Here is a 65,493-nt window from a genome sequence, read left to right as displayed (position 1 = left end):
TGAAAATCCAGATTTTAAAATAACGGGTGTTACAGGTAGTGTAATTTAATCATTAATGTTATTTAAGATAATTTTCCCATGTAACATTTAAAGAGAGAGTTGTCTTTTATTATATAGTATATTATATAGATTAGGTGTATAAAGGAATTAGAATTAAGAAATAGGGATATTTTGGATATAAAAAGATACTAAATTTCTTTAAAAAAAAAGAAAATTCAATATGCTTTATAATGGGTTATAGATGGGAGGGTGATGAGCGTTCATTTTGTGATAAAAACCCCTAAGGAAAGACTTCATTTCTATGCTTAAATGAGTTATTATTCTGGAACTATTGGTACTTAATGAATGATGTGTTTATGCAGGTACAAGGAAGATGCGAGAGAGGGTAAATGACATCAACTGACTCAAGAAGGAAGCCTATGAAGTTACAAAACACAAGGAAGTGATTCGGGAGCCAAACGAAGATGGAAGAACAAGAACAACAGCCACCAGTGGCCACTCACCAGCCCGCTAGCCCAGGAAAGCCCAGGACCAGCGCCGCTAGTCGGCCCAGATCAGAAACCGACTTTTAGACCTATTTAAGTCGAACTAACCCTCAAAACCCAAGAGAGAGCCAACTTAGCAGCCCTAGCCGCCCAACAACAACCCTAGATCGACTTTGCAGATTCCAAGGAGGTTTTGGAGCTTCTAACACCTTTCGATCTTCATTCTTGGTCTAGATCTATTATCTTTATTTACTTTATATTATCAAACAATGTCTTTCATCTTTTCAGACTTTGTTATTCCTTTAAAAATGTTAGGCTAGTAGGCTGAATACTTGTTTGGATCGATGTGATCATGTAAACGCTTATTGTTTTATTGTGTTTGTTTAGATTCTGTTGGAGTGTGTTTTGCTGTTTATCGTAGATCCATGTTTATTAGTAATTCATGTTGTTATTGGTTTTATATCTGAACATATTAGTTTAATTCTGATGGTTATCTATGATCATACACTAGGACTAATATGCTAGGACAGAAAACGACTAGTCGGTCTTTAACTAGAAGTAAAAAGTGATTCACTTGTAGCCGAGGGATCCAGAACCATAGTAACTAGAATGAATTGATGAACATGAAGCTTAACAATGCCAGACGCGATCCTTTGACTTGTAACCGAGCACTGTGGTCACCGAAGGGAATTATATCTGGTCATAGCTTAAGATCCGGGTAACTAAAAGATGAATTAGTAACACAAACTTTAGGTCATTAATGCTTAAACAATGAATCTAGCGAGAATTTGTTTAAAGGGTAGTGTGAGTCTAGCGACAACACTACTAACTAGGTGAAGTGAATCTAACGAGAATCTGAACTGTGATGAAGTTTTCAACAGACTAGCAAACCAGTAGGATAGTATTTGGTCGTACCATTAGATCGGAGATGCCAAACAAGTATTTTAATTTAATAACTGTTATTCGCTTTTTCCAATTACTTTCAGATTAGCCTCACGCTGAATAAGTGGCGGCTAGATTTTTATTTTACTGTTAAAAGTATTAATTTATTAGGAGTTAGTGACAAACCCCCAAACAAATTAGAATTACACGTACTACTAGATTAGGTAACGCAATGCGTCCCTAAATTAATTTATTAGGATCGTCCCTGCGAACGATCCTGTAACTTACCACTAGGCTATATTACACTGACCAGGTTCTCTGCTCGTTACGTGTGTTTAGGTTAGATAGTTACTTGTACAACATAAATTTAAAGATAAGAATAAAAAAAACACGCATCAAGTCTTTTGGCGCCGCTGCCGCGGACGCGACACATTCTTAATTTAGTAGTGTAGTTCGACCTTGCTTTGTGTTTCGGCACGAAGTAGTTACTTTTCAGTACTTAGTTAAGTTAATTATATCAAATTAGGTTAAGTAGTAAATTAGGACAAAAATTAGGTTTAGCTTAAGTAGTTTGCATTTTCATTTTTCTTTAAAATCAAAAATCCAAATATTTTCTTTTTATTATTTTCTAGAAGCAAGATTAGATTGTTTGCATTTAGGTTAATCTAGCTTTCATTTTGTTTTAGAAGTTACTAATTGTTTTCGTGTTTGTCTTTGTTCTAGTTTTCTTTTCCTTCAATCATGTTTTAGTAAGGACAGGTACCTAGTTTTAAAATTCGAGTTGAAATAGCTGTTTGAGAATGGAAAGGAGTATCCTTAACTCAAAGATACGCTCGGAATATAGAATCGGGTATCCCAGCGCCGTTGGAAGTAAACCAGCGTCGCTGGGCTTGTACCAGCGCCGCTGGAAGGACCTGCACAGCAAACAGAAATTTATCGAAAGGTTTCTACAATTAGTAAGCCGATCGAGTACAAGGACAGAATGGATCCGTAGTTAACCAAAGAAGAATATGAACTAAGAGTGTCATATAGCCACCATGAAATCATGCAAAAAGTGCAAAGCTTTCACCAAGAGAATTACAATAACCTTAAAGAAGCTTATAAGGGAGTGACTAGATTGGCAGGTGAGCTTGGGCAACACGTCCTGTTGGTATGGAAATACAAGGAGATGGATGACAATACTAGATGCATAGCCAATCATTGTTTGCCACTAGAATATCAAATTAAGGAAGCATGCGGCATATTGGAAGGACAAAGGCAAGATATTAAGAAGAAAATTGATGAACAAGAGAAGAAGCAGTCAAAAAGAGTAGAGATGGTGGCAAGAGTTGAAGTTAGATTTTCAAGTAGGAATGTGAGATTTGAAGAACCGGGAAGAAACATAGAAAAGCAAGACGGGATTAAGGAAACCCCGGGAGTTGTTAAAGGAGATTTTTGGACGTCAAATCAAATAAGAAATGGAGTAAGAAAGGATGAAAGGTCAGATCAATGGCCGATAAGCAAGCCTAATGATTTGAGGTCATCAACCATCAAGGAGGAAGAGAGGCCTAGTAATAAAAGGGAACGAGGAAACAGTGAATGCAAAGGGTCACCAGAGGAAAAGACATTAGTTGCAATAAAAATGTTTAAACAAGCCAAAGGCGAGCCTTAGGTAAAGGCATGGCTAGGAGTGAAGAGATTGCTAGAATCGTAACCTCTAGAAAAGAAAAGCACGAAAGATCGCATCAAAGCATTTTACAATGGATTGAACGTGGGAGCAAAGAAAGTGTTCAATGAAGGATTGGTGAAAAACATCATACTATCGGAACTAGATATGGTAATGAAATACTTGGAAGCCGAATCGTGCAAGAAGGCAAAAACCGAAACTGCACCTGAGCAGCCAGCGCCGCTGGGTACACAGACAAGTGTCGCTGGCCACCCACCTGGAGACAGCCAGCGCTTCCGGACACTGACCAGCGCCGCTGGCACCCTTCAGGATGGCAACCAGCGCCGCTGCACTTCTACCAGCGCCGCTAGTACCCCCTACAGCTCAGATTTTCGTAAAATTAAACCCGTCTCCAACCTAAAAAGAACTGGAAATCAAACACCGATCGATGTGGAGATGGTTGAAGTTACTAAAGCAAGAAGGAACTTAGAAAGCTCGGAGAAGATGAAAGGAATCAACATAAAGGAAGCTATAAGTCATTTTGAACGTTTACTGACGGGTGCCAGCACTGGGTCTACCCGTACTCCTCAACCTAGTTCCTAGGCTGAGTCCGGCTGAAGATTCGTTAAACTTAGCGCTTCTTGGGAGGCAACCCAAGCAATACTTTTCAATTTTTATTTTTATTTTTTTTATTTTCATTTTTTGGAATTTGTGACTAATTGCAACTGAGTGATTGTTTTAAACTTTATCATTTGTGATATTTTATGAGTATGTTTTGAGTATCACAGATGCAAGCTTTCAAGGATCGAAGAAACAAGTAACTTATTTCAATCGTACTTTATGTTTTTATTTTTCATTTTTGTTTTAGCTCGTATTTTTCAATTTTGATAAATTTGATTGAAGTGTGCAGAAGTATATTGCTTTGTAGTCTGAAGGAAACCATGCAGTTGGCCAAAAGCTAAGTGTGGGGGAGTTCGAGCATCAAATCGCTGAAGAAATCAGACCTCATAACACATACAGGAGTCACGAGCGCCGCTAGAAACACACCAGCGCCGCTGGGACTGCATCTGGGCAGCCCAGCGTCGCTGGCACCATCACCAACGCCGCTGGACCTGCACCTGTGTAGATCCAGCGTCGCTCCTCGCCACTCCAGCGCCGCTCTACGTCCAGGAATGGCAACAAGCGCCGCTAAGCACACCACTAGCGCCGCTGGAACCTCAACCAGCGCCGCTACCCGCTCCACCAGCTCTGCTTATAGCTCCGTTCTGTGTAAGTCCCCTTGAAGCGGATCATTAATAGTTTGCTCCCGTTATCCAGAGGTGTGGAATCCCTCTCTATAACGTGGTGATTCACAACGAAAGCCCCTAGATCACCTGCGGACTCGCAGATCTTCTTCAGTCTAGCGGAACGACTTTGACCTATTAACCTTCACAACTATTCTTGATAATTCGACAAATGTTCAACCCTAATCTCTGTTAGGGTTTGGTATTTATAGGAAACCTCCCGAAAGGCTTCAGCACGTCTGGGCTCGTATTGTTGGCCCAGCTCGACCTAATTGCGAGGTCGTATTCATGCTCTAGCCTCGTATTTGTCCCTGCAAATACGGGGTCGTATTCCTATAAGCCACCTCGTATTTGTCCCTGCAATTACGAGGTCGTAATCCCTCTTAAGCAGATTAATTACACATTCAATACTTAAACTTAATCTAGTATTCTATGCATAATCCAAAGTTCATTAATGACAATCACATTACAAAGACATATTACAAATAAGCTCAAACAATCTAGACTGCTATTGACATAGACGTGCACTTACAGACTCCCCCTTGGCAATAGCTTCTAGACGTTACAAAAAATGTCTTTCTCGTCTTTGTCATCAATCGTCTTTGTCATCAATCTACTTCTTCTGCTTTTCCCTGCTCTTGCTTTGCTCCTTCTCAGTCTCAGTCTCATAATCAAAATCTGACTCTGACTCTGAAGGAGTATGAGTTAACCCTAACCGTCTCTTCTCTTGGTCCCACATTGATACTGGATCATAATAATAAACATAATCCGTCATCTCTGCTCTAGCTCTCATATGAGCCTGTGGATCATAACCTAATCTTTTCTTTAGTCTATGCACGATCAAAGGATGCAATGGCGACTCTGAAGAGGTATTGGTAGTAGACTCGGTCTTGGTTGACTCAATATCCTGAGCACTAGCATCTCCAGGAGCAACAACAACAGACTGCCCTACCAAATCCTTACCCTTGTCAAGATCAATATTTTTGGTAGAAGGTTTGGTCAACGGTGCATCAGACTCATTAACTACATTCAACTCTGTGACAACAAGTTCTTGAGTCTGTGGAGCTTCAGAAACTGCCTTGCCAGCAACACCAACCTGGCTAGACTCACCTTGAGTCTTTGTTCTCAAAATAAAACCTTTCTCTTGCTCCTGAGTAGCTCTGGCAGCATCTGGATCTTCATTATGATCATCATCATGCCTTGCCCTAGCTAACTCATTACCCTTGCAGCCTAAGCTATCTCTCTCAGCTTTGACTTTGAGATAGTTGTTGATGAGCTCATGCAGTTTTTCTTCGGAGATCTTGAATCCCTTCTTCAATGCATCTGCCATCCTGACAGCCTTCTCATCTAGAGCCAAGTACTTACTATATATGTTGGACACCACTACCTCAGCCTTGCCCAACTTAACTTCAAGCGCTTTGTTTTTGTCACCAACAACCTTCAAATCAGCAACCAACCTACTGACCAGGCTTCTCATTTCATTCATAGCCTTATCATGTTGTTCCTTCTGCTCAGATAACTATCTCTGCAGATCAGCAAGGCTCAAACTAGCCTCTTCAGTAACTCTTGGCTGTGATTCTGGTTGTGTAGTCTCAGGAACAACAACCCTTGGTACACTCTGTGAGACACCAACTACGGAAGCAGAAGTTCCTTGTTCCCTGACAAGTCTTGTTCTTTTATGTACGAGTTACTCCGGCTCCCAATCAACATCATCATCTCTTATTCTTCTTCTTCCTGAGTGGCCTGTGTAGGTCTAGGAACCAATTTACATCCAATCTTGATGAATGTATCAAATCTGTAAGGATCGTCATCACCATCACTGCTAGAATCATCATCAGAATGCACAGAAGGCTCTCTGTCTACTTCTATATCAACAGCAGCCTTTCCTTCACCTACACCATCACCACCTGACCCACTAGCCTGACTAATACCTGATCCACTAGCTTCACCAGTACCTGACCCACCAGTTCTAGCTGCTTCAGAACCAACTGCAGCTTCAACAACATAATCATCTATGTCCTGGTACAGGTCCACATCCACTAGATCATCCTCATTGGGATTGTACCTCTGCACTTGAGCAATGTCACCCTCTGGATCAGCCATTTGCTCCAAAATGTCATCAACAATCTCTGGATTGGCTCTAGCTTGGTTAATCACCTCATTTGCAGCTTCTATAACAACTTCAGGCTCCTCTGGTACATTTCCTTGCACTACTACATCATGTAACTGCTCCGGAAGCTCAACATTCCCTGCAGCTTCACCATCTTTTGGCCGAGGTCCTTCATAAGCTGATATGACCCCATCCACTGGTGCAATGTAGTTGGCATTGATAATAGCACCAAACAATGCAACATCTTGTGCATTTGGGTCACCAGGATGACGAGAAACAAACTCATCATAACCATGGCGAATGATCGTACTCACATGCTTCACTTCCCCTATAGCTAGTAGATTTGGAAGTCTAACATTGATGATCATCATCACAAGTCGAGGAAACAACAAAAACCTCCTCTTGCCCGTAGCTGTGATCTGTCATCTCATTTCGTCAAAGAAGAACTTCGAGAAACTATACGACTTGTTGAACACCAAGCCAACTATCTGTGCCTGGGCTTCCTGGTTTAACGTATCAAAATCATATTTCTTGTTGCTCAAACTTACATTAACAACATGATATAACACGATTTCTGCTCTTGATTCGATCTCAACAATGGCAGATCAAGTGTGTGTGTTCTTGGTGTGTTTAGTGTGTGAGATTTCTAGAGAGAGAGAGAGAGAGAGAGAAACAGGTATGTATTAAGTGTGTGTGTAAAAATAAATCAAAGGCTTATGATTTATAAGAAATTGAGGGTATTTATAGTCTAAATGTACAATTAAGCTAATTAACACTCCTAGTCCCTCAACCTTAGAAATCATTTCACCATGTCTTAACAACAACTAAGTCCACTAACTTAAATTACAATTTATCACTATTTTTGGATTTTTAACATTCTCCCCCTTAGTGATATATTGTAATGAATGAAGTACGTGTTATTTTGTCTTGTAGGAATAAAGTTGATGAGCCCGGTGGTGAAGACAATTGGTGTGATGAAACAAGTCTTCAAAGTTTTCTCATTGTCTTTGGAGAACTTGAATCAATCTTGGTCTGGGACTTCTTGAAGTTAAAACATGATGAAATTCTCAATGTTCTTTTTGAACAGTGAATAAAATGAATGAGTCTAGAATCTTTAAAAATTGTTGAACTATGAATCAGAGTTGTCTGTTGCGCGGAAGGTATAAACTTGTCTTTGGTTCTTCAATCTTCGATTCTTGAAAGAAAATTATTTTTCTTGGAATGAAGTATCACAATGAAGTATCAAAAGCTTGTACTCTCCCCCTTGAAGTATGCATTGGAGCTTTTTTGAACAAGTGTAAATGAACAACTTGAAGATCTTGAATGAAATGTGTTGATGAAGACTCTTTTGAAGCTTTACTTCTTTGTCTTAAATCTTCCAATCAATCTTTCAACTTTTGTAGCTTTGATCTTTGTCATTTTTGACTTGAACACTTTTGGAGAGTAAACACTTGAATAAAATTTAACTAACTTTCTTATGAATAAATCATGCTCCCCCTCAATTCATGAGTATAAGCATTTTGGAGCATCTTTGAACAATATCCTTATTTTCGATCTCATCCTTATCTTTTCAAGTTTTTTTAAAAACTTTCAAGAGAACATATTTTGGCGACAAATTTCACTTCTTTTTCAATCACAATTACATTTCATTTCATTCCACCTTTACTCCATCAAATAATCTTTTTCTTTCTCAATCAATCATAATCTTTTTCTCCCCCTCATAATGACAAAGTTGGGAACCAATGTCATTATGCAAACATTGATTGATAAAATGCGAAAAGAAACCTCTTGCATGGAGAAATATTCATCATCAACACATCAACCCAAACCGTTAGCCCAACCCAAAGAATCCTAAGGGTAACTAAAATGTAAGGTTGAAGTTGTTTGATACAAACGTTATAGAATGGTGTTGGTGGTTTTTGTGTTTGTGAGATAAGAAATGAAAGACCGGATAAGGATGATCCGTTAACATGTTCAAAAATCAAAAGGATTAATGAAATGACCGATAGAAATGTATAACATTTTTTGGATTTCCTATGTATCATTGAAATATGCACAAAGCAATGTTCTAACATAGTTCGGTCTTGTAGCTTTTCACCCACGAGATTGCTTCAAAGAATATAAATCATGGTCAATACAGCCGAAGCGTTCGATAACCACAATCTATTATCCTTAACTTTTAGGTAAGAACCGAGGTCACTGTTAGACTTCTCGTTTACTCAAAAATTACACAAATGCAATTATGAGACCTTACGGATTAGTTAGCCACAAACGAACACTTAACCTCACAAAAACTTGCTAGAACGATCTTGAGGAGATCGTCCTACAAGACACAAAGCACAAAGTATGAGAAATGAATAATCAAGCACTGAGACGATCTGAGAAAGATCGTCCTAGTGAAGATCGTCTTGAGGTCATCTTCTTCATCACAACAGTTTGCAAAAACTCCATTGATGACTTTTAAAGCTTCAATATCTTTCGAATTACTTGGAGTTAGAACTTGAAATCACTTGAACAAAATTTAGCTAATAACACAACAGAATCAAAATCCAAATTTTGAGCGCCAAAAAACAAAAATTCAATCTCGAGAATTCGATTGAATTGGAACGTAAAACTTCACAGAATTATATTTTGAGCTATGAGGAATCTATTGGTGAACAAAAATTGATGATTTTATGTGTTTTAATCGATGAAAAATGATGAAACAGGGTATGGTATGAAAAACGGTTTTTGATATGAATTTGGATGGAAATTGAGATCAAAATCAGTTATGGATCGATATCAAAGTGATGTTTTGCTCTGATACCACATGATATAACAAGATTTCTGCTCTTGATTCGATCTCAACAATGGCGGATCAAGTGTGTGTGTTCTTGGTGTGTTTAGTGTGTGAGATTTCTAGAGAGAGAGAGAGAGAGAGAGAGAGAGAGAAATAGGTATGTATTAAGTGTGTGTGTAAAAATGAATCAAAGGCTTATGATTTCTAAGGAGTTGAGGGTATTTATAGTCTAAATCTACAATTAAGCTAATTAACACTCCTAGTCCCTCAACCTTAGAAATCATTTCACCATGTCTTAACAACTAAGTCCACTAACTTAAATTACAATTTATCACTATTTTTGGATTTCTAACACAACATGAGCAAGATACCTCCATCTGCCATAGAAAGCCTTCTTAAACAGAGTTTTGCTGGCCAGGTCACCTGCAAATCCCATCCTTCAGAAAGCACCCTGTATTTTCTGGTGAGACCTGTAGCACCACCTTCCTGCTCATTTGTGCCTAAACGAAGTATACCAATGAGATCTGCAGCAGTCAACTGTATCTGCTGCCCGACAACCATGGTATGAAAAATATGTTCGTTTCCAACACGAACCAAATTAGCATTTGCCCAAAAATCTCTTAGATAATCCATATAAATAACTGGCGAATGTGACAAAACATAATGAACTCGAGATCTTCTGAAGAAAGCGAATATCTCATGATAATATTCGGTTCCTTCCTGATTATCATCAAAGTTCATCACGTAATTATGCGCACCTATGAAATTTCTTGCCATTTCTGTAATGAATAACAAATAATTAATTACCTAAATCGACATAAAATTTCACACGCATACAACTAGAATTATCTCGATAATCTAGTCAAACATTATAAATTATCCATGTAATTTATAACCAACATAAATTATCTCTGTAATTTACGTAAACATATAAAATAAATTATCCCGGTAATTTAATTATACATAAACTTTTGAAAATCTGTTAACTTAACTTAAATTATCCCGTAATTAAGTTAAAACGCTAATTGACCCATTTTCAAATATTTTATAAAAATAAAACTTTTGAAAATCTGTTAAATCAAAATACGAGGTTGTATCTCTGTAAGAGATCGTATTTCAAGGTCAAAATACGAGTCAACCAAACTCTAAAATACGAGGTCGTATTTTCCAATTTGGCATCGTATTAGTCCAGGTCGTAAATCAGCATCGTATTCTGGAAGTCAACATAAGTCAAAATCAATTGACAAATGCAAGGTCGTATTTCCGGGCTTGCAAACCTCTAAATACGAGGTCGTCGCACTGTTCATCTTCCCCAACGCGAAATCACGATTTACCCAACCAAAACTTGTAAAAATTGCATCTATACGTTCGTATTCAAGCGATAACGATAACCCAACCCTTTATTTTAACCAAATTGGATAATGCTAAGTACTTGTATATTTGTGACATCATTTTAAAGCGCTTATGAAAACCCGTGACTTTCGATGAGACTCGTGTAACGAACTTTCTGACAACCTATCCCAAGTTGGAAGCTTTAACTAGGCAAGGTATACAAAGACACCCCAAGGACTTACTTGTTCGAATCTCAAAGGCCACATTAGCTCCATAATTTTCAAAAGATTATTAAGATATCTGCATATCTTGTCACAAGTACACATCCGAAACAAGCAATACATACACATGTATGTACCCGAGACCTTCTATATAAAAACCAAATATACATAACTACAATGCTAGATCTTTCACAAGATTTAAGGACCATACTCTATATTAAGAGCTGGCATTCTCAGTCATATATCAGAATATGTTTCCCATAAGAACATTGTATACATTTAAGATTAGATTATAAGGAAACTTTGGTACTTTGTGCCTATCGATACATCATATAATGGTATCACTGAACAAAGCAATTTTAAAGTACAATTAAGTAGGCTTAAAAGCTAAAGTATCGTCACGTCTAATCGTCTTGACACAGTGGCCTTACTCTGTGTTTATTATTTTCTTTTTCTTTTCTGATTTTTATTTTGTTTTTATGACTCTATTTGACTCACAATACAACACGACACATTTTAGAAAGTTCCTGTTGAGAGACACTGTCACTATAGATTTCTCATTCCAATCAATTGGACTAACAACTCGAAACGAGTTCGGTAGAAAGCCTTAGTGAATAGATATGCTAAATTAAAGTCACTTTCTGATAGAATAATGATTTAGGTCACTTGACTTTAATTTCTTTTCAGCACAATGTTCTGATTAAATGAAACTTTATGATTATGGTGCTTTACAGGTGTTTAGGGTCAGATTTTCTATAACTATGATCCTGAACAAAGATATCACTGACATAAGTTTCTATTGTACACGATAATATCTTATTGTTTTGCAGGATCCTGGATTCTATAATCAAGATACATGATATTCAGGAAATGGCTAACGGTCGAAAATGTGTATCAACACTTATGCAACAGATTTCATGAGAGAGTCAATATGCAATCCCTTGGATATCGGAACAGAATGGAAGAATAAACGTGTCAAAGAAGACTCAACGTCTATTTTCGCTCTTCAACACGTTGATTAACAAGACGCGGAAGATCCCGGATATTTCGAATAGTTAGTTAGATGTTTACATTATAAATATCGAGTGATTGATCGAAGTCTAGACACTTAGCATTCAGTACTCACACTTGTAATCACACACACGCTCGTTCACTGCTTTATTTCCATAACTTTGATCAAATCACTCACTCATTCATTGTATTGTAATCAATAAAAATAATAAAAGAACATAGGAAGGGTCGATTGCATCCTCCCTAGGTTTTTTTTACCTAAGATCACTTAATTAGATCAAGGGTTTTTCCTCGTCAACAAAATTCTGGTGTCTTTACTTTTATTCGCATTTACTTAAGATTTTTACATTATTTTTCTTTGCTTTACATTATCTTCAACCGTTTTCTTATTTACTCAAAGTATTTCGATCTGAAAGATCTTTTTAAACTCGTTTTTAGTACAAACTCTTAGTTTATTTATTTTTGTTAAGAAAAATTTCCTTTTTATTTGAAGATCCTTGAACACCAAACCCCACTTACAAATCTTCGGTTCATTAGTTGTCCAAAATCCTTTCTAAAATTATCTTAGTTAATTTTTGACCGAAACAACAGGATCGAATAAAGTGGATTTAATGTCCTTCTTTATAAGAGTATAAAGGAATGTCTAACCGTAATCATCTGAGCCTGTGAACAAGCATTCACTAGCTGTAATGTATTCCCATATCTCCTCTAAGACTGACATCCACGAATGTCTCTTTGCTCAAGAACACCAATTTCTTCATCCCTGTGATCAAACTAGTGCAATTCTGGAACATATATTTAACATATCCAATAACATAAAGACACAACAAGACAAAATATGCACTATAGATCATCATCTAGTCATGATCTTCTATAGTTGCTGGTCAATTACAGATTTAAGAAAACACAATAAATAAAAGAACTAATTAGAACATGTTTTCTTGAGGCAATGATCATCAGTTTCAAGGAGTCTCCTTTTTCTTCCATCTAACTGATCTTCAAAGTCCTTTACATTTTGTTCGTGAAACCTGCGTATCTCTCCTTGTTCAGGAGTCAGCACAAGAGGCACAACCTTTGGATAATCACGACTGCGATCTTCCTTATTAACCTCAACACTCCAAACTTTATCAATCAAAACCCTAGGAAAACACTCTCTTGAAAATTCTCTCTCGGTAAAAACTCGATCACTACCCTTAAGTGTATAATGAGTAAGATAGATCTTTTCCATTTCTAAATCCTTCTTAGACATTATAACACCTGGTAAAGAGTCTTGATCCTGTTTTTCAACAAAATTTACATTATCAATTAGAATACTTCCTTTTATAACTTTTCCAACCCCGGAAATTTCCGCCTTTGGAATCAACCATACAGACATACGATCCTTTGACAAGAGTAAACTCTGTCACTAGACCCTTGTCTTCCATAATGTGCATGGAGCTTCCACTATTGATAAACCATAAACACGCGGTCTTCTTTAGCAGCTCCTGCACATTCACAAATAGATTAGTTTTCATTTGGACCCTTAGCCTTAATGGCTCTAGGTCTATCATTCTCTTCATCAGAGACTATATCTGCCCAATATCCACCTATAGGCACCCAAGCTTTAACTGGCTTGGCGGGAAGCTTACTACTTGGCTTTCTGCTAGGAGAAATATGAGATATGTTATCAGCTTTAGGTTTACGACTCGGAGAACCACTTGGTCTTCTTTTAGATTTTCGTTTTTGATCAATTTTTCCTATACCTCTTAACCCATCTCTTGGAGGTGAGAAACTTAATTTCCTAGGACTGATAGAATGAAATTTTTTAGCGCCATTTGTTTGTCTTCTAGGAATAACCTCTTCATAATAAGTACTGCTCGATTTGTCTCTCCAATTGGTTGACTGATTTGACCTGCTAGAACCTTCTCGAGATGAGACACTTCTACACTTATTATTCTCAGTTTCGCTGTCCTTTTCAAATTCCCTAAATCTCAAATAATTTTGGGCTGCTAAACTGTCAGTATTTTTCTTAACCCATTCCTCATAATATTTCTCCTTATATTCTTTCATTGAAATACCTTTTGATAAACTAGAACTATCACTGGATTTCAAGTTGTCTCTAGACTTTTCAGGTGACACCCTAGATTTCTTCTTGTAAGGACAACAGCTTGACACATGCCCCATTTCACGACACTTAAAACATGACCTTCTAGAAACCTTCTTTGGTAACTCACCTCGAACTATCTCAGGCATAGGAACCCCATGACCTCTTAATTCATCAATATTCAAGTGCAACATAAGCCTCTTCCCATGTAGTTGGTGCTTTAATAGGGGACGCATACCTTTTAACGGTTTGAACCTGTGGACCTCGACCAATGGATAACATTTCTTTAATCTTTTTCTGAGCAAATTCTTCCGGTGTTTATGATTGTACACTTAGACCTTCAGCATCTATTGTAGAAGTTTGAACAAAACCTTTTTTGAAAACTGTTTCTATGAAATCTTTGCAATTCACAGGTTTTGGCTTGGTTTCAGATTTTATTGGTTCATCGATGCTCCAGATTTGATCAATATTTTTAGGGTATTTACCAATGAAACCTGATTCCTTTGCTGAAAACACTTTGTCACTACCTTTTAATATAAAATAAGCAATTGTTTCCATTTCAACTTCCTTTTCAACACCTCTTAATTTGTTATCCACTAATTGGTTAGCTGAACTTGGATCTGAGCCAGCTTTAGATTCACTAGTCTTGTTCTCAGATCCCTCAGACTGAGATGTCTTAGGAATTGGAACATCACTAGATTTAATCTTAGGAGGGGTGGTCTTCGGTACATTTTTAGAGTCAGTTTTACTTGAATCTTCCAAAGTCAACTTTCGAAAACTATTATAATTGTGAACTAACAGTGGTGGGACAACATTATATTTCTGGACAAAGCTAGGTTGTTCACCTTTAGACTTAGCATCTCTAAGGTGACCCATCATAGTTCCAATGTCTCGCATTTTATTCCATTTACCACTTAGTTCAACAATTTGTACCTTGGACTCTGCTAACTCTTTATCCTTATTAGCACTTTCTTTAACCACCCTTTCATAATTTTCATCTAACATTTGTTTTCTTCCTAGTAACTAAGCATACTCAACTTTAAGGGATTCGAATCTATCTTCTTCAGATTTTATCCGATTAAGATATTCTTTCGCATGACCTTTGAATACCATTACGTTAGTTGCTAGCCCAGTTCTATCATTGGTAGCATCATTTAAACAGGTCCGTGCCAATTCAACTCCCTTTTAAGATCAGTTACTTTGCTAGACAAACCTATGTTACTCTTACAGATTGACACAAGAATATGCAAAGAAAGACTTACCTGTTGTTCAAAAGCTTCAAGATCAGCTACAAAGTTTACTAGCTCTTCTGTACTCAGATTATCAGGTATCTCAATCTTCGCATCTTTGTCCTTTTTCTCCATTTCCACAGTAGCATTAGCTTCAGCAGTGTCAGCTTCTATAGATGCTACATTAACTTCAGCTCTTACTGGATTTGATGGTCTAGGTTCTTCTTCTGCTTTCTGATGAAAACTATCAAGATCATTCGTGTTGGCATACAATGTATAGTCAAATGAATTATCAACAAGATCGTTCATTCCTCAAACAAAGTCTTGTATTTCTGCCATGAATGCATGATTCTGATCATCGGTAGTAGTCGAACCCCAATTATATGTACCATCAGTTTGAACCACTAAAGCTTTCGAGTTGTCAGATTCTCCTGAGCTTCGGTTCCCAGTACTAGCATATTGACGTCCTGAATTCTGACAAGCAATAGAACCACCCTGATTGAAGTTCTGACGGCCTATAGCTGAAATTGTTGTCCCATCTTGGCCTCTGACACTCACGTGCAAAATGTCCAAAGCCATCACAGTTAAAACACTTCACCTTGGTTTTGTCAAACCCTACTTTCCCGTCTATAACCTTCCTTCCGGTTCTATTCGTGAAGCGCTGAACTCTCAATGTTAACATAACTAATTGCCAGTTCAGGTCCATTTCTTCCAGGTCATCTGGATCAACTTGCTTGTAATCCTCCCTCACCAGTTTAGGATCAGTCAATTTTCCTCCAATTAGCTTCTCATGAGCTGACACAAAAGAAGCAAGCATGCCCAAATGTCCCTCAGCAGATCTTATGCTCATCAGCATAACTGTAAATCCTGTGCTTGAAGAACTACTAGTTTGATTTCCATTATGAACAACCATCGATGATTCCGGAGAACTTACATACAACAAGTTGTTGTCAGAGTTCATCGCCATCTTCATTTTCTCATCATCTCCACTGTAGAAGGAAGTAATCCCTCCACTTGAAGATCTTGAGGAAGGAACAATGTCTTGCTATGATAGAGTTCATGACGTTGAACAAAATCACTGCTGCCTGCTTCCTTCGACTTTCTTTTCATATCTTTGCTTCTCAGCTTTCGAATTATCTGTTCCAGAGTCCATGTGCTAAACTCGGGATTTTGTTGGATAGATGTGATAAAACCTTCCCATTTAATAGGAAGTGCTTCCAACAACTTCTCGATCACATCTTTTGGATCTGGATTATAACCAAAGTAAGCAAGCTCAACCAGCAAATGACTGTAACGAAGCAACGTCTCATCAAGAGTTTCATCTTTGAAGCTAGTAAAGACATAATACTGCTTCTTCAACAAATCTTTTCTACTCTTCTTGAGATTAGCATTACCTTCACAATGCTCTTTGAGTGCATCCCATAAGCCTTTCGCTGTATCATACTTTTCAAACAGATGAAGAACTTCCCTTTGGAGAACCATTCGAAGTGATCCAAGAGCCTTGCTTTCAGCTTCATAATCTTTCTTCTTATCAACATCTATTTGCTCATATGAAGCTAGCCTAGCACCGCTCGAACCTGGAGTATCACCTGCTACTGTTGGATGAGTGTAACCCTTTGTAATACATATCCACACCCTCACATCCATCAATCTGCAGTATGATTCGAATCTACCCTTCCAGTTGAAGTATCTGTCAAGGCTTATCAACTTTGGTGGTGAATTTGCCTTTCCGGTCTCATGATCCATCAGAATCATTTGATTCAGTAAAGCTTGATAATTTGCGGGTAACTGAGACGTCATCTTTACCGAGCTAGTAAAATTCACGAGCTGTTTAATTAAAAACGAGGTCATAAAGTTCACGAGGTCAAGGAAATACGAAGTCGCAATTAGCACTCGAGGTCGTAATTGAACTGTGAGGTCGTAATTGAGCTCACGAGGTCGCAAACGAAATACGAGGTCACAATTGAACTGGCGAGGTCGTCATTAGCTACCCAAATCAAAATACGAGTTGGATGAGGTAATATGAGCCCGCGAGGTCGCAAACGATGCTAAGTCGATAATTCTCTTGAATTTGAAACCCTAAAAGCCTCAAACACCAATTCGACGGCTGCAAACACCAAAATACACCACGAACAAGATTTCCGGTCATAAACTCATGAAAATTTCACGTCTAAACGACCTTAAATCTATGTTGTCTATCACCAACAAACTATAACCTTCCGGTATTGAACCAAGAGGCTCTGATACCACTTCTAAGTCCCATTTAAGCGGATCGTTAATAGTTTGCTCCCGTTATCCAGAGGTGCGGAATCCTTCTCTATAACATGGTGATTCACAACGAAAGCCCCTAGATCACCTGCAGACTCGCAGATCTTCTTCGGGCTAGCGGAACGACTTTGACCTATTAACCTGCACAACTATGCTTGATAATTCGACAAATGTTCAACCCTAATCTCTGTTAGGGTTTGGTATTTATAGGAAACCTCCCGAAAGGCTTCAGCACGTCTGGGCTCGTATTGTTGGCCCAGCTCGACCTAATTGTGAGGTCGTATTAGCCTCATATTTGTCCCTGCAAATACGAGGTCGTATTCCTATAAGCCACCTCGTATTTGTCCCTGCAATTACGAGGTCGTAATCCCTCTCAAGCAGATTAATTACACATTCAATACTTAAACTTAATCTAGTATTCTATGCATAATCCAAAGTTCATTAATGACAATCACATTACAAATAAACTGCTATTGACTTAGACGTGCACTTACATTCTGTGCACCCGATCGCCAAAAAACACAAAAAAATCAGAAAAACCCAAAAATCCAAAAAAATTAAAAAATCAGAAAATACCAAAAAGAAAAGAAGATGGAAAGGCAACCATAGATCACCATCAAATGGAGACGATTGAAGTTATCAGAAGCTCATTATGTTCAAATTGCTCCAACTATGCCATCTTCAACAACAATCTTGCAATTTCAGACCCGAGAAGTTTCATTAATCCTGTTTCTATTTTATTTTTACGTATTTTTCCTATTTCCCTATGATGATTATGGTGAGATCCAACCAAGCAAAACCCTAATTATATAACACATATATGGCCGAGTAATATATATGAGGGGATTGCCAAAAAGAAAAAGAGAAGTTTGACGTCTGATCGGAACTTAGAGATTCAAAGTGGAACCCATAATAGGCACAATCGGATTTTAGCAAGTCTATCTTTCTCTCTAGCGGATCCTAGGGGATCAGATCCTGGAGGATCAACTCTCAGGTGGGTCGGCAAGGGGAGCGGATCTTAGCATTTTCTCTCTCTAGCGGATCTTGGAGGCTTAACACTAGGATCTTGAAAGATCGGATCCTAGACAGAGAGCCAAAGTCGAATCTTCAAACCCTAATTATATATATATATATGTATAACCAAGACTAAGGATCGGATCCTAGAAAGAAATAGAAGAGATCGGATCTAATATATAAAAGATACTATATATACATATATGTATATAATCTGTCGAAATCTTGAGTTGTGAAGTGAAGTCTAATCCTAAAAGCAAGACAAGAACATCGGATCCTAAATCGGATCCTGGAGGCTAGGCTAGGCTAGGCTAGTCGGGTCCTCAAACTATTAAGCATATTATATATATGTGTGTGTGTGTGTGTCGGATCCTCAAATACGTATATATATATTTTCGAAGTTAGGCCAAGGAGAATCCTCAAGGTGGGACCCGACTGTCTGATCCTAAGAGACAAGAAAGAACCTCCGTAGTGGTCAATAGCTTAGAGAAAGAAATGAGAGCCTGGTTCCACGACTAAATCCCAACCTCCAAATCATATAAGTCATAGGATTTAGATTTTATGCACTTAATACCATCGTGTTTATATTTATGAATACAAAACATGGACAACTTTATTCTTATACGTGGCTAACTAACTTACTCTAGAATATTTTATACCTCGTACCTTGGAATTTGGGCCAGCAGCCCATTACGGCCCATGTACGAGAAAACCCTAATCTGACCGCCTATAAATACCCTCATCATTGGTTGTCAGATTCATTCCATACACATTCTCTCATTCACACGCACATTTATAATATTCTCTGCAACTGCAGAGAATATACAACAACAGTATATTCATATTCATCAATATTCATCATCAATCAATCATTATATCAAAATCATATTACATCCATATCCTCCATAGATTGATACATCTCTACGGGAAAATCATCTTACACCTAATTAGATTCGCCAAGAATTTATTAGGTTTGCACTACTTAGTAGGAGATCTTGATGATTTTCGAGGTTAAGCCCTCTTTGTGATTGAGCTCCTCATTTTCATGCTCAAAAATTGGCGCCATCCGTTAAATTACTGATAACTGGACGGTGATTCTTTATCGTTGCCAAACACAAATCATCTTTGTTCTTATTTTGTTTGTTGTTTGTTTTCTTTGCTCAGATGGCTGATGAATTCACTCCTATTTCTCAAATTGTATCTTCTGGGTTGGGGAAAGGTGTTAATGTTAATGGAGATGATTCTCCATTAAATCTGGAAACCTCTGAGATCTCTAATGCTCAAAATATCTTTGGTGAAAAAGTGTCAGATTTTGCTTCTAGATCTAGTGAGGTGGTGACAAGTGCACCCAATGTTGTTCTTGGTAGTGAGTCTAGGCTACCACCCAGGATGGAATTTAGATCTAACCTTGGGGGTGGTAGTGCTAGTGTAGGATCACTCTTTTCCTCACCTTCACCAGCTATATCTCCTTTAGTATCTTTATTTTCAACACCCCCAACTAGTTCATCTTCTATCACTATGCCCTCTTCTGGACCTGGCCAACTAAGTTCTCACTTAGCAACCATGGCTAGCTCAACCAGACTGGGGGTTAGACATCCTTGCAAACAATGGCAGGCTCCTCCTCTCAATCTGTAACTATCCAAGAGAGTCATCTGTTAGAATTGTTAAAGCTAGCTGCCATGGGCACTCAGCAAGCACAGACTCCACCATCTCCAACCAACTGGTTTTCTGAACTCTCTGCCAGGTTAAGGCCAACTCCACCTCAGCCAACCCCACCACCTCCATTGCCTACAGGTATGGAGTCCATAATGAAGTTGTTGGTAGACGAGATGAAAAAACAAAAGCCAGTGGAACCTCCTCCTGAACCAGTTAACCCAGCAAATGAGTTGTTAAAAATGCTAAAAATTGCTGCTGGGGAGGAAGCGGATGAGCAGGCAAGGGTGGCCGTAGTACCTAAGTCCACAACTAAGTCAAGGTTTTGTGACTGGGTGGCAAACTATGCCTTCCCAGACGGTCAGAAGGTTCCCACTATTGTTGGCACTTATGACGGAACTAGAGACCCAGAGGATCACTTGGTAATCTATGATCAAGCTGTACTAACTGAAAAATGGGTAGACCCCGTGGCGTGTCACCTGTTCCTAGGCACCTTAAAAGGTTATGCCTTAGAATGGTTTACTAAACTTCCGGAAAAAAGCATTCAAGACTATGCAGATTTGAAGAAACAGTTTATAGCTCAGTTTGCTCAGCAGAAGAAGCGTCAAAGAAGCCACTTGGAAGCTCACTTGATCAGGCAAAAGGGTGGTGAATCACTGAGGGACTTCATTGCAAGATACACTAAGGAATGTCAGAAGATACCGAGTCTCCCCGCGAGCCAGCAGGTGTCAGGTTTTACCTTAGCATTACTCCCTGGCAATCGACAGAAAGAGTTGGAGAAAACTTCAAACCTCCTCGGCCAATGATACATAGGTCTGGAAAGAAAGACATGTCCAAGTACTGTGAATTCCATGAAGACCATGGTCAAGAAACAAATGCCTGTAGAGAGCTTAAGATCGAGATAAAGAGAGCCTTAGATGAGGGAAAGTTGGAACACTTAGTCCCTGGTGCAAAGCAAGGTAAGAGAGCTACCCAAGCTAAGAAGACTTACACTTGGCAGAAGCAAGATGGGAGGAATGATCGACCTCCACCCCCTGATGGCCATGTATACATGATAAGAGGAAAAACCAAGTATGAAAAAAGAAAGGCAGAAGTCCTTGAACCATGGAGAATGGTATCAATCTCATTCCCTCCTGTAAGGGTAGTCTCTTCTGACCCAGTGGTAATACAAGCCAGGGTGGCAAACTTTGAGGTTGGAAAGGTATATTTAGATAATGGAAGTTCCTCCGACATAATATATGACCATTGTTTTCAAAAGTTACCTCAAAGAGTTAGAGATCTTAAGCGTCCATCAAGGACTCAGCTTGTCAGTTTCATGGGAGAGTCTAACAGGCCGGTAGGAGAAGTTTTAATGGAGGTTATGATGGGAGAATACCCGTTTCACCGGATTGAACTTATTGAGTTCATGATAATAAGAACCCTCTCTGATTATAATGTCATACTAGGCAGACCTTCCATGCAAAAGTTTGGGGCAATTCCATCAACAGTTCATGGAATGGTGAAGTTCCCAACTCCAGCTGGAATAGCTACAATTCGAGGACGAATGACTTGGCCAGAAGAGTGCAGGAAAGTTGAAAAAGTTCTACCAAGAAAGGTTGAAAAATTACAAGAAATTTAAATGCAAGATGGTCCCAAAGAAAAGGTGATAATCAACAAGAAATTTCCAGAACAACCTGTAATCATCGGGTCACAACTTCCAAGAAGAATCAAGGAAGAGTTGGTTCACTTGTTAAAAAATAATTTGGACGTCTTTGCATGGCAGACATCTGATATGATAGGAGTCCCGAGGGAGTTAGCTAAGCACGCATTAAATGTCAATCCCAACATTTCACCAATAAGACAAAAGAAGAGGGGAATGTCTCAAGATAGAAGCAAACCTGCATATGAGCAAGTCAACGAAATGGTGGAAGTTGGAATTCTTAGAGAAGTTAAATATCAAACCTGGGTAGCCAACCCAGTCATGGTGAAAAAGCCAGATGGTTCTTGGAGACTTTGTGTAGATTTCAAAGACATCAACAAAGCTTGCCCGAAAGATAACTACCCTCTCCCAGAAATTGACTGGAAGGTGGAATCTCTTGATGGGTTTAGATTAAAATGTTTCTTGGATGCCTATAAAGGGTACCATCAAATTTCTATGAAGAAGATAGATGAAGACAAGGAATTTATTGTTTTGAGAAAATGCCTTTTGGCCTAAAGAATGTCGGGGCTACTTATCAACGTTTGATAGACAAGGCATTCAGAGATCAAATTGGAAGGAACGTGGAAGCCTATGTGGATGACATTGTGATAAAGAGTCAGGCTGAGGAAATAATGTTGGCAGATGTACAAGAGACCTATGACACCCTAAGAAGCATCAATATGAAATTAAACCCATCAAAGTGTAGCTTTGGAATGGAAGAAGGAAAGTTTCTTGGACACATTGTAACTCCTAAAGGAATCAAGGCAAACCCTAAGAAAATTCAAGCAGTAATAGACATGGAATCCCCTAGAACCAAGAAGCAAGTTCAAAGTCTTAATAGGAAGTTGGCTGCCCTAGCAAGATTTCTGTCAAAGTCTGCTGAAAGATCTTTACCTTTCTTTAGAACATTAAAGGGATGCTTAAGGAAGCAAGACTTCTCGTGGTCGGCCGAAGCAGAAGAGGCATTCAAGGATATGAAGAAGTTCCTTGCGGATCTCCCAACTCTCACGGCTCCGATCCCAAGTGAAACACTTACTCTATATCTTGTTGCTTCTAAAGAATGTGTTAGTGCAGTATTACTTGCAGAAATAAGCAATGGCCAAAAGCCAATATATTTCGTAAGTAGAGCCTTAAAAGGCCCAGAAATAAACTATCCATGTTTGGAAAAATTAGCTCTTGCCTTGGTCCACGCAGCCAGACGCCTAAGGCGATACTTCCAAGGTCACCCTATTCGGGTTCTGACTGACAAGCCAATAAGGAAAGTGCTAGCCAAACCTGAAGTATCTGGATGATTAGCTAAGTGGGCTATCGAACTGGGTGAACACGAAATTAGCTTCCACCCAAGAATGTCCATCAAGGGCCAAATCTTGGCTGACTTCTTGGCAGAAACTGACTCTTCCGATGTCGCAGGAAAAGAAGTCCAGGAAGTTCAGGCAACCCAAGAAGAGGAAAGCTCAAAATGGACCCTCTTCATAGATGGAGCATCTAATCAGGAAGGATCAAGAGCAGGTCTCATCCTAAATGATCCTGAAGAAAAAGAATACACTTATGCATTAAGATTGAACTTCCCAGCATCCAACAATGAGGCATAGTATGAAGCACTCCTTGCTGGCCTCAGAATGGCAAAACAAATGGGAGTAAAGAAAATACAAGTATTTATAGATTCTCAACTAGTGGCAAACCAGATCAATGGCACATTTGAAGCTAACCAGGCATCCATGCAACTTTACTTAGAAGAAACAAAGAAGCTTATTGGAGAATTTGAGTCTTTTCATATAGAGCAAGTTAGAAGGAACCAGAATAAGAAGGCGGATGCTCTAAGCAAGCTAGCTTCATTAACCTTTGCTCACCTCACCAAAGAAGTCTTGGTTGAAGTCCTACAAGAAAAATCTATAACAAAAGGTAATGAAATATCTCAAGTTGAAGAGGAAGAAGACTGTTGGATGACCCCAATTTACAACTTCATCAAGAATGAAACACTTCCAGAGGACAACCATGAAGCTCAGAAGGTAAGAATGAAGGCACCAATGTACCTCCTTATTGAAGATAAACTATTCAGAAAGTCTTTTCTAGGTCCGCATCTACGAGGTGTAGGCCCCTCCCAAGCTCAAACTCTCATTCAAGAGGTTCATGGGGGTACATGCGGAATTCATGTTGGACCAAGATTGGTGGCCACAAAGATAATGAGGCTTGGTTATTACTGGCCTTCAATGAACAAGGATGCCAAGGAAGAGATAGAAAAGTGTGAATCCTGCCAAATACATGCTCCAATATCAAGAATGCCAAAGCAAGATCTCATTCCAGTAAACACTGCTTGGCCATTTTATAAGTGGGGTATTGACATTGTGGGCCCATTCCCGGTTGGAGTTGGAAATGTAAAGTTCTTAATAGTGGCTGTCGACTACTTTTCTAAATGGGTCGAAGCTAAACCACTTGCTACAATCACTGGCCAAAGGGTGATCAACTTTGTTTGGGAATACATAGTATGTCGATTTGGAGTACCACATATCTTATTAAGTGACAATGGAAAACAATTTGCTGAGAATCCATTCAAGACATGGTGTGAAGATATGGACATTAGATAAGTGTTTACCTCAGTTGCCCACCCTCAAGCCAATGGACAAGTGGAAGTGATGAACAAGACAATAGTGGGAGGTATCAAAGCAAGGCTTGGCAAATGTAGATCCGGTTGGGTGGATGAGCTTTCAGGAGTACTGTGGGCCCACCGGACTACCCTAAGAGGAAGCACTATGGAAACACCATTTAGTCTTGTCTATGGAATTGAGGCAGTCATCCCACCAGAACTAAGCATTCCAAGCCATCGAATTGTAAACTTTAATCCTGCTCAGAATGAAGAAGCTTTGAGGGAAAACTTGAATCTCATTGAAGAGAGGAGAGAAGTCTCTCACATCAAGTTAGCTGAAAACAAGCAAAAAATGGCCAAGTATTATAACAAGAGAGTCCACCATGTGTTTTTCATGCCGGGGGACTACGTCTGGAGAAAGAATGAGGCAAACAGAGTGGAGAACTTGGGAAAACTGGGACCAAACTAGGAAGGACCATACATGGTCAGCCAAGCAAATGGAGATGGTTCATACATCCTCACTGAGCTTGACGGATACCAAGTACCTAGAACATGGAATGGGGAAAATTTGAAAAGTGTTATGTTTAAACAAAGTGACTCAATGGAAATTCAATTTTATGGTCTGATCTATATATCCCATTAGTTTGTACTTCTATCAATGAATCATGTCTTTTATGTTTCAATCAAAGAAATCCTTCTACCTTGTATTAACTTGGTTTATCAATGAAAATGATCTTCATTTATGGTCCGATCTAAGTATCCCATATATTCTTGTATCTTAATGTTATTTACATTGCTTGAAACAAATAACTTTTAAGAAAAATTATAAATTTTTGCAATTTGCATTCACAAGTTGAAAACAAAGTCTCAAACATAGAGTCGAGCATGGGAAATAAAAAATGCTAGCTAAATAATTTCCAAAATCCCAAGGTATACCCTTGGATGCAATTATCTAACAAGATGTAAAAAGCCAAAGAAATTTTTAAGGCTGAACACTTAGATAATTTTTCATCTTTTTATCTATACGAGAAAAGGCAAGCACTTCCTATTGGGAAGCGACACTCGCGAGTAACAAATATGTAACAAAGGTTAAACAACCAAACAATATATATAGTCTTTTCCAACATATCTTTAAATAAGAAAATCATACTAGAAGGCTACAAGCCAATGCAAAGGAAAGATAAATACAAGTACATAATCTCTGAATTGAAATACAAACCAGTATTAAAAAATACAAAGACAAATACAAAGCCTAACAATGCATGACAAATGTGATAAAATAAGCTAAGCTAAACATGAGCATCCTCCATAGCTGCTGAATCCGGAGCATCCTAAGTAATAGAGTCAGGGCAAGCTGTCGAAGTAGAAGCAGAAGTAGATGGAGGAACAGAAGTGGATGGAGGAACAGAAGCTTGAGAAGTAGAAGCAACAGCAAGACCTGGAGGAGGACCTGGATGAGGAACTTTAGCTTTAAAGGCAACACGTTGAGCTGTTGGGGTGTCAGGAATAATGATAAGCCTAGACATGTCTGCAACAGAAATAGCAAGCATGCCAAGTAAAGAAGCAACATCATCCAAGACGAGAAACTTATAAGTACGCCATAACTCCCCAATAGTGTGAAATATTTCTTGAGCCTTTTCTGCACTACGCTTACGGAAAATCACCTTCCTATAAGCACCATCCCAAGCACCAAGATTAAGGGCAGAAAGTAAAAAACGGGAAAGAGTTTCCTTCACATCGGGGTGACCAAGCAAACCCTTAAAAAACTCAGGAAAAAGGTCCAATAAAGATCTCATGCGCTCAATCTCCTTATCCTGAACTTCCAACTTAGAGTGGGAATCCTTACTCTCCTGTTTAAGCGCCTGAATCTCCTTAACTTTGTGTTCCATGCCAACCTCTAAAGTATTGGTCCTATTTTCCAACTCAGACATTTTCTCACCCATACTTATATTCTCTTGAGTTAAAGACTCAAGACTACTCCTCACCCTCTCCAACTCAGAATCAACCCTTTCCTTATCCTCCCTAAGACTAGTGCAAATAAGCCTTTCCTCCTCTAAATCCTAAGTGAGAGAAGTGAGTCTGGCATCCCGAGATGACAACTCCCCCCTAAGCCTCTCAACCTCACTAGTGAGTGACTCAATCTTACCCAAAGCTGCATTCTGGAATCCCATAATACTAGCAACACAGTTAAGAGTGTTGACACACTGAATGCGGGAAAGCTTGGGAATGTCTCTAAAGCGAGACTCGGCAAAGAGAATGGGAGGAATCATGCCCTCCAAAGGACTCTTGGCATGCTCAGGATTTTGACCATCATCTTTAACCTTAAGTGATGTCATATGAGCAAGATAGAAATTCCCGATGGACCTGTTGAGATCACCTGCCTCAGTGGGAATAAGAGTAGACCCAGCCCTTGAGGGCTGAAAGGGAGCAGTAGGAGTGTTAGACCTTACCCTAGCCTGAGCAAGACGGTCTATGTCACCCATATGCTCAGAAGAAAAAGGGGTCACTGTAAGAGAGGGCCCATAACCAGTAAAATAACCATCCTCCACAATACGGTCAGCATAAATAGGAAGGCTGGAACCGCAAGAAGCACCAAGTGGGAGAGAAGAAGTAGGTGCTGGAATGGTCTGGGTAGAAGAAGAAGTAAGAAACATCAAGGGTGCTGAAGTAATCTGAGTCTCAGTTTGAGCCTGCACCACTTGATTGTAAGGAGTAAAACCTCCCATCCTCCCATAAGATGCAAAAGTAGGATGGGTAGTCTTCTGAAGCTTAGAAAGAGAGCTAAAATCTTCTATCCTCTTCTCCCCAACAAGTTCAAAGTAAGAATCACCATCTTCATCATCCTCTTCTTCAACAGTAACTGGAGGATCCCTATCTTCCGTGACAAGATCACCTAAATAAAAGAAAAAACTAAGTTATACAATAATAACAATAACACTTAGCAATGGTGAACAAACTTACCATCCTCAAGGCTACCAGAAGCCTGAAAATAAGGAAAGGCAGTAAGAGGACCCAGGGAGTGATCACCTCTATCCATAGCATTATAAATGCTCAATGACACAAGCTCATCATCATAACATACTCCATCAGGGCGGAGAGGAAGAACCTCCTCAGCTTCTTCTCTAAGTTTCTCGGCCTCTGCCTCTGACTCAGATCTAACCTCATAATTCTCGAAAGGATAATCAAGAACATCCATCAATCTGAGAGCTGAAAATAAGAAAAAAAACTAAGTGTTAGAATTCGTAAATAATACAAATATACACAAGTCAAGATAAAAAACATAATATAAAGGATGGATTTCATACGTTTTTTGGTAGATTTCTCTATGATGACAGGGATGAAACGCCAATCCCAGTCTGGTCTAATCCCAACCATAGCTAATAAACCCTCAAATTCTGGGGGGAAATACCGATAAGCAATGCAACTAGCAAGAAGCCCTCCATAATAGTCAGGGTCAATCAGGTCATCCTCAACCTTCTTATTCAGTTTAGCCACCATGTCTGAATTATAACCTGTACTTCCCTCCCGAAGAATTTCCTTATTATTGGTTGGAAGAAATGTATCATCTAAGAAGAAGAAGTAAAACCGTCAAGAACTAATCTTGGAAGGAGTTTCCATTAGCTTAAAAGTATTATCTCGGTAGAGGAAGGTGAAACAATCACCCTGTCTCGAAAGAAGAAATATTTTCCTAAACATAGAAAGAGACACAGGTTGTCCTAAAGCTTTCAAAATCATCTCAAATCTCACAATCTTTCCAGCAGCAATCGGGTGTAGCTGGGCAAGGCCAATCCCATAATAACACAAAACCTCAAGGTAGAAAGGTGTCAATGGGACCCTAAGACCAGAACAAGTGAGATAATCCCTATAAAAAGCAACTCTCCCTGGAGGTGGAAGGTTTATCCTATCAACATCTTCAGGAACGGTGGGATTATACTTAGCAATACAAGGATAGGTCTCAACCAACTTTGCTAGGCTAGCACTGGTCACAGAAGAACAACAATCCCCAGCTAAGTTAGGAGGTTTCCTAACTTTGCTAACCTTAGCCTTAGTCCTAGTCCTACTACTTCCTTCAACATTCTCATTCTCAGCCTCAGACATGGTGACAACCTAAAGCAACACTCCTAATCTTTTCAAGATTCAAATATGGAGCAAGAACAACACCTGTGTTCAAACAAAAAAGTCCTAAATAAGGATCGAAACCAAAAATCATCCTATGAAGAATAAATGCAAAATTCAAAACTTTGATAAGCATTCAAACTTAGTAAAAACTAAAGCTACATCAACAACAATGCATGGTATATACACAAATACATATTTATGTTAGCAGATACATGATTTTCTACACAAATACATATTTATGTTAACAAGCTTTAGCTTCAAAAAATTATGCTTCGCTATTTCTTAATTTCTGTTGAAAGAATCAGCAGGATCTACCAATCTCTTAGACACTGTCAAAAATGAAATCAAAAAGACAAAAATTTAGAAATCCAATATATATTATACATATATATATATATATACATAGTACAGTCTCAAGAAAGAAATAAACAAGAAGAATCAAAAATCTTGCACCTCTTATATTTTCTTTTTTATCCAACCCCACTAATTCAAAAACATCATCAGAAAACGACACTGTTTCATCAATCGCCAAATCCGACGAATGGAAAATCGACGACTTGATTCTCACAAGACAAGAAGTGATCCGCCGATTAAGATTACTGAAACAACCAGTTAAGGTAGTCGGAGAAAGCGACGATGACCGGCTGGACAGGTTGAAACACGTGTTAAAAACAGGTGAATTTAAGTTGGATGACAGCGATATGACAGAAGGACAAACTACTAATTTTTTGAGAATTTAAGTGGACTCAAAGAAAAGGCAGAAATCAAGAATTACAAAAGAATGAAAATAATAAGAAGTTTCTTATCCAAATCAACCTTTTCTTAGCTTATGGCTGCCAATTGAAACAAGCTTCATTACACAATGTATATATATAAATATATATACACAAACAGAGAGATAATGAATAAGGGAGATCTATACCTTCCTACACCTAAACCGATTTCAGCAAGACCCAAAAAATTAAGAATTTTCTTGTCTCTCTCCCAATGCTACAAGCAGATCTAAAACAAAGAGGATAAACAAGTTCACCAAGAGAAATTAAAGTCAAAGAAGAAAATAAATCGATATTGATGAAAGTTTGAACCCAAGTTTCCAGAGAAACCTTACCTCCAAACTTGGGGGACTTGATGATTATGGTGAGATCCAACCAAGCAAAACCCTAATTATATAACACATATATGGTCGAGTTATATATATGAGGGGATTGCCAAAAAGAAAGAGAGAAGTTTGACGTCTGATCGAAACTTAGAGATTCAAAGTGGAACCCATAGTAGGCACGATCGGATCTTAGCAAGTCTATCTTTCTCTCTAGCGGATCCTAGGGGATCGGATCCTGGAGGATCAGCTCTCAGGTGGGTCGGCAAGGGGAGCGGATCTTAGCATTTTCTCTCTCTAGCGGATCTTGGAGGCTTAACACTAGGATCTTGAAAGATCGGATCCTAGACAGAGAGCCAAAGTCGAATCTTCAAACCCTAATTATATATATATATGTATAACCAAGACTAAGGATCAGATCCTAGAAAGAAATAGAAGAGATCGGATCTAATATATAAAAGATACTATATATACATATATGTATATAATCTGTCGAAATCTTGAGTTGTGAAGGGAAGTCTAATCCTAAAAGCAAGACAAGAACATCGGATCCTAAATATAAATTACGTTATTTATATAAATACTAGATCTTAGGAGATCGGATCCTGGAGGCTAGGCTAAGCTAGGCTAGTCGGGTCCCCATGCCATTAAGCATATTATATATATATATGTGTGTGTGTGTGTCGGATCCTCAAATATGTATATATATTTTCGAAGTTAGGCCAAGGAGAATCCTCGAGGTGGGACTCGACTGTCTGATCCTAAGAGACAGGAAAGAACCTCCCTAGAGGTCAACAGCTTAGAGAAAGAAATGAGAGCCTGGTTCCACGACTAAATCCCAACCTCCAAATCATATAAGTCATAGGATTTAGATTTTATGCAGTTAATACCATCGTGTTTATATTTATGAATACAAAACATGGACAACTTTATTCTTAGACGTGGCTAACTAACTTACTCCAGAATATTTTATACCTCGTACCTTGGAATTTGGGCCAGCAGCCCATTACGGCCCATGTACGAGAAAACCCTAATGTGACCGCCTATAAATACCCTCATCATTGGTTGTCAGATTCATTTCATACACATTCTCTCATTCACACGCACATTTATAATATTCTCTGCAACTGCAGAGAATATACAGCAGCAGTACATTCATATTCATCAACATTCATCGTCAATCAATCATTATATCAAAATCATATTACATCCATATCCTCCATAGATCGATACATCTCTATGGAAAAATCATATTACACCTTAGATTTGCCAAGAATTTATTAGGTTTGCACTACTTAGTAGGAGATCTTGATGATTTTCGAGGTTAAGCCCTCTTTGTGATTGAGCTCCTCATTTTTATGCTCAAACACCCTTAGATATGTATGTCTAGTACAACGAGGACGTTGTACAAATTAAGTGTGGGGGGGAAGGATAGGAAAAACCCTTGGTCTAAGTTGTTTGATTTCAACAAGTTTTCTACTACTTATGTCTTGCAAATTTAAGTTTTTAAGTGTCTGAAAACTATCTAAGTTATGACTTTTAGCTTAACTATAGATTTGTGGTTGTTCATGCTTCCAACTGGATTAGAGCTTAGACTGAAACTGTATGCGATTATGTTTGCCATAACACATTTAACTGGACTTTAATATACCTAGCAATTTAGAACTTTCTACTTATTAGTATATGTGTATTAATTGGACTTAATATACGTGCTTGTGTAGGAACTAGTTTAGATGTATGGTTTACCTTAAATCTTACACTATTTAATGTAAACTAGTTGCACGCGGAATAGGATTATGAGTCATCTGGGTCTCTGATAATGTCTATGCATGAATAATGTAGTAAATCTAAAGAAAAGGCAATCAGTAGATTAAACAAAGTTCAAAGAAATATTAACAAGTAAAATCTATACAAATACATCAAGTTATGTCGCTCTGCGCATGGGGAACCACCGACCTGTCACCGCTTTCTTGATGTGAACTTTTAGTTGAGTTATGTCGCTCTGCGCATGAGGAATCACCGACCTATCACCGCTTTCTCAACTATTAAAGATGATAATATTGTATGACTGCTTTTGTATTTAGCTAGTGAGCATGACTGTAGTGTGAGGATTTATCTAGATAGTTACTCATAAGCACACACACTTAGAAATATAAATGCCTTGCTAGTAGCTAGTAGTTCTGATTGCTAAATAAACTTGAAATTAAGTGCTTAACTGGTCAGCAAAAGGTAGTAAGATTGAGCTGTAAGACATGTGGAAGTATAGAACTGTTTTAGAGGTATTAACACAAATAAAAAGTTAGCTTTTGGTTTTGATTGACTGATTATCTAGCCATTAGCTATAGCTTACTAATTTTGTCTAAAGCTTTCTCAAATCATTTTGCATGACCACTCTTTCAAATGAATTTACTATAGTAGATTACTTGAAACACTTAAAATGTCCACTCATCAATTGTTTTATTTTTCTTGGACTGTTTGCTTGAGGACAAGCAAAGATTTAAGTGTGGGGGTATATGATGAGCGTCCATTTTGTGATAAAAACCCCTAAGGAAAGGCTTCATTTCTATGCTTAAATGAGTTATTATTCCGGAACTATTGGTACTTAATGAATGATGTGTTTATGCAGGTTCACGGAAGACGCGAGAGAGGGTAAATGACATCAACTGACTCAAGAAGGAAGCCTATGAAGTTACAAGACACAAGGAAGTGATTCGGGAGCCAAACGAAGACGCAAGAACAAGAACAGCAACCGCTGGCTACCTTGCCAACACCGCTCCCCATGTCACCAGTGCCGCTAGCCCAGGAAAGCCCAGGACCAGCGCCGCTGGTCGGCCTAGATCAGATTCTAACTTTTACACCTATTTAAGTTGAACTAAGCCTCAAAACCCAAGAGAGAGCCGATTCAGCAGCCCTAGCCGCCCAACAACAACCCTAGATCGACGTTGCAGATTCCAAGGAGGTTTTGGAGCTTCTAACACCTTCCGATCTTCATTCTTGGTCAAGATCTTTTATCTTTATTTACTTTATATTATCAAACAATGTCTTCATCTTTTCAGACTTTGTTATTCCTTTAATAATGCTAGGCTAGTAGGCTGAATACTTGTTTGAATCGATGTGATCATGTAGACGCTTATTGTTTTACTGTGTTTGTTTAGATTCTATTGGAGTGTATTTTACTGTTTATCGTAGATCCATGTTTATTAGTAATTCATGTTGCTATTGGTTTTATATTTAAACATATTAGTTTAATTCTGATGGTTGTCTATGATCATACACTAGGACTAATATACTAGGACAGAAAACAACTAGTCGGTCTTCAACTAGAAGTAAAAAATGATTCACTTGTAGCTGAGGGATCCAGAACCATAGTAACTAGAATGATTTGAACATGAAGCTTAACAATGCCAAACGCGATCCTTTGACTTGTAACCGAGCACTGTGGTCACCGGAGGGAATTATATCTGGTCATGGCTTAAAAGCCGGGTAACTAAAAGATGAATTAGTTACACAAATTTTAGGTAATTAATGCTTATACAGTGAATATAGCGAAAATTTATTTAAAGGGTAGTGTGAGTCTAGCGACAACACTACTAACTAGGTGAAGTGAATCTAACAAGAATCTGAATCGTGATGAAGTTTCTAACAGACTAAGTAGGATAATATTTGGTTGTACCATGAGATCGGAGATGCCAAATAAGTATTTTAATTTAATTACTGTTATTCGCTATTTTCCAATTACTTTCAGATTAGCATCACGCTGAATAAGCGGCGGCTAGATTCTTATTTTACTGTTAAAAGTATTAGTTTATTAGGAGTTAGTGACAAACCCCCAAACAAACTAGAATTACATGTACTACTAGATTAGGTAACACAACGCGTCCCTATGAACGATCATGTAACTTACCACTAGGCTATATATTACACTGACGAGGTTCTCTGCTCGTAACGTGTGTTTAGATTAGATAGTTACTTGTACAACATAAATTTAAAGACAAGAATAAAAAAAAAACACGCATCAGAGGGTTTTCTTTGGGAAGAGAGAGGGATGGATATCTTTTGGGCGACTGATTTTTTTTTTTATGTTGGAGGGGAAATATTTTTTTTTCAAGGGATATAAAGTAGTTATGTATGAGAGGGTGTTTTTTAAAGGATATTTTTATAAAACTGCTTTTTATTAATTTTCAATCGATCTAGTACTATTTATTTTTTCTTATAAATAAGATAATTGTAGAGTATATTTTAAGTTTTTAATTTTTTTTTATCTGTACAACAATCATCCCATGGAAGGCAATAAATTTATTATGACTACCCCATAATTTTTCACTAATAAGGTATTTTTTTATTATATATATACATAATTATTGAGTATTTTTTATTAAATTTATTTGTTATCTTTATATTTGTATGTTTCTATTTCGTTATGATTATTAAGTAAACTTGTTATAATTATATTTATATGTCTTAAATTTCATATTTTTTTCGATAAAGACTAACACGATATAATTTATTTTAGGTGTTCAGCTCCCGGGAAGAATTGATGAATTGGGTAAAGGATGTGGCATACTCTGTTGGTGTTGTCATTGTCACCAAAAGATCGAACAGTTATCTTAGTGGTTTCGTCTATAAAGTTGTTCTCATGTGTGATCATGGGGGCAAATATAAATAGAAGGGTTCAGTTAGAGCTCCCCGCACAAGAAAAACTGACTGTCCATTCGAATTAGAAGCGAAATATTCAGATGAATATAATTACTGGACACTGACAGTCATATATGATGAACATAACCATCGCCCTTTACAAAGTATGAAGGGTCATCCATATGCATAACGGTTAACTCAAGAGGAGTTTAGTTTGGTTGAAGAATTGACAGCGATGAATATGCCCCCACGTGATATTTTATCAATCCTTAGGGAGAGGAATCTAAGTAATGTGTCTACAATTAATACGATCTACAACGCACGCACTAAACTTCGCATGGTCGAGCAAGTAGGCAATTCTCCAATGCAGGTTCTCATGGCTATTTTTTTTATTTTATTAGTTTTTTATTTTTTAGAAATCTTGTCATTTTATTTGAAACATTCAAACGTACAATGCAGGTTCTCATAGCTCTTTTGCATTCTAATAATTATATTTACGAATTTTCTACAACTGCTTCGAACAAGCTAGAAAATCTATTCTTTGTGCATCAAACATCATTTAGTATTTGGCGTGCATTTCCACACGTGTTGATCATCGATGCCACGTACAAGACCAACTATTACAATTTGCCTTTTGTTGAGATTGTTGGTGTAACATCGACCAACAAGACATTTTCGATAGCTTTTGCATTTATACCAAATGAAAGGACAACTAACTATACATGTGTCTTAAATTGTCTTAAGTTGACTTTAGCCTGTTGCATGCAACCATGTGTTATAGTTACTGACAGGGAGTTGGCTCTAGTAAATGCATGCAAAGAGATTTTCCCAGATGCAACTCAACTACTTTGTAGAATTCACATCAGTCGGAATATTTTCGACCACTGTAGGCAAACTATCAAGTCAACACATGATTGGAGCAACTTTAATGAATTATGGAGTAAACTAGAGAAGTCTACAACCATGGATTCTTACACGGAAAATTACAATCAACTTCGGTCATTATTGACAAAATATCCACGTATGTTTTCTATATTCGCATTTAACATTTATTTATTTATTTATTTTTTGTATCTCCCAACGTATATTTTTTTTTCTTTTTATATTTCTCATACAACTTTACGTTACCATTCAGGTGTTCTTAAGTATTTGAATGAAACTTGGTTGGAAAAATACAAAGAAATGTTTGTGTCTGTGTGGATTGATCGACATCTCAATTTTGAAAACAACAACACCAATAGAGTAGAAAGTCAACATGCGGTCCTAAAAAAATATTTGAAATCTAAAAAATGCACTTTGCATGAACTTGTGGGCTGTATTAACCGTCTCGTAGAGTCTCAACATACGGCGATCAAAGCAAGCTTCGAAAAAAGCAGAATTGTCCGTTATCAGCAGCACAATCTACGATTTTTCAAACTGTTACATGGTTTTGTTTCCAATGAAGCTCTCAATATAATTCTTACGAACTATCATCAAGTAGACCCTTCAAATTGTGATTGTCGATTTCGCAACAGTTGTGGGTTACCATGTTCTTGTGAACTTTCAAAGTACATAAATTCAGGTAAGTGTAATCCGATAGATTTATTTTTATAGTTTCGTTAAAAGTTGTATATACAATGCTTATTTATTTTTTAATGCAGGTCAATCTATTTCATTGGATTCGATTGACATCTTTTGGAGAAAGTTAGATTTTTTACCGGCAACATCTGTTGAAGATGATGATGTTAGTTGTGGGAGTGTACTGGAACATTTTAAAGAAAACTACAACAAGCAGTCCAAAGTTGGAAGAAAGAGCTAGTTAAGAAAGTTGAAGAATATATTCAGTCCAAGTACAACCGACATTCGGGAACCGCAAGTTCAAAAAAATACCCGTGGATGACCAAAGAAATTGCAACAAAAAAGACGTGTCGAATTTTCCTCAACAAGATATAGTTGTTCAACTATTCCCGATTTTATCAATTCGGCTAATGAGCCGGCCAGGCGTAGCTGTTTCGAATTTGACCTAAATGAGGTCCCAACTGATAAGTGTTTCGAATTTGACCTAAATGAGGTCCCAGCTGATAGCTATTTCGAATTTGACGAAGGCCCATCCATGAGTGGTTCAAATTTAATGGATAATATCCCGGAAGTCTTTCATTCAAGCCAACCATTCTTTCAAGATCCTTTTATGAGCCAAAATCCATACTATCCGGGTCCATATGTGTATACAACCGAAACCCACAATCCAAATCCATATATGTACCACAATCCAGATCCATATATGTATACACCCGAAACCCAGAATCCAGATCCAAGTATGAACAATGAAGATTATTTAATTAATCAAGGATTCAAAGATTTTCTTCCGTATATCACACAGGTTCAGAATGTACCAGGAGATGGAAACTGTGGATTTAGAGCGACGACTCTTTGCGTCAGTCGTCATAAAGATGATTGGCGTCAAATTCGAATGAATTTATTGGATGAGTTATATGTGCATAATGCAAGATACACTGCAATTTTCAACAAAGAAGGTGTACAATCACTTCAGTACATGCTAAATTACTTTGAAGGTGGATTTGTAGATCCACAATATTGGATGATTATGCCAGACACTGGGCTACTCATTGCTTCAAGGTATAATGTGGTGGTTGTTTTTTTAATCAAATAAGGAGATACAATGTGTTTACCGCTTTTTACTAGCCCACCAAGTTCACAACCACTTGATATTTGTGTAATTGGACGCTTCAATGGTAATCATTTCGTGAGACTAGTGTTACGAGGAGATTTCCCGATACCTCATATGTATTCACAATGGTCTAGTCATGCATTTGATCGGTCATGGGAAACTCCTTTTTTGCATTGACAAAATGTGTACAACCAGATTAAATTTCCTAGACGTAATTTAGTAGATGTGAGAACTTGTATTAATATTGATTAAGAAAATAATATAAAATATTTTATTCTTTATGAGTATTATTTATATATTCTATTATTATGTATAATTATATAAGGTGCATGTAAAAAGTAAAATGTATGATAGTGTAAATAAAAATAATCAAATACAATAAATTTATAAAGGAAAAAGTAATAAGACAACATGATTAGTATATCATGATTACTTTCAATTTTCAATAGCAAAAGTCAAAGAAAAAACAAAATAAAAAGAAACAAACATCATGATTACCTTATTATTAAAAATTATAAAATATTGGTGTGCTTAGTGAAAATAATTGGTGCCAATAATCATTTCCATCTCTCAAACATGGCTTTTCTGAAATTGAAAACCCTAAAAAGCCCATTATAAATTTAGCATTTCACCTACCTGGCTACCTACTCCTCATAATCCTAAAAACACTTCCTCACAAAATTTACATCTTTTTCACATTATCCCACTCTCCCCTTTGGCCCTTACTCTTCATCAATAGCCGCCACCATTGGCCGGTCAATCAGTCACAGATCAGGCTATCAACCACCATTCCATCTCTTTTCTCATCATCATCGTTTGTTTAAATATCAAAACGCCTTGAAGCACAGGTTAAACTCACTTCATCAAGAGCGAAAGTGTGTGGATTTTAATACCAAAAAATATAAATATAAATATAAAATGCTAATAAAGGTTTGTGTAGGGGAGCCCCCTCCCTCAGCCAGACTACAGGTGAGGTTTGGTTGGAATTGGTAGTCTCGGAATATTTATATGTAAGTCTTTTGCTCCTTTTCTTTTCATAATTAATTTAAAAGAATCATTAAATCCTTGTTTGATCACTTTCATGATATCTATACACACATACACAATATATGTATTTGTTAGGATATGATTTGTTCAAATCTATTTGTATATAGATATATATCTTTTTATCTACCAATATACTAAAAGAGGATTGTGATATTCTTGATACGACATGTGGCACGTTAGTTGGTCGACAAGTGTCAATTTCTTTTCCTTTTTTTTGTTAAAAATAGTTTCCTAATTTTATTCATATTGTAATTATCAATTTTCATATTTAACATTAAATATATTATTCTTACTATATACGAGTATATTATTAAAATTGAGTTAATCTATTAATGACTCTTATGTTTGAAATTATCGACACTATAATATTTGATGTTTCTTTACCATCATTATTCGATAGAAGTAACATAATTTCTCTTCTTATTTTTGTAGATACCTTGATTATTTTATTTATCATATAGTTATTAATTTTTTCATGTTTTATTTACATACATAGATTATTACTAGGGATTCATATTCCAACCAAGCTTTTTTGGTATCTAAACCATATATACTATTTGCAGCGATAGTTGCTGCAAATAGTGTGGGCCCCCTGTCTGTAATAACAAATCTGGCAAAAAATAATGGGCCCCCTGTCAGTAATCGCTGCAAATAGTTGGATATGGACAAAAACACCACTATTTGCAGCGATAATCGCTGCAAATAGTCTGGTTTAATTACAAAAGAAGTGGTCGGGATACCAGCCGCCCTATTACTTTTATGTATCTATGGCTATAATTTACTTTTAATAAGTTATCTATCAATAAACTAAAACAGGATTATGATGTTCTTGAAATGACACGTGGCGTAATCCTTGATCGACAAATGTCCTTTTAATTTATCTATTTTATTAAATTAGTTTTTTTAATTGTATATAGATTCAATTTCCTTATTAGACTTAGAATTAAACTCTAACTCTAACCTTATAGATACAAAACACATTATAACTTTATATGATTGATCGTTTTCTCATTAATAAAGTTGTCTTCTTTTGTTTCTCAATTCTTCAACTTTTGTTACTTATATTACTTATAATCAGTTAATAACATGAAAATATCAAAAATTGAGTTTACGATTCGAAATCACAAGGTTATTTGCCGTCATCCTCTAAGCTTACAAATTTTGATTTTTATGTGATTTAAAAAAATTAAGGTAAATCCAATTCGATTATCAATTTATTTAAACACAATTTATTTCATACTCACAAATCACGTACGAGACATATTCGAATTTCATTATGATACAATCTATATAATAACTGTACATCGTATGGGTATTAGGACTAGTGAGTTGTGATCAGGCGGTACACTATATTTTGGTGAAACCCAAGTGCTCCATCTCAGCCCTTGGATCAAAAGTGATCAACGATCCATGTTAAAAAAGAAAAATACATGCAGAGGGGTAATATTGTAATTTGACACATTATTTCATTCCCCTGTCATTTCTTCCGAATCCAAACACACACACACACACACACACAAACACACACATATCTTTCTCTCTCTCTCTCACCTCCAGTAGTAGCACCAAGACCACCACCACCACCACCACCACCACCACTGTGTTTAGATTACCATCACGTTCTAATCAAAATGGTACAGCCATCGTTGCCTCCGTCGTCGTCATCATCTTTATCATTCATCAACAATTGATCTTGAAGATGTTAATAACAATGGAGGATCTATTGAATATGAATATATGGCTTTTTGTTATGTAAATTTGAAATATTCAAATGTAATTAGATTACATGTGATTAGATCTATTCTAACATTTGAATTTGTTAAATTTTATTGGTTATTTAATTGACTTTGTTGTTTGGTATAATATTGCCTACAAAGTGTTTGATAAAATGTTTAAACCAAAGTTTCTTATATATGATTTAGTATCAAATCACATTTGATTGAATGTTGCATACAATGTGTTTGATGAAATGTCTAAACCAAAGTTTGATAATACCTTTAAAATTACTTTATGTACAGTATAAATGTATATGTTTGTGTGATATCATGTATTGAATCAAATATGATTATGTAAGTTATTTGTTATTGTTTACTTTATGTTCAGAATATATTTGATTATGTATTGACAATTTATTGATTTCTGTTTTTGTAACTGTATGTGTAAAATCATATTTAATTTTGTATATAGATTTTATAGATTTGTGTTTTATAACTTTGTTTTCTACAATCAAATTTGATTTTGTATTGAGGTTTTAGTTACCTGTGTTCGTATGCCTAAAATCAAAAATGATTTTATGCATAAATTGTGAAAAACATATACAAAATCAATTATTCAAAATCAAAAATGATTTTACGCATTCATTGGGGAAAACCTATACAAAATCATATATGATTATGATTTTGTATAGCACATTGAGACAAAACCAAATGAGTTCCATACAAAGAAAACCATTCAAAATCAAAATTGATTTTAAAAATAGAGTGTGAAAAAACTATACAAAATCATATATGATTTTGTTCAGGTTTGTACGTTTTAAGGTATAATTGTCTTTAAGACTATCTGTGTAAAATCAAAATTGATTTCACATGGATAATGTTAAAAATCTATGCAAAGTCTTTTTTTATTTTATGCATACATTTTAGAAAAGTTGAATTCTAAAACCCTAAATGCTAAACCCTAAAATGCTAAAGCCTACAATGGGGGGGACAGATGTATACGGTACGCTTACCCTAAGCTACCATGTAAAAACCCTGGAAAATCTATGCAAAATCATTTTTGATTTTATGCATACATTTTAGAAAAGTTGCATTCTAAAACCCTAAATGCTAAACCCTAAAATGCTATAGCCTACAGTTGGGGGACGGATGTATACGGTACGCTTAGGGTTTAGGGTTTGAAGTCGTAGGGTTAGCCTGGCTAACCCTATTAGCCTGGCTAACCCTACGACTTCAAACCCTAAACCCTAAGCTACCATGTAAAAACCCGGGAAAATCTAAACCATAAAATTTAAACCCTAAAATGTTAAAGCCTACAGTGGGGGAATGGATGTATACGGTACGCTTAAGGGTTTAGGGTTTGAAGTCGTAGGGTTAGCCTAACAGTTAGCCTAACGGCTAACCCTACAACTTCAAACCCTAAACCCTAAGCTACCATGTAAAAACCCCGAGAAATCTATGCAAAATCATTTTTGATTTTAAATGGTTTTCTTTGTATGGAACTCATTTGGTTTTGTCTCAATGTGTTATAAAAATCATATATGATTTTATATAGGTTTTCCTCAATGTATACGTAAAATCATTTTTGATTTTGAATAGGTTTTTCACAATGTATGCATAAAATCATTTTTGATTTTGAATAGTTCATTATATATAGGATTTTCACACTGTAAGAGTAAAATCAAATATGATTCTAGGTATAAGAACACAAGTAACTAGAACCTCAATACAAAATCAAACTTGATTGTACAAACTAAAGTTACAAAACACAAATTTATATAATCTATATACAAAATCAAATATGATTTTACACATACAGTTTGAAAAACAAAAATCTCTATAATCTCTATACATAATCAAATATGACGATGAACATAAAAGTAAACAATAACAGATAACAAATCGAATTTAATGTTACTCATACATTTCCACAAAACAAATGGAGTTTATATCCACAAACCTATACACCAAAAAATTTAATTTAGAATCATAAAGTTGATTAAATCATATTATCAAACATTGATTTAGACATTTCATCAAACATCTTATGCAATACTCAATCAAATGTGATTTGATATTAAATCATGTATGATTTTGAATAGGCTTATAGATATCGAACTCACTTTTTTTTTGTCTAGATGTAAGAATAAAATCATATATGATTTTGTACAGTTTTTTCACACTATATTCTTAAAATTATTTTTTGATTTTAAATGGTTTTCTTTCATTTGGTTTTGTCTCAATGTGCTATAAAAAATCATATATGATTTTGTATAGCTTTTCCCCAATGTATGCGTAAAATCATTTTTGATTTTGAATAGGTTTTCATACTTTATGAGTAAAATCAAAAATGATTTTGAATAAAAATCTTTATATGGAAGCCATTTGGTTTCACTCAATGTGATACACAAAATCATAAATGATTTTTAAATATGATTTCATAAAAATCTTTATATGGAAGCCATTTGGTTTGACTCAATGTGCTACACAAAATCTTTAAATGATTTTGTACATAATCAAATATGATTTTGTATAGGTTTTTGAAACCGTATGGGTAAAATCAAATTTGATTTTGGGTAGATTTTTTGGTATGAAACTCATTTGTTTTGTCAAAATGTATGCATAAAATCAAATTTGATTTTCTATAGCTTTTTACACCGTATGCCTAAAATCATTATTGATTTTTACTTATTTGTTTTGTCTCAATGTGTGCACAAAATCAAATTTGATTTTGTATAAGTTTGACACCATATGCATAAAATCAAATTTGATTTTGAATAGTTTTTTGATATGGAACTTATTTGTTTTGTCTAAATTCTTTATACATAATCAACTTTGATTCTATACATAAAGTTATAAAAACTTAAATCACTAAAAATATCAACACATAAATACATAATCAAATTTGATTATAGACATATAGTCACAAACACACAGGTAACTATAAACTCAATACAAAATCAAAATCTGATTGTACAAACAAAGTTACAAAATCAAAATCTCTAAAATCTTTATACATAATCAAATTTGATTTTAGACATTAAGTTGCAAAAATAGAAATCACTAAAATATCAACACATAATCAAATTTGATTATAGACATATAGTCACAAACACACAGGTAACTAAAAACTCAATACATAATCAAATTTGATTGCACAAACAAAGTTACAAAACACAAATTTAACAAATTCAAAATTTAGAATAATGTACAATCAAGTATGATTGGTTGTACAATAAGTAAATACGTATATAATCAAATTTGATTTAGTACATACATTTTGGTTTAGACATTTTATCAAATACTTTGTGGGCAAAACTTATTATAAAAATTTTAAACAACAACAACCAAAAATACAACTTCTTATCATATAAAAAACAAAAATAAGAGAAAAAAACTACAAATCATGGATAAAAATGGTTTGTTTATCCATTTTTTATATAAAAAACATAAACTACATAAAATATCACTCTAATAACATCTTAAACATCATCTTCCACTTGTTGTTGTTGTTGCTAGTGTTTGAGATGAAGATCCAGATTGTGGTGGTGGTGGTGGTGGTCACCGTCCAAGGAGGAGAAGAGAGGGAGAGAACGTGTGTTTGTTTGTTTGTTTGTTTGTGTGTGTGTGTGTTTCTATCAGGAGGAGGAAAGGGGAAAAAAGAAAATTTGTTAAGCAAATTTACATATATGCCCCTCTGTGGTTTTTTTTTTAATTAAAGCATAAGTTTTGATCCTAGCCATTGATTGAGATGATCAAATGGCTAGAATTTGGTCCTTGGGATTCATGAAAAATTAAGGATTCAAATGAACAATTACCTATGACTAGTATATATATATATATATATATCAATCGCTGATCAAACTTTCTGTAAGAAATTTCATCGAAAATTCCTGATAAATTTTGTACTTATCTCTGCTTTTGTTAACTAGAACTATTAAATAATTCTGTACATATACACATTAATTATGTATATAACTATATATTAAGAACTCATTGTGTTCAACATATATTAAATTTCTATTTTACTCAGTTTCGACATTGTCTTTCATTCTAGCACATTTGCCAAATTTCTACTTATCTTTGTTTTTTGTTAGAAATTTAGAAATCTCGTATATTATGGAGTCCGACAGTATAGCTGGTTTATCTAAAGGAAAAGCATAAGGTGGTCTTAGGAAGTCACCTTATCTTATATCGCCTTGTCTGATATCATGGCTGAATTATGACTTTTTTTCTTAAGACTCTAAACATAATATGCCAATAAATACTGATTTGCAAGGGTTTGTGATTTCAACAGATATAAGAGCAAATTTACAGCGATTTTACAGAAGATTAAAACAAGTATAAACTCCATCAGTGGAGAAGAACAGTAATGGGAGATGCCAAAGAAGAAGCTTATTCTCAAGCGGGGGTTTTATCAACTAGAACTGTCTTCTCTATATATCAACTATCATGGAAAAGTTACATTGCCATTTGTAGAACTAAAAGTGTGTAGAAATTTCCCACACTACAAAGTGTGTAGAATTAAAAGTTCACACTTTTTAGTGTGAACATTCATAATTATTTTGTAACACCTCATTTGTCCATGTTACCTTTTTAGCGTGAACAAATGGGGTGTTACGAAATAATTATGAATGTTCACACTAAAAAGTGTGAACTTTTAAATCTACACACTTTTTAGTATGAAGAAATAACTACACATCTTTAGTTCTACATATTTTTACACCCATAAAAGCGTGACAAAAGTTTTTTTTTTATTCACGCTAATTAAAAGTGTGGACAAATGCAATATTATTTTTAGTGTGGGCTTTCAACAGACATGCAAGTTTAGCATGTGAGCTTTATGTATTTTGAATTTTGTAAGCCCTATCCATCATTCACAAGCTTTGATAGACTATATACAAATGTTAATGTTTAGCGTTTAGTTTGGATAGGAAACCTCCTTATGGGGCCAAGGTAGAGCTCACTTCCGGATTGTGCCTAGATGTATACTCATTTGGTCTTGTAATCTATGATGATTAATGAAAAATATGAGTTTTGCTTCATTGTTTTATCTCCTATTCGTATTCATGTTTGTATGCGTTTTGTATATGTATGTGTCATGTGAAAGTGAAACTTGCATGTTCCCCCACAACGAAGTCTAGATCGTTTCTGCACATCTAGAAATCATAAAGTTCAATTAATAATCCAATTTTGTTTTAACATAATGTCAAAGTTCATAAACTTAAGCTGGAAATTGTTGAGGTATGTTGATATCACTTCTTGATGTTTATCATGTGCATCTTACAATGATCTTTATCTAAATACATACTGTCATAGATTCAAAAAGAGTTACAAGATTAAAATAAAACGTAGGAGAGACATATTGACAATTCTCTTGAGTACAACACTAATCCATATTTACATGCCCAATTTCTTATTAATAGCCATGAAACATGTTATGATAGCTTTGCAAAACCATTAGCCATTGCTAACTTACTGCTATCAAGGATTAACAAAAACATTGGTTCTAGCTGTAGTTTCTCTTTTATATGTGATAGTCAAGCACCATATTGAAGCACCATATTGAAGATATCATTTGTACTCAAAGAAGTTTTTTGGTACAATTTAGGGGTGATTGTTTGAGGGAATGGAGTAATAATCTCTATAGGAATACAAATTTAGTGGTGCTGGTTAACTAAAAAAGATACTACTCGATCTTATGGCTATTGGAGGCGTTACCTATAATATTTAGGTAATAGATCCATTACCATATTTCGTTATCATTACTATTCCATATGTCTCAAAAGCCCCAGCCAGTCAAAGGCTCTCCTATAAATATGTACACATAAATAAGATTGCATTAACTGTTCTTGTTTTAAAATATACTTATATCCTTACAAACTTTTACGCAGATTGTTCGTTGTTGGAACCAATCTCAAAATCAACCTTTTTCCTTTGGTAACTTAAAGAGTTTAAAGATATATCCACCAAAAGAACTTTCAGAGGAGGAAGAACAAAAACGGTCTGCTAGACAATTCTGCAAGTGCCACCTTCTCAATGGTTATTCACGAGGTATTTACATCATGGAGTATATTCTCATCTACCATGCATTATATTCTTGCTCTTTAGATAATTATGCAATCAATTGGTATAAGGGTTAGATCCTTAAGTTTGTCACTTGGTCTATACCAATGTTTTTCATCACTGCGTTAAGATAGAAGCTTTAGAGGGTGATTGATCTGGATTTTGTATTTTAACTGAATTTTTAGGTCCTATAAACAATTAAAGGACTTAATTGTAGTGGGGATGCGTATGAAATTATGGAGTTTGGGCAAACTATCATTTTCTTTCCCACAACACTTTTGTATTGGCAGAAAATACATAGGGATATCTTAGAAGCATAGTTGGGAAATCTGGACATTATTGGTAAATTTATGTTGGGACTTGGGAACTACATGTAGAACAAAATGAAGTCAAGGTCTCAAGGGCACTAATTAAGACGGGTTGTATGCTTGTTGATGTAAACATGGCCATATTTAAACTTTTGATTCAAGTAAATTTCGATGGTTGTTCGATCTACAAAATTTTACGGATACTTCTAACATTTATTTTTGATGGATAAATTGTATAGCCTCGTTTGACAACATTGCATTCTCCTTGCACATAGTAGCAGTGTAGCAGTACACTTCAATTCTCCCTCAATGTAATGTCAACACTTTTATGTAAATTGCAACATACTTTAGATTTCATTTTACGAATCCATGCTATTCTATGCGTTTTCCTTGGAAAATAGCTGTTCTAGATTTGTTCCTAAAAGATACAATTCTGGACCCCAATTTTCTTGCTTCTCATTTGGTCACGGGCTGATTCAGTGTTTGTATTTCAAGTGCTCATCAAACCCTGTTAAGTTAGACTTCAAATCATATTGAAACTAGGTGGAAAATAGTACTTTGACCCTGTTAAAAGTCTTCGATGGACCGGCAATCCGGCATGTATAAAAGTCACCAGATGGACTAGAAAAATCAACATGGAATCGCCTATTTTTAGGTATATGCTGTATGTTATGAGATTTCTGATAATGGAACAAAGTTTAAGAGCTTCTTTGAAACTAAGCTTTACATTTTGTCAATGGCCATAATGAGTTGTCACCTTGTTTGGTAAGTGAGAGCTTCAAGCTTGTTTATGAGGCACCCATGATTCAAATGCATTGATTTAAATGCTCCTAACAAATGGGGAACTTAGAGCCATGAGCTTATACATAAAACCCTTTGGCCACATCAAAGACCAAGTTATTATAAGATATTAATATTTCCAATTTTCTCAATAAATGGTTGATCCAAGGTTCTGATTACTGAGCATTCCCTTTTTTTTTTAGTATGATTTAACATGGATGTTTCTTTTTCCAAAAGTCAACCATCAGAGCTACATTTGTATTAGAAAGGGTGTTTAAAATGGTAACTTATAGCATATATATAAAAATTCAATAGAGCAAAGGACACTGAATTGGCCAAAAACCTTATATGAAAGAAGTATGGGTGCTGCTAAAGGAGGAGAAAGCCAAGACCAAGGTGAGAACTAACTACAGATTAGGGGTAGAGTGAAACATGTCAATAGATATTGGGAAGAGTTAAGCATGCAGATTGCAAGGGAGAGAAAAGAAATTCTGACATTATTTCAGAGTTGAAGGAGATTATAAGATTACCCAGTATGTTGTAATCAAAGAGGGAAGTGTTGCAAATTTATTTTACTTCCATATTGTTTCATTGATGGAAGAAGTTTTTAGTTGGTTTGTCTGAAAACAGGTCAATATGGTTACATTGTATTGGTAACGTGTCTAATGGTTAAAATAATAAAATTTAGGTAATGAAGAAGTTAGGCTGAACAGGTCTCTATGGTTTGAAAGTAACCCAAAGTGTATCCATTATAACGGAATAAGTTTTGACAGTTAACCAAACCTGCTCTTAAGATTGGCTTGTTTTGGCCTATAACCAATCTAACTGGCTTCCGTTTTGTGCAGATATGCCAGGCGATAGCCAGGCATACTGGCATAGAGGCAGATTTGATCTCTCTGGATTCTATTACAACTAATAGAACGTCAACTGCTCCACCGAAAACTTATTCTAAGTTTGATCTTTTGAGTGGAGTAAATTGTAACTCGCCAACTGCCTCTAGTTCTCTCACCAACAACAAATAACATTTTATTCATCAGCTCAAATTCAACATCAAAAATTGCTAGCTTCACCGCGACTTGAATCATGGGCTCATGGCCCCCCTACAATCAAGGGAATAATCTGCTGGAATGGTCACGTGCCTCAACGACATCAGTCACCTTCACCTGGCTATGGTATGTGAAACATTATGCTGGAACTACATATATTTTCTATGCCTGTCAAAATAAATTGTGCAAATGGTCCCATGTGAATTGTACAAAGTAGCAGCTTTTGTCCGCTAATAATACCTATTTTTGATACCTGTAGCAAGTTTATTTCCGAAAATGGACTAAAATGCAAGCTCTAAATTTCACAAAAGGTCCCAATGGTTTATCTTCATAGAAATTACCTTTTTTAAGAGATTTGAAACCTATACGATAAAATCTGTTATTTCAGACCGGAACCGTTTGTGTAACTTTATTGTAATGAAATTCAAAAGAAAATAAATAATAACCGGTCAAACCGACCTGACTGATTACCCAATGTGTCGGATCTTTATCACCTCTAATACGAATCATGTTTTTGTTGCTTTAATAGGTGCTACAAGTGGGGGAATGCCACCACAACCTTGGGAAGCTCAGCCAGCTGACAATCAATTATCAGGCCGACACTATTCTCTGTCTAACAGGTTACCAATGGGTCAGCAGCAAAAATATTGAAGCCCGTATGCCTATACCCCTCAAGTTCCTCAACAGTTCGAAGGAGGTGTACTTTTGTAGCAGTAAATGCAACCTGGACAAATGCCTTACATAAATCCGCAATAAATGGCCCAGCAAATGGCACAACAAATGTACACTAGCCAAATGGCACGGAAAATGTACAATAAGAAAATGGTGCAAGTTAATGGCCATGGTGGCAGCAGTGGCAGCTACAGCAACAGGTATGATTCCGTATGAGTGATTACGTGATATTTTACTTTGAATTTTGCAGCCATATTAGCAATAACTCATTAAGTGGTCAATTCCTGCAGAACTTTCCAACTGATCTACTCTAATTCACCTGCGAGTAATCATTTCATATTTCATTTCTTTTATATCCTTTAGACGTGTCAAATCATCCCATTTACTTGTAAATTGGTCGATTTGGGCTGTGTTGCATTTTTAATGGGTCAAGTCAAAAATGTAGCTAAAAGGAGAACATGTTGAACGGGTCACATGGTTTGATAGTCATCAGAAGTCTATTTCTAATGCATACAACCTTCTAAATCGTTTTGTTATAGATATTGGATTTGTATTTGTATTGTAACAAGTTGCAGTTAAACACGTAAATGTTATTATTTTTTTGGTATATTTTAAAGTTACCAAAGAAGCTCTTGTGGCTCAACTCCAACCAGCCCGTTTAATGCAATTTAAAATAAATCTGACCCGTCTATATTGCAATCATTAATATATTTCTTGCTGACTTTAGGCTTCTGGATAACAACTTATATGGGTTTCTTCCGTCAGAATTTGGAAAATTTCCAGGCATGTACATAGTGCAAGTTACTCAAATTGCCTTTAATTAGTGTTTCAATAGCACATTAGCACTAAAGTAAAAAAATAAAATAAGTTTATATGATTTATGACTAAGCGTTTACTTTATTCAAGTGTCTGTGTTAGAGAACTTGAGCTTTCATACATGAATTAGCGGAAAAACAAATGTAAAGTAAAGTCTTTAATCATAGTGCGTTTGATACTTTATATCATATGATTTATATATGTATTTTACATCAGACATATTCTCCTTGCATTGTTGCCTTTAATGATTAGTCAAAAGGGAAACAGTTTTATACTAAGATTTATGACTGACTTCGTCTGTATTAAAGGACTTGAGCTTTCATATATATGATTAATAAATGGCAATAATCGAGCCTTTTATTTTGACACACTGTGACCCGGGTAAGCAACCTCCCGATATTTCGGCACAATTTTGGATATCCGTAAGCATGTAGCCTAACATTTGAATACGGGTCATCTTCTTTCTCCTAAAATTATTAAAAGTCTCGTTAAATCAACAATAGAATAGTTATTCAAGTTAGTCATATCATCAAGCCAACCTCCTCTGATTTATGCATCATTAAAGAAGGACTACATAATACCCATTTATGTTTTAGCCACGATCAGATGGCCCGACAAAACCCACGGCGTTTTAGAATCTCTCACTGGGCAAATACTTTTATCTCAATACTTTATAAGGTAAAGACAATATTGCATTCAAACATTTTAAGATATAACACTGTCCAAGTATTGTTATAATAGCTCAAAGTCGACAGTGAAACAATTTAATATGACTTATGACTTGGTTTATTTATTTTTAAGTACTAGAGGACTTCAACTTTCAGGTAGGAATCACTCATTTTAATCATACCTACTTCATATTGTTCTATTAAAAATTCAATCTATATCTGTCTTAGAGAGTGACATAGTGGAGTATACTGTAATCTAGCTAGACAATTACTGAAAAGTCTTTGGGGAGCGTTTTGTATAAATATAATGAAAGATTCATCTTGATCTTTGAAACTCGCATGTGCATGTCTTCACGGCCTAAAATAATACAGTAAAGTATATGTCCCTTGGATTCACATTTTGAGCACGCCATAACTTATCGTTTCCTGCTCCTTTCACACTAAAAATTGAACTTTTCTTTATCTTTTTCTTCTTAATCATTAAACAATCCGTGATCTTTAATCATCAATTCATAACACTTCTGTTTCATTTTGTATACTATCCTGAATCATCAATTCATCACACTTCTGTTTCATCATCTGTTCCTCATTTTGCATACCATCCATTAAGAAATCAACAATCTTTGCTCCCTAGTCATCAGTTCATAACTCTTCTGCTTGATTATCAATTAGAAACTTTTCATTTTTATCTGAAACCATCTATAAAAACTCCATTCAAACTGCACGTTTCTGTCTTCATATTTGCCATCTTTCATCATCATCATCATCTGTCACTTTTTTGTACAACCCACTATAAGAAAAGGGAATCTGGAATGGCAGAGATTGGTAGTGCAGTGGCTGGCAGAGTGGCAGACTCGTTGTTTGATGTGGCTAAAAAGGAGATTGGTTACATGTGGAATTACACTCAGAATGTTGATACTTTGAAAAGAGCATTGCAGGATCTCAAAGGTATGAGGGAGAGGGTTCAAGCGCAGATAGATATAGCTATCCGTAAAGGTGATCGTCTCTTAGAGGGTGTCGAAAAGTGGATGAAGGATGCCGATGAAGAAATATCCAAGGCTGAAGAATTTGTTGAGCAAGAAGTGAAGGCTAAGAAGACGTGCTTCAAGATAGCAATGTGTGGTAATTGGCACACTCTTCACCTTTACGGAAGAAGGGCAACAAAGATGGCTCCTTCTCTTTTGCAGACACGAGTAAGCGGCATGCCTTATGAAAGTTGTGTTTCTGTTGAAACTCCTTCACCCGGACCACTAGATGTTTATCAAAACAAACATCTTGATGATCTTCACACCCACAATTCTGTTTTGGAGGATATCATTAAGTCTCTTGAAGATGAGAGCATACAAATCACTGGAATCTATGGTTTAGGTGGTGTTGGAAAAACCACACTTGCAATGGAAGTTGCTGCAAGAGTAAAAAAGACTAATCTCTTGTTTGCCGACGTTGCTTTTACAACAATATCACAAAATGTAAATGTTGAGAAGATTAAAAAAGATATTGGGGAAGCAACGAAGCGAATAATGAAAGGGGAAAAGATTTTAATCATATTAGACGATGTGTGGGAGAAACTAAATTTGGAAGAATTGTGTATTCCATGTGGAAAAAGTTACATGAATTGTAAAATCTTATTGACATCTAGAAGTGAAAAATTGTGCCAAAAAATGAATGCAAGGAGTAAAATTTGTGTAAACTCGTTGCTAATAGATGAGGCATGGATATTTTTAAAACGTGTGGTTGGTGAAAGATTGGAGACAGATTCCAATTTGAAACCGGTTGCATTGAAGGTTGTTAAAGAATGTGGCGGATTGCCACTACTTATTCAAGCCGTAGGAAATGCTTTGAAAAATGAAAGCACTGAATCATGGGAATCGGCTCTTACTCAATTACAGAAACATGCACCATTGGATATCGATGATGAGATACGGAAATCATTTACCCATTTGAAGCTAAGCTATGACTATCTTAAAAGTGAAGAAGCCAAGTCATGCTTCTTGCTCTGTAGTTTGTGGGCTGAAGACGAAACTATATTCTTGGAGGACTTGGTGGTTTATGGGGTAGGTTTAGAAAAGTTTGATAACCTCGATAGCATAGAGGATGCAAGAAGCAAGGTTCAAAATGCAGTGAATATCCTCATTTCTTCTGGCTTGTTATTGAATTGCAAAACGAAAAAATGGACCAAAATGCATGATGTTGTTCGTGATGTGGCATTGTTAATTGCATCAGAAGGCAATAATAAATTTATGGTGAAAGCTGGGCATGGTTTAACTGAATGGCTACCAAGAAACAAAAGCTTAGAAAGCTACACTGGCATTTCACTCAAACGTAATCGCATCATCAAGCTTCCTAACTATAAGGTAAACTTACCACACCTTGAGATTTTCACTATAGATGACAATCATAATTTGTCAATGATTTCTGATGAATTCATTATGTGCATGAAAAATGTAAAGGTTTTGGATATGGCATGGAATGATATCTCATCCTTGCCACAATCATTTCAACTTCTCACAAAATTGCGTACGCTTGATCTTCGTGGAAATAAATCTTTCCATGAAATTTCAATACTTGGGAAGTTAAATGACCTTGAGATTTTAATTCTAAATGAAACAGGAATCACTGAAATACCTAAAGATATTGCCCAATTAGTAAACTTGAGGGTGCTTGCAGTTAGGGATTGTAAGGGTCTATCTTGCATAGCACAGGGTGTTATATTAGCGCTGTGGAGATTGGAAGAATTATTCATTGACCTTAGCCATATGAGTGAAGAAGTTAATGGTTGTGTTGTTGAGATTATGAAGTTGTCGAAGCTCATATGTTTGGATATAACAGTGAAAAGTCTTGACCTTTTTCCCGAAGGTTTTAATTTAGAAAATCTCAAAGTATTTGTGATTCAAATCGGAGATTTCTTTCGAAGATATGAACACGGTAATATTTGGGATGAACCCAGGATGTTAGATTGTTTTCTATATATTTCAACCGAACATCTTGGGAATTCAGTGGTGAAGTGGTTAAAGAAACTGATTGAAGGAAGACGTCCTAACACAATTCTATTTAGAATTAAAAATTTGAAAAATATCATACCTACCTTGTATCATCAAGGTTTTAGCAAATTAGGCCATATTAAGTTAAATAGATGCCCTAATGTGTCATGCTTAGTGGATGATGTTACAAGTTGTGATATAGATGGAAGGAATATAGAGAAGTTTTTCAAGGAACTAAAACACCTTCAATTATGTGATCTAGATAATTTGGAGGTGTTATGGAAATGCCCAGATAAAAATACAAGTCTTACTAACCTAGTGTCAATCTACATCGATGATTGTCCTAAGTTAGAAAGAGTATTCACAGTGCTTGTAGCACAAAGCCTTGTCAATCTCAAGGAATTGGAAATTCACTCTTGTTCAGGTCTAGAAGAAGTGATTTGGGATGGGAGTGGTGGAAGTGGAGATAATGAATTTGGAAATGTTATTGTGTTCCCTTCCCTAGCCGAGATACATTTTGATGACTTAGACGAACTCAAAAGGTTCTTCAACTCAGCTGAGAACTATTGCATCGAATATCCATCTTTGGTGGAAGTTAAAATAGACGGCTGTGAGATGATGGGAACATGGGGACCCGGAATCCATAAAACACCCAAACTCAAAACATTGATACGAGATGATAATGTGCAATTAGTCGATGGACATTGTGCCATAAATGAAGCTCTCGCCAAATCATGCAGAATGTGGAGGTAGGTAATTACTCTATAAAATTAGCTAGCCTCTCATACAACAAAAAGAAAATTACTTAAACATAATTACTCTCTAATTAATTGACTTAATGATTAATTTGATATCACTTCTCATATCTCTATGAACTTGTTTATAATTATATTTAGTCAGGTTGATGATCGATGATGAATAGATGAGCAGATGTTGAATATAAAGGTACGTGATTGCAACCATATAAAGTATGAATCTTTTATTTAGTAGTGTTATTGTTTGTAACTTATTGAATTTTTTTATTTTTTATTTTTTTTTATTTGCATAGTAATTAACCCTTTTTTTTCTTCTTTCTTTTTAAATGTTTGTATCTTAAATATTTGATTCGCATACGTCACTAGTACTTATTTACTCTTGGCGAAATTATAGGGATTGTTCAAGTGCTCCGGAGTGTTGTCACTAGCATGAGCCACGGCGCAACTGGGTTGGGTCGTTGGGCCGGTCGTTCTTGTCGGGTTCTCGTTTGTGACTTACTACACATATTCTCTGCTCGCCTACTGCTACCGCTCTGGGGACCTTATCACTGGAAAACGAAACTATACATACATGGAAGTTGTTCAGAACAATCTTGGTACCCTACTTTTCCCCCTATACAATTTTATTTAATTGTGTATATATCTATGTAGAAATCTATATATAGTACTCGTGTTTGAACATATACGAGTATATTATAGCATATTTTCGTTAAATTCGATGGTAAGTTATATACATTATACTCTATAGAAATATTAATTTTTCAGGAGGATGGAAAAAGAAAGTTTGTGGAAGCATTCAGTATCTGAATATCGTTGGTACAGCAATTGGATACACTATTGCAACATTCGTTAGCATGATGTGAGTATTTTTCATATATTTAGTTAACAACTTAACATTTAAATCAACTATTAATTGTATCGTAGATTTTTAATGTGATTTTCTTTTTGGTGATAATATGTAGGGCGATAAAGAGATCAAGTTGTTTTCATGAAAAGGCAACACAACCGCAACACATAAGTGTGTTAGTCACCATAAAATTGTGCGTCATTTTAATTGTAATTGTTCAAGTTTTTAGTGTGTCTAGACTTAGCAATTAACTTGTTCATTTGTATTTTTATAAGTCAAGTTGTAATATCGACCATGTATTCATCGTTTAATTAATGATACATATGATTAAACTTGTCTAGATTCTTTGCATTTGAACTTGTTTTTAATGTTTTTGTTATTTACTTTTTGTTCTTTACTTTCTGTCTAGTTTTATAATACAAGTTGTGCATTCATGTACTGTCAACTTATAATGTCAAACTTAATTGCAATGAATGATGATTGTTTGTGTTACATGGATCGAAACATATATATGCATATAGACTACAGATTTGATCATAATTTTTATGAGAACAAAATTTTGTATAGATGGCTAAAACTCAATGTTGATGTCACAGTTGGCCAGTTGCATGGATGATTCTACTTAATCTAATATATAAAAAATCAAGCATGTGCATGGATCTTTATATGCGAATGAACTTAAACCACATAAGAGAACAGTGGGTACTCCGTGGCCTTAGACTCGTACAGTAGGTGTTGGTTGATTTTTAGTTCGTTTTAAGTATTTCGTTTCCTTTTTGCTTAGAGGCTTGTATTGTTTCTTCCGTGGCGCGCGGTATATTTCATTAACCTATTTGAATATCAAGCATATATTGTTTATGCTAAGTGTCGCTGGTTTGTTTCTATATATTGTTAAAGGAAATGAGTCTTAACGTTTAATACCAAAACTGAACTTTTCGAATTTGATTATTAGTACTAATTAGAAAAGTTTTGAAAACTTTCGAAGATGATGTGACTACTTGCAATACTTGACCAGCAACATCCCAAGCGTATCAAAAGAATTATGTCTTTAATAGATGGACATCCAATGGGGAGTACTATGAATAAATATTAGATAGATGTTGATATGTCGTATTTTATACCCATTTCCCACGGTTTATATAGTTAAGTTAGCATGTTTAATGAGTCGTTTCGTATACATTTGTTGCGTTTATGGTATTTGTTAGTGTTTCAGGTTAGTAGCAGATACTTGAGCGTATTTCTGAAGAAAACGACATTCTTGGAGTGAAATAAGTGCTTACGGATGATTTCCGGGTCGTTTGGTTGAAGTTTGGTGAAAGTCAACAAAAGTCAAACTTGAATCAAGTCAAGCTGAGCAGCAGCTTAAGAGCTGCGCCGCAGCTGTGAAACAGAAGATCCAAGCTGCGCAGCAGCTCTTCCAGTTGTGTTCCGGCGAAGTCAATAAAAGTCAAAAAGTCAACAGCAGTCAAGAGGAGCTGCGCCGCAGCTTATAAGCTGCCACGCAGCTTAAGGACGATTCTGCACAAAATTTTGGAAACATATAAATAGCTTGTTTTTCATTCCAAAACCCTATTCCATCTTTTCCAGCCATTTTTGAGGATCAAAAAGGAGATTTTTCATCGGTTCTTCTACCATTGAAGATCGATATTACGATTGAATTATTCTCGTTATTTCCGTTCAATCCTTTGTATTCGGTAACGATGAATTCTTTCTATTTGATTTGTTATTCGTATTTTAATATGAGTGGCTAATCGCCTTTTCATCCATCTTGATGGAGTGAGACATTACGTAGGGATTGCACAATATTTATTAATTTAAGTGATTTGATTTAACATTTTGTCGTGAACTTAATCTATTAATTCTTTGTTATTCAATTATTGATTGCGGATAATTTGTGCTCATTGCTTAGTGACGACTAGGATTTGGGTATAAGTTATTTTGATTGCTTAGTTAGAAGCAATTGGTTCTATGACGGGTACGGTAGAGGGTAATCAGTATTTGATAAGAATTAACAGGTTGACGGTTGGGTACAATCGATAGGCAAAATTGTTATCTGAAATGACCAAAACAATTGTTTAACTAGGGAAGTTATAAAAAGGCGTCTCGGGGTACCGGTATTAATAAGTTGTTTAACTAGTTTGTGCAAGAGAGTCGAATAAGTTGTTAATTTGACGGGTACGGGGTTGACGATTAATCTGAGTCTCGGTCATTTAATCACTAAATTGAATTTGAACTTCATCAAATGTGCAATCCTAACATTCTGTTGAGCGAAATCAAGATGGGTGACCTTTAAATTATTGTTTTCAACAACAAATTTCTCTTTCGATTAATCCTTTGGGATTACTAACTTTTTAAACTAACTGCTTGCAACGTCGCAATTCGGCCACAAAACCCCCATATTTTTGCTTGAATCATTTAACGTTTTACAAATGCTTGTTTAAGTCCTTGCGAACGATCTCGGCTTACCAGTTTTAACTATACTGCATACGAACGGGTTCACTGCCCGAGAGTGTGTAGTAGTCAGGCTTTCGGTAAATCGTGTTTATAAATTTAAAGCTAGATTTCGCACATCAGATGTCCATATATGGTAACAATATCTTTATATTATGTTACAGAGATTTATTTCTTGGAGAAGACTCCATCTTGTATCTATATAAGCAAATGTATTCATCATATTAATGATATTGAACTCCATTCTCCCTATATCTCTTATGTTCATTATTATTTTCTATTGTTCTTGTTTCATAGCTTTACAACAATTTTTACTATATTTATATATTTATTATAAAAATTACTTTATCCAACTTTCACCCCTATAGTTATATTTAATTCTAAAAACCACCCTAGAATATATATTTTCAGCAACTATTTCTATCATTATTATTAGAGTAAATTACACTTTTCATCCCTGAAGTTGGCACGTTTTTCACTTTTGATCCCTAAATTTTAAAAATTACAATTTTGACCCTAAAGTTGGCCAATTTTTTCAGTAATCGTCCTTTGGCCTTACTACGTTAAAAAATGGCCGTTAACATACGCACGTGCTAGACACTTGAGGGTACTAATGTCATTTCACCTTACACTTAGGGACGAAAAGTGAAAAAATAGCTACTTAAGGGACGAAAAGTGAAAAAAATAGCTACAAATAAATTTATTCTTCCATTCTTTCTTTTCCGATCATCTTCTCTGATCATTTTTACCAATGGAATTTTCCGACTAGACATTTATTTTCCGATGATACCTAATAAAAACTAGACTTTGAATTCAAATCTATACCACAAACAAAATCATTTACTCAACTTAATGACATTCAAAACACAACCAATCAAAAAAATTATAGTTCATACATGACAGTCATCTTTTTTTTTTCGTTTATAAATTTTGATTTTAATTAAATGGGGGACGGTGGATGGTGGTGATTCTAGGTGGCGGCGGTTGGTTGGTGGTGATTCTAGTCGGCGGCGGCTGGTTGGTGGGATTCTAGTCGACGACGGCTGGTTGGTGGTGACTCTAGACGGCGATGTTTGGTGGTAATTGTAGGCAACGGTGGCTGGTGGTGATTGTAGGCGGTGGTGGCTGGTGTTGATTATAGTGGCGGTGGCTAGTAGTAATTATAGGCGGCGGTGGCCGGAGGTGGCTGGGGGTGGCAGTGGCTCGTGGTGGTTATTGACGGCGGTGGCTGGTGTTTTTTCCAAACAACCTATATGCACAAAACACTGTATTAATTAAAAGTTGATACCACTTAGGCCCTACTTTCTTCTTCTTTACTGGTAGCTTTTGTGAGCCTTTGTAACCTGGTGTTTGACCAAAGCATTTTGCCCTAACCCTCTTACCATCATTGCTAACCATTTTAATATCCCTATTGGTATCAACTGCATATTGTTTCATCAACACCTTCACTTGATCTTTGCTACCAAATGACTATCCAAGATGAAATGGTGGCTTATAAAGTTGATTGCTTATAGAACCATATTCAACCTTCAACTCTCTAATTTTCTTCTTTCTCTTTGACACTTCTGGATCAGAATCATAACCACTATCATACTCATCAAAATCCAATGCAATTACTTTATTACCCACAGTCAATTCTCCCACACTTGACTCTACTCCTTTCTCAATCCAATTGACATCAAGCCTTTGAAACTTTCCATCAAACTTAGACATGTCCACCTCTACACCTGGAACCATGTCACTCTTTTCCACTGGAAACTCTTCTTCTATGGTTGATTGCTTTGGTTCAGTAGCTTTTAACCCATCCTTTGGTTCAGTAGCAGAATTTGCTTCAAATTCAAGAGGTGGAGTGTCAAGTAATTCAGTGTCAAACTCCCTTTCATCTTTATGTATATCATGAGGTGGAGTACAATACCCTTCTTGAAATACAAAACCCTCAAAACCAGTGTCATTTTTAAGTATATTAGGTTCTTTGTCACTTGGCTGCCCTTGTTCAAGAACTATATTACCAGTATCAACAGGGTTACATCCTATTGTTGTTGCACCATGTTCAAGATATACCTCAACAAACCTAGTTTTCTTACAATGTCTAACCAAATTCTTAACATCTTCATCATTACATAAACTAAATAGCTCAAAATTCAAATCACCACCAGGTTTCTTATACCAAGAAAACACTTGAATATCAAGGTTATGATTTGCATACTCATGTACAATAGTTTTCAAATCCTTAACTTGAAAAGTATCAAAATTTAACCAATCTATAATTACCTTGGTTCCATCAATGTATTTCCTTCCCCCAAAAGGTGTAAAAGTACCACCGTAAAAGAGTGTCATTGAAAACATCTCTGGGTATAACTCTGAATTAGATAAAGAGGATAAAAGGCATTAATTAGTGACTGCATAATTATTTAACAAAAAAACCCAAAAAAACCTCAAAAAACCCTAAAAAATTGTTTCAAGAATCGATTACATACCATAGTTGTCTCTGTGAATAATTACATCATGATCTTTATCTCGTAGAGTTCCAACCGACGGTGGTTGTTTGTTCTTCACCATTGGAGAGTGATCGATTTGGAGAGAGAAAGATGGGGTATCGTTTTGGGATTTTGATCAACTGTGTGTGTTATTTCTGTTATATATTCTTTATATATAAAACAATTAGTTTACCCTCGCGTGCTTCTCACGTGGGGAGAGAACGAAAGGAAACTAACGGCCAACGGCTAAAAATTTAACGCTGTAGGTACTTGGTATCAAAAGTGAAAAACACATCCAACTTTAAGTATGAAAAATGTAATTATTTGAGTTGGAGACTAACACTGCAAAAATTGAAAAGTTGAGGTACCAAAAATGTAATTTTCTCTCACTAATTTAATTATTTCTACTAATATACCTAACATACCCTTACTAAAATAAATTACACCACCAATCCCTTAACTCTTAAAATAATTACAATAACCATTATAGTAATAATTATTATCATTATATCAATAGCCTAGATTGCCCATCGTGATTACTATTAGTCTCCACCGCCACCAATCATCACCACCATTATTGCCATAGTCGCCGCATTTACTCGGGCAACATGCTAGGCATATGATAAAAATATTAAATCATTACATCAACAATGCAATAAGCATGAAGGGTGTAAGGTGCTTTTTTTTTGTTTATCTATCGACGTATTTGGACACCTCAATTTTCTCTTCTCCCATCTTTCGGCATAAAATGGCAACCATCATCGGTATCAACTCTATGGTGCCAATCATTGTTTATGTTGTGAGAGTGTCGTGTAGTCTAATATACTGTTTACATTGGAAATGTATTTTTTGCCTAATATTTGTTTTTTCTTTTTGTTCTATTGTCAGAATCAAGCAGGAAACAGATGTGCTCATGCTCCCCAACGTTCACCATTATTATTCCTTTGAGATCTAAAACTTCTTTTATGAAAGGACATAACTCGATAAACCGAAAATACAACTTTTTCTTTTTTAAAACCCCACTGCGCCGCAGTGGGTCGAGAACTCCCTACTACGCTGAAGTGGAAATCCTCAGCCAGAGCAAGAACATGCCCCACTACGCCGCAGTGGGTTCGACATATCTCCCACTGCGCCGCAGTGGGAGGAACCAACATTATTTCCGTGGGAAACCACTACGCCGCAGTGGGCAAAGTCACCCCACTGCGCCGCAGTGAGCCACCTGACAGCAACCCTAAATACTCATTTCGACCATGAACACTTGCGACCTTCAAATTTCAAAACAAACTTCTCAAAACACATTTAAGAGGTTTCCAACAACAACGTAGACACGTTTCAAACACAATTACAACATAACATGTTTCACAAATCCAAGAACAACCTTAACGGGTCATTTACCCGTTTTGGCAACATTTTTGCCCATAAAAAACAATACCATTTTTCAAAGACTTTACAACTTGGACATTTACAGGAAATATTACCAAAACATGACCTCAAACCAAAATGTACCATGAGCCATGAGGTGTGGGACGTCTAGGCTTCTATACCAAAATATCGTCATTCGTTCGAGAATGACCTAATTACCTTCAAGTTCTTCAAAGATATCTACAACTTCAAGCTTATCAACACACACTTAGTTCCTTCTTCCGGAACTACCTATAAAAGTGTAAACAACTAAAATATAAGCAAAGGCTTAGTGAATATACTTGCATACATTTATGAATACGAAGGAGAGCATAGTACAAGGACTTTCACATGTAACATATGGCATCGTCATGTCACATTTACATATTCAACTTGCACGCAAACAATACATATATGGATCCATATAAGCTAAACAATCATATCTATCGGGATTCTTAGGCTGTAACACCTCGCTAAAGCGGAATATACGAGATACACATATAAGCACAATTGCACACAATACAAGTTCCAACACAGCCATCAAATTAAAAGAGATTAGAAGTACGATAGTTATTACAGTACATAAATGAACTTAGAATAGTTAATATCTGGAAGACAGAACAATTGTCTTTTAAGAACAGAACTTGAACTGAAGTAGCAAGGAAGGTCTTCATAGCTCCTGAACTTGTACGCTCGAACAATCGCCAGAAGGGTGAGCTTAGAAAGGAAGACTCCTATGCTAACAAGATCTACTTAGCCTAGCCTGAAAAGCATGTAAGTTCAAAAGGTCAACTACAAAAGTAGTTGGTGAGATTCACATAATGTACTTTTAGTTTACATATACATATATATGTATAATGAGAACAAGATCGTAAGTTTTGTACGTTGAACCAATGTACTTTGTAATAATAAGAATTAGATCAAGATCTGCACGTTGAACATAAGTACTTTTATAATAATAAGAACTAGGTCAAGATCATGTAATGAACTTTTAATTATAAGTTGTCACTGCTAAACCGATTGGCCAGAACTGAACTTTAATGTAATAGTATGCTCATATAGCTCAACTACTTCAAATAAGATCTATGTCAGAACAATGACATGAACAAGAGCAAGTAATATGCATCCTCCTGAACTGTGGAGAATGAGGGTGGGCCTACCCTAAACAGCGCTGTCCATAATTACCTATGGTTCATTCCCGGAATTGTGGGATATGAATTGATAACAGTGAACAAGAACTGAACAAGTACATGTACGAACTAGAACATAATAAAGATCAAGTACAGTAGTATAAACGTATTTGAGATCCTGCCCATTCAAGACTTAAATACTCTTCCAAATAGTTTAAGAATCATTTCATAAGTAGTTCAAGATCAAGCTCATAAAATGGTTCGTAAAAAAGTTCAAGAACATATGTACAAGTACGAAAATAGTTTTCATGCTTTTCAGTCCCCGATAAAGAACTTGAACAAAATGTACGAAAGGGGGTTTAGTGAACTCACAGTGGTCTGGTACAAGCACAGAGAACAAGTACAGGGATAGATAAGTTATATCCATCACAATCCAAGCACGTCTTGATGAAAGCCTAAGTACATGTCATTGATCATAAATAAGTACGTATATTAGTTCTTGTGATTAATTAATCACTGAAATGTCCTTGATGAACTGATGATTTGGTCCTTTGAAGATCTTTGAACGTTTTGACTCAAAAGAGTTTAATTGAACTTTAAGTACATGAACTAGACTTGAACTGAACGTCTTTGAACTCACACATAAGTACTTATCGTGTTAGTGAGTTGAACATGTCTTTAATAATGAACTTTAGCCTTAAGAACTCGATTTAGTTGCTCATAGAACTTGTACTTTAGTAATCAAGATAGGACATGTCTTAAATGTACTTAATTAGGGTTTGCACTTTGTACGTTGTTTTAGATCGACTCATGAACTAGCTTTGATGTTAGTACGTAGCCTTTGATGTGTTTAATCGAATGATAATGATGTTATGAACTGGATTGATGATTAAGGATCAAGTGTGGTATGTTATAGAACAAGTACATGTTGTCTTTTGAATGCACAAAGTCGTCCTAGGGTTTTGAACTCCAAGATCGTCCCTCTGGACATGCAAGATCGTCCCATTGTACAAGCAAGATCGTCCTAGCTGACTAGGGTTCAAGATCGTCTTACAGGACTCTAGCCAGGATCGTCCTAGCTGCTCATGCACAAGATCGTTTCAGGTAAAATGTTAAGATCATTTCACAAGTCTATATTCAAGATCGTCTTAGTGTCTTAGTTTAGTCAAGATCGTTTTAGGTGTACCATACTTCAAGATAGTCCTAATGGACATAGATCAGGATCGTTCTATTGATCCAATGAACAAGAACAAGGCACATTATCGATTGATTGACCATTGTTTGAGCTAAACCAATCCAAAGGATTAGTTACCATTAAACGTACCAACATCACCACAACACCACACGAGATCGAACGAACAAGAATCATGAACAATAAGGCTGCCTAAGACGATCTTGGGGACCAAGATCGTCCCACCAAGAACGTCCCAAGGTCTCAACAAGCTGAACAAAGGGCTGAACACAAATCGAGGCTCAAGATCGATTCCGGGACTTGTTAGAACATAGAACTAGTACATATACGCACAATATCAATAACCATTAACACTTTTAACGATTTCAAAGCCATCTATAACATGAACAAGCCATGGCACATCAAGAACAAGTTTTCCTTTACTTTCAAAAATGGGTTTTGTAGATTAAAGCATGTTATGACCCAAATTTGTTCACATAAATGTTATTAAACACATTTAGACACAAACCCATTAATCATTAACACGATTACATATCAAAATTGGACCAAGTCATCAAGAACATGAACTTGAAAAAGTACACTTTTAATTTGATCAAAAACTCATAATTTGTTGTTGTTACCTGAGATTTAATTCCGGAAATATGTTTTGATTATCACAAGGATGCTAAAAGTACAAATGATTTTGGTTTAACAATCCAAAATCAAAAGATGAATTTTGTGTGTGAAAATGTGGCTGCACTATGTGTTTCTAGAGTGAGAAAGAAGAAAGAAGAAGGAGATGAAATATGGTTGTTCCTCTCTCTAGGTTTCTCATCCTTTTCTTTATATACCTTTCCCATATTAAATGAACTCAATAAATGCAAGAACCATTTGCGAACATTTTGGTCTAGAACTTTTATGAACATGAACGTTTATGAACCGAACTTTAATATTTCATTGTACTTAGTCATGAACTCGTCATATAAATCAAGATCTAAGATCAAATTGACCTTCATATAAGCACATAATTTAGGTCTAAAGTACGTCAAGAACTTAGATAATTTGAACTGTCTAGCCGTTCTAGTGGCGAAAGTACGTTTCAAAGAACTTATTAAGAACGTTTCTAAGACGGTTGTTACATAGGCCCCGGAGGTTCTTAGGTCTCATATCACATCAACTATCGGGATTCTTAGGCCCGGAAGGTTCTTAGGCCTCATAAACAATGCCCCACATGGGCTTCACGCCAAATCAATTACCATGCTTGGAACATTCACATCTCATGGTAATTGACCCAACGTAAACATAAGGGTATGCAAATATACTCACCTCCTCCGCAAAAGGGACAATAATGCTAAACAAATAAGCACAAGCAAGCTTCAATCTATAATCATATCATAAAAGTGCATAAGCTTACATTCACAACTTGACTAGTTCAACCTAGTCATACTTCAATCACTAGCCTTCCTAAACCCAACCCATTTGTCATTGAGTTACTTTCATCTTTAACAACAACATTGGGTAGTTCAACCTACCATTTTCATCCATATTTCAATAACTAGTAAAAATTCATCTTTTCTCATTAACTAAGATTTTCACATGAACTTATCAATTTCATAACCAAACACATCACATTGCTCAATGACAACTAGGTTAACTAAGGAATTGAGAAAAATTAACCATAATCCATTTTCTAGCAAAAACCCCCAATTCGGTTCATCCATGAACCCTAATTTCAAAAAAAAAGAGGAAACTAAATTTAGGGGAAATCAATACCTCAACAAAGGAAGATATTAGATTAGGGTTTTCAAGCCACAATTTCTTCCCCTTTTTCCTTCAAATTTCGGCCACCACCACCAACCTACAAACCCTAGCTTTTGAATTCTTAATTGAAGATTACTGGATGAAGATGATTACTATGGATGTTCTTATTCTTGAACTTGAGAGAGAGTTGCCTTACTTTTGAAATGAACTAGAAGAATTGCATGGAGGAAATGTTGAAGAACAAGATGGAAGTGTGAGTCAAAGAAAAGAAGTGGGCTGGCACCTTCCTGGCTTGCCACGACCCAACTAAAAATTGTGGTTATTATTACCCGCTATCCGTCAAAGTTCCAACTAAATTAGCCCCATAATCAAAAATAAAATACTAGGAAATTAATTTAATGTCAAAACTATGAAAAAGGGTTAATTTCTTTTACCTTAAAATATTTGGGGTGTTACATTTTATTTTCCGTGATCTTTGTTTCTGGGGGTTTGCATTTCTTTGTACGGGGGTTTCTTTTTATCGTGGTCACTTTGTTAACAATTTTTTTGCGATCTCTTTTTTGGGTTTTCTGGTCTCTACTGCTGTTTATATGCTTATATGTTTACAATTTATGTGCCTTTGTTGC

General features: G+C 36.0%; 2 protein-coding genes across 2 annotated transcripts; both read left to right on the top strand.

Annotated features, from left to right (window-relative positions):
• Positions 1-20,824: 20,824 nt before the first annotated feature.
• On the top strand, positions 20,825-21,613 carry LOC122610396. Its single transcript, XM_043783388.1, has one exon. It carries the CDS (start codon positions 20,825-20,827, stop codon positions 21,611-21,613), a length of 789 nt encoding a protein of 262 aa, XP_043639323.1.
• A 29,092-nt stretch (positions 21,614-50,705) lies between these two features.
• On the top strand, positions 50,706-53,627 carry LOC122610395 (probable disease resistance protein At4g27220). The gene has a single exon (XM_043783387.1). The coding sequence runs from the start codon at positions 50,706-50,708 to the stop codon at positions 53,625-53,627; it is 2,922 nt and encodes a 973-aa protein (XP_043639322.1).
• The last annotated feature ends 11,866 nt before the right edge of the window (positions 53,628-65,493 follow it).

The sequence above is a fragment of the Erigeron canadensis genome, chromosome 8 (genome assembly GCF_010389155.1).
Source record: "Erigeron canadensis isolate Cc75 chromosome 8, C_canadensis_v1, whole genome shotgun sequence".
Classification (NCBI taxonomy): Eukaryota; Viridiplantae; Streptophyta; class Magnoliopsida; order Asterales; family Asteraceae; genus Erigeron; species Erigeron canadensis.
Note: the sequence above shows the minus strand (reverse complement) of the source record. Positions and strands in the feature narration are given on the sequence as shown.

Excerpts from the sequence above, each read along its gene's own strand:
- LOC122610396 (XM_043783388.1), top strand. The coding sequence starts at position 20,825 with ATGTCCAAGTACTGTGAATTCCATGAAGACCATGGTCAAGAAACAAAT.
- LOC122610395 (XM_043783387.1), top strand. The coding sequence starts at position 50,706 with ATGGCAGAGATTGGTAGTGCAGTGGCTGGCAGAGTGGCAGACTCGTTG.